The sequence below is a fragment of the Leucoraja erinacea genome, chromosome 32, assembly GCF_028641065.1.
Source record: "Leucoraja erinacea ecotype New England chromosome 32, Leri_hhj_1, whole genome shotgun sequence".
Lineage (NCBI taxonomy): Eukaryota > Metazoa > Chordata > Chondrichthyes > Rajiformes > Rajidae > Leucoraja > Leucoraja erinaceus.
The window spans coordinates 2,464,614-2,536,702 of record NC_073408.1 but is presented as its reverse complement, the minus strand read 5'-3'; positions in this window follow the sequence as shown (position 1 = coordinate 2,536,702).

The window sequence follows — 72,089 nt, the reverse complement described above, 5'->3', positions numbered from 1 at the left end:
TTTCAACTCTTAACTTTTCCTTGGACAGATGTTAAAAAGGAAATTTAATTGAGAAGTTCATAATAACAAATGAATTTGGTCAAGTAAATATTCAAAAATTTTGCATAATGCAATTTGTGTTCCACGTTATGACAACTTGTTATCCGAAAGATAATTGGAAGCAGATTCAATAGTAGCATTTAAAATGTAATTGGCTAAGCATCCAAAAAGAAAATAGGTTATATGGCTACAGTGAAAAAGCAGGAGAGTGAGATTAATTGTATTTGCATCTCTTTTGAGTAGTTAATGTTGCCATAATTCAGTTTTCCAAACAAAATATAACATCTCATACTTCCATGAATCGTACTTGAAAGGTCATGGTTATGGTAGTAGCCTAACTGACTCCCTTATAAAACCCTTAACAAATCCATGTTGGCCGTCTCTAAAGAATACATATTTTCCAAGTGACTCCAAATCCAGTCTCTAATTTTAATTTCTACATTGTCTATTACTTTTGCTTCAATTTCTTCTTCTATCAAGTAGAACTGTTGCCTCTTTGGGGTAAAACTAGTTCTGCATCTTATTTGTTTTTCAGCTACTTCCTCTAATGTTCTACCATTTTACCCCCTTGTGATTTTGCCCAGTTTACCATGGGCAGCCTTTTTTATGATATTGATATAAACCTAAATCTGGAATCATAGGAACTGTTTTCCTTTAGATTGAACTTGATCATATAATTTCAGTTAGAGAAATGTTCATTTTTTAATATTAACTGAACCTGGCTCATTGCTGAATTGTATATGCCCTTCTTTCTTGTTGGCTTCAGGACACATTGTGAAAAGTATCCTGAGCACACTAAAGAATCTGAATACGTTTCAGATAGGAGCTGACCATTTTAAACTCAATAATGACCACAGTCAATGTTCTCTCTTTAAAACCATGTCATATATATTACTGTTTAAGAAGGAACTGCAGATGCTGGAAAATCGAAGGTAGCCAAAAATGCTGGAGAAACTCAGCGGGTGAGGCAGCATCTATGGAGCGAAGGAAATAGGCAACGTTTCGGGTCTGAAGAAGGGTTTCGACCTGAAACTTTGCCTATTTCCTTAGATGCTACCTCACCCGCTGAGTTTCTCCAGCAATTTTGTCTACCTTCATATATATTACTAATCATTACATTTGTATATATTACTAATTTATATAGTTTGGTGTGGCGGCTCCTAAGGGTCGTCCCATTATACTGCCGAACCCCTCGGCACAGGAGTGGTGCAGTCCGGAGGCGGTCCTTAGCCGGAGGGTATAAAAGGCAGGGTTTGGGTGCCATCTTCCCCTGGTTTCGTCTTCCCCTGAACCGGGAGGAAATAAAGTATAGTGCTTCTCAAACTGCGGACTACTTGCCTCATTCTGAGACCCACGCACTACATTGGTGACCCCCGACGCTCCATTGGCATCATGATGGAGACAGAACAAAGCCCTACCTCCTCACACGCCAGCCCGACCCTGTCTCTGGACGCGGTCTCCGTAAAACTGCCCAGCTTCTGGACCACACGGCCGCTCATCTGGTTCCAGCAGGCGGAGGCCCAGTTCAACCTGCGGGGCATCACGGTCGATGCCACCCGCTTCTATTACCTGGTGGGAGCCCTCGACCAGGATGCGGTGGAAGAAGTATTGGACTTCCTCGCAGCCCCCCCGGACAATGACAAATACCTCGGCCTGAAACAGCTCCTGCTCCAAATTTATGGACTAAGTAGGATGGAGCGGGCAGGTAGGATCCTGCATATGGGGGGCCTGGGCGACTGGCGGCCATCTACCCTCCTAAAGGAAATGGTGGCGTTACTAGACGGGCACACGGCGTGCCTGTTGTTCGAGTACACTTACCTGCATCTGCTGCCGGCCTACATTCGATTGCAACTCACCGACGCCTCGTTTGCTGATCTTCGGGCCCTCGGGAGGCGCGCCGACGCCATGTGGATGGCGCGCCCTGATGACGTCAGCGCGCTGGGCGTCAGCAGAGACGAGGTCGCGCTGAGGTCGACGCGCCGGGATGACGTCAACGCGCTGGCCGTCGGCAGGCACGCCGATGACGTCACCCCAGCAGCTCCCGATTTCCTCCGGTGGGGCGGGGGAGCTGTGGAAGGAGTGACAGCTCCAGCCCGACGGCCCGTTCGATTACCCCCAGCGGCAGTGAGGGGTACTGCACCTACAGTCCAGCGCCAGCAAGCTGCAGGCACCACCAGCAGGGGCAGGCAAGCTCAAAATAGCACGAACACAAGGAGCTGGTGCTATTTCCATCAGCGCTGGGGTGCTGCAGCACGACAATGCCGCCAGCCATGCACGTTCCCGGGAAACGCCTGGGTCGGCTGCCAATAGTCCCCGCGGTGGCCGGCCAAATTCACCGCCTTTTCGCTTGGGATCGGCGCTCCGGGACTCGCTTCCTCGTGGATACAGGTGCGGAGCTCAGCGTCCTGCCCCCTTCGCTGGCCGACATTCGTTCCGGTAAGCGGGGGCCCGTCCTCACCGCGGCGAACGGCAGCCCCATCCGCACATATGGACTGCGCATGGTTCCCATCGTGCTCGGCTCCTGCCATTTTTCATGGAACTTTACCGTTGCCGACGTCTCCCAACCATTGCTCGGGGCCGATTTTCTCCGGACGCATTCCCTCATGGTGGACGTCGGGCGTCAGCGTTTGGTCAACGCCACTACAATGGAGCCGATCACATTGCGCTTGGGTCAATCGGTGGGGCGGCCACTGGTGTCCGTGGACTCCCGATACGCACGAATCTTGGCTGCGTTCCCGGACATTCTCACTCCGCAGTTTCATTCAGCAACCCCCAGCCACGGAGTTGTACATTATATCCCGACTACCGGCCCACCCCTCCATGCACGAGCACGACGACTGCCACCAGATAAACTGCGTCTGGCACGGCGGGAATTCCGCACGATGGAGGCCTTGGGGATCGTCCGCCCTTCGAGCAGCCCTTGGGCGTCCCCACTCCACATGGTCCCTAAGTCAAGCGGGGGCTGGCGACCTTGTGGGGATTACCGACGGCTGAACGCTGCAACAACAGCGGATCGATACCCCGTACCCCACATCCAGGACTTCACGGCCCATTTGGCTGGGGCCACATTTTTTTCTAAAGTGGATCTGGTGCGGGGTTATAACCAGATCCCGGTTCACCCGGATGACGTACCCAAGACGGCTATCATCACGCCATTCGGGCTTTACGAGTTTACTCGGATGCCGTTCGGCCTCAAGAACGCTGCACAGGCCTTTCAGCGCCTCATGGACGGGGTTTGTCGGGACCTCGAATTCGTGTTCGTGTACCTGGACGACATCCTGGTGGCCAGCCGCTCGCAGCAGGAACACTGCGCTCACCTTCGACAGCTCTGTCAGCGGCTCAGCGAGCATGGTTTGGCCATCAACCTGGACAAGTGCCGTTTTGGGGTCAACGAAATTGACTTTCTCGGCCTCCGCGTGACTGCGCTAGGCGCAGTTCCCCTACCTGACAGGGTTGACGCAGTCCGTCGGTTTCCCCGCCCATGCACGGTGCGCGGCCTGCAGGAATTTGTCGGCATGGTGGCATTCTACCATCGTTTCGTGCCATCCGCGGCCCACATCATGCGGCCCCTGTATCAACTTCTGGCGGGTGGGCAGCAGAAGAGCGTTGAGTGGACCCACGAGGCGGAGGCAGCTTTCGACGGCGCGAAGGAGGCCCTTGCTCGGGCCGTGCTGCTGGTGCACCCGCGGGAAGATGCCCCGACTGCTCTCACTGTGGATGCCTCGGAGTCGGCAGTTGGTGCTGTGCTGGAGCAGCTGACGGGCGGAGTTTGGCGGCCTCTGGCCTTCTTCAGTCGGCACCTCAACCGCGCGCAGACCAAGTACAGTGCGTTCGATCGTGAGCTCCTGGCTCTGTACCTGGCTGTGCGCCATTTTCGTTACTTCCTGGAGGGCCGCCCGTTCACCGCCTACACCGGCCATAAGCCGCTCACTTTCGCCCTGCAGATGGTTTCCGACCCCTGGTCCGCACGTCAGCAGCGGCAGTTGGCTTACATCTCCGAGTACACCACAGCCATCCGCTACGTCAAGGGGAAAGAGAACCGGGTGGCCGACGCATTGTCCCGCCCTGCTATAAATACCGTGTTCGAGGTGGCGCCCGGATTGGACTATTCTGCTCTGGCGGCGGCACAGCTCACGGACGACGAGGTGCCCACCTACCGGACTGCCATCTCCGGACTCCGTCTTGAGGATGTCCCTCTCGGTCCTGGGGGTATGACAATACTGTGCGATGTGTCGTCCGGTCAGCCGCGCCCCATCGTCCCTGCCACCTGGCACCGGAGAGTGTTCGAGGTCATCCACGGACTGGCTCACCCATCAATCCGGGCGACAACGGCACTGGTGGCAGCTCGCTTCATGTGGCACGGTCTGCGCAAGCAAGTTGCCCATTGGGCTCGCACCTGCATCCCGTGCCAGACAGCAAAGATCCAGCGCCATGTCCGCGCACCTCTCCAGGAGTTCGGTCTACCTCACCGGCGGTTCGACCATCTCCACGTGGACATTGTGGGGCCCCTTCCACCGTCCCGGGGCATCACCCACCTTTTGACCATGGTGGACCGCTTCACGCGGTGGCCGGAGGCCATTCCGTTGGCTGACACCTCATCGGCTACGTGTGCTCGTGCGTTTTCCGCGCACTGGATTGCTCGCTTCGGGGTGCCGGCGCACATCTCCTCCGACCGGGGGCCACAGTTCACCTCCGAGCTGTGGTCAGCCATGGCTCGCTTGCTGGGGGTGCAGCTGCACCACACCACGGCTTACCACCCGCAGGCTAACGGTCTGGTGGAGAGGTTCCACCGGCAGCTGAAGGCGGCATTGAAGGCACGGCTCACCGGCCCGGACTGGATGGACGAGTTGCCGTGGGTCATGCTGGGCATCCGGACCGCTCCCAAAGAGGACTTGGCCTCATCATCGGCGGAGCTGGTGTACGGGTCGACACTCACAGTGCCCGGGGAGTTCGTGCCGTCGGCGCCGGAGCATCAGGAAACGCCCTCCTCCGCCCTTCAACGCCTTCGCGAGCGAGTTGGCAGGCTCGCACCCGTCCCGACATCCCGCCATGGGACATTTTGACCACACGTGCCAATGGCCCTCACGGTCTGCCCATACGTCTTCCTGCGCCGTGATGCCCACCGGACGCCACTTCAGAGGCCGTACGAGGGCCCGTTCCGGGTGCTGGAACACGGGCAGTCGACTTTTGTCCTGGACATGGGGGGCCGGCCGGAGGCCGTGTCGATTGACCGTTTGAAGCCGGCGCACCTGGACATTGACCAGCCGGTGCTGGTTGCCCAACCTCGGCCCCGAGGGCATCCCCCCTCACGACTCCCTCCACCTGTCACTCCACCTGTCCTCCCGCCGGCCCCTCGACCTGTCCCTCCACCTACGCCCCCGCAAGCCCCGGGATCTGCTGACTTCCGCACGCGGGCCGGCCGGGTCGTGCGCCCGCCGGTGCGTTTTGTGCCTCTGGTTCTGGGGGGGGGTCCTGTGGCGGCTCCTAAGGGTCGTCCCATTATACTGCCGAACCCCTCGGCACAGGAGTGGTGCAGTCCGGAGGCGGTCCTTAGCCGGAGGGTATAAAAGGCAGGGTTTGGGTGCCATCTTCCCCTGGTTTCGTCTTCCCCTGAACCGGGAGGAAATAAAGTATAGTGCTTCTCAAACTGCGGACTACTTGCCTCATTCTGAGACCCACGCACTACATTGGTTTATTTTTGGGATACAGTGTGGAAACAGGCCCTTCAGCCCATTAGGTCCACGTTAACCAGCAATGACCCATATACTAGTTCTAACTAGCGATAACTGAGCACAGGATCGCCCCAGGGTTGCGTCCTCAGCCCCCTATTGTACTCCCTGTACACACATGACTGTGTGGCTAGGTTCAGCTCCAATTCAATAATTAAGTTTGCTGATGACACTGTGGTGGTGGGCCTGATCTCAGACAATGATGAGAGGGCCTACCGGGAGGAGGTGGCTGATCTAGCACTCTGGTGCCAGGAGAACAGCCTCCTCTTGAACATCAAAAAAACGAAGGAGCTGATCATGGACTTTAGGAGGGCACATCATCCGAGGACGTACACTCCATTGAGTATAAATGGGGATCCTGTGGATAGGGTGAACTGTTTTAAATATCTGGGAGTCCACATCTCTGAGGATATGACATGGTCATCACACGCCTCAGCACTGGTGAGTAAGGCAAGGCAGCGCCTTTACCACCTCAGGCAATTGAGGAAATTCAGAGTGTCTCCGAGGATCCTCCAGTGCTTCTACGCAGCGGTGGTGGAAAGCATCTTGTCCGGGAACATTACCATCTGGTTCGGGAATTGCTCTGCCAAGGACAAGAAGGCTCTGCAGAGAGTATGGGAGTATGGGAACTTCACTCACCCCCCTGCAGGAACTATACAACAGGAGGTGCAACTCCAGAGCAAACAAAATCATGAGAGACCTCTTCCACCCCTGCAATGGACTGTTCCAGCCGCTACGGTCAGGCAAACGCCTCCGTTGCCATGCGGTGAGAGCGGAGAGGTTGAGAAGGAGTTTCTTCCCAGAGGCAATTCGGACTGTAAACGCCTTTCTCACCAGGGACTAACTGTACAGAACGTTTTTCCTTCTATTATTTATTATGTAAAATAATATGTGTGTTATGATTGTGTTTATAATTTGTTTGGATGTTTTGTTGTTCCGCGAGCATTGCCACTTTCATTTCACTGCACATCTCGTATGTGTATGTGACAAATAAACTTGACTTGACTTGACTTGACTTGACTCATACACTAGTTCTATCCTACACAATAGGGACAATTTACAGAAGTCAATTAATCTACAAACTCCATGTCTTTGGAATGTGGGAGGAAACCGGAGCACCCCGTAGAAAACCCATGCAGTCACAGGGGGAACTGCAACTGTAGTCAGGCAGTGGTGATTCCAACACTCCTGTATGCAGCAGAAACCTGGATAACATACCGATGACATCTGAAAACATTTGAAAAGTTCCATTAACGATGTCTTCGATGCAGCTTAAATATCAGCTGGGAAGACAGTAGAACCAACGTCAGCGTGCTGAATGAAGCAAAAACATCTAGCATCGAAGCCTTCGTCATCAAGAACCAATTAAGATGGGTCGATCATGTTGTTCGAATGGAAGACGTGCGTCTACCAAAGTAAACCTTCTACTCCCAGCTTAAAGAAGGCAAACGTAAAAGAGCCGTACAAAAGAAGAGATTCAAAGGCGCCTTAAAAGCCAACATGATGAATTGTGAAATTGACATCGACAATTGGGAAACCAATGCCAAGGACAGGAAACTGGCGAAACTGTCCTGAATGCCGAACTTTCAAGCCACCTGAGAGTCCATAAAAATAACAGAACGTAGACCATCATCCTCGACCTCGAGGGATAGTCACGAACAAACGGGTAGTCAGGATCAAATCCAGTTTCTGACGCCGTAATGCAGAAACTCCACTGCTGCACCACTGTGCCATTTACAGTTATTCTAGGTGCAACTGTAATGTGGAGTAATACCTAAGTTCACTAATTAGTTCATAACCTTTGGTGTTGCCATTACTTGACATTACTCATAACATCTATGTGCATTAAATTTTATCTACCATGTGAATAATTTCCCAATTCTGTTTATATCCTCCTGAATTTTATATATTCTGCATATTTTATAGTTAGAGTGTATTAATGTATATGCAAAGTAAAGTCAAAGTTATTAATTTATGTCAAATAAGCATTCTGCAGTCCTATGTTAGCATTATTTGCCTATTAATTAATGGCAGTGCGATTTTTAATTGCCATTAGTTAACTTTGACATCATGTGGCGTCTTGATAAAACTGAGCTTATATGTAGACAGAGAGTAATGTCACTTCTGTCACAATTGCACTGTGTATAATTGACAAGATGAAATGTTCTTCATCATGTCAATTACGAATAAGTGAGATGGTGCTATGCATTTTCATTTCCCATTTTTACAATAAACACAGAGATCAATACAATAATCAGTTGTTTTGATCAACATTGATCCTAGATCCCGTGAACAATATTGAATATTAGTAACATACTGCATTACTGTAATGATTTATCATATAAATGTTGTAATTTGCTTCTCAGGACCACAATCAGATAACATTTAATTACAGGCCACAGACATATCAGAACAGCTGATCAAGTGGCATATTATTTGGAGTTGTGGGAAGGAGTTATATGGGGAATTGCTTAGGAAGGGAATTTCAGAGTTTAATGGCTCATGAATGACACTGGTGGAGAGATGAAAAGTGGAGGGGGCACAGACAAAATTGAAGGAAGCAGATATTGTGGAAGGTTGTAGAGCTGTAGAAGGTCACAGAAAAAAGAACAACATTTAAGAGGCATGTGGACAGGAACCTAGCCATAATAGGTGAATTTCTAGTTGGTGTGTACGCCAGCTTTGCTCACAGGCAACTTTCCACTAATAGCAAGTTCAGGACCATGTTAAAAGGATGGAACCATGTCTTTCAGTCACAGGTTTGAAGTATATAGGGTGATTTCACGAAAGGTCACTGGATCATAGATCCTCACCCACGTGACCGCAAAATCTAACTGGGGTACAAGTGTCACTTCCGGTACATGTTATTGATGCTGAAAACGCAAACTTTCACACCCGTTAAAAACCGCGAAAACGGCCCGTTTTTGAGCTGTAAATAACTGTGCCAGTCGGGGTGACCGTGAGGCACAGTTATCTTGCTTTACAGTCCAGAAGATAGATAAAAACGAAGGTAAATACAAGAGGGAGCTGAAGGGGCAACAACAGCGGAAGTGGTTAGCGGACATTCGCCGTGGAGATATAAATATTGAAAATATCGGGAATTATCGCGTTTGCTCGCTGCATTTCATCAAAAGTAAATCATTATTGACGTTTTATCTTTATTCATTTGTTATATAAAAAGTTGTAAAAGTGAAAAATCCGTCAGTAAAATTGCAAAATCGCCCATGGTTCTAAGGTGGGTTTTAACATGCAAAATGAAAACCCTTCTGAAGCTACATTTACCATTTAAATAATCGTAAACTATCAATGCGTTTTGAAATAAATTTTACTCAGATGCAAGCTAAGGAATGGGATAATTGTCAGCTGTTAATTGGACAAAATCAGGACATTTAATTATTTGCCAAAATATATTTCTCAATGTTTCTTGTTTAAAGCCTGCACATTCACCCAAACTACTTATTTATTTTACTGACAGATTTTTCACTTTTACAACGTTTCATATAACAAATGAATAAAGATAAAACGTCAATAATGCCTTACTTTTGATGAAATGCAGCGAGCAAACGCGATAATTCCCGATATTTTCGATCTTTATATCTCCACAGCGAATGTCCGCTAACCACTTCCGCTGTTGTTTCCCCTTCAGCTCCCTCTTGTATTTACCTTCGTTTTTATCTATCTTCTGGACTGTAAAGTAAGATAACTGTGCCTCACGGTCACCCCGACTGGCACAGTGATTTACAGCTCAAAAACGGGCCGTTTTCGCGGTTTTTAACGGGTGTGAAAGTACGCGTTTTCAGCATCAATAACATGTACCGGAAGTGACGCTTGTACCCCAGTTGGATTTTGCGGTCACGTGGGTGAGGATCTATGATCCAGTGACCTTTCGTGAAATCACCCTATTGCTGTATGTGGTGCCTTTGTTGAGGGATGTGAACAATTCCAATATTTTGATTGTTTTCTTTATGCTCTGCAGCAAATGACAGTTCTCGGGCTTCAATTCCCAAAGATCCCTTCCAACAGCAATGATGTATTGGCTAAGCAACCAATTACATCATAGAATTCTGATAATATTTTGGTTGCATTGTAACCATTTTACCAAGTACAAAGTAAAGATTGGAACTTACTCTGATTAAAGTTGGATTTGAAACATCAAACAATTTTTAGCAATTATTTAACAATTATTTGAAAAATATTTTTAAATATTTATCTAAGAGAAGCATGTCACATTTTGTGGTAGAGAATCCACAATGCTCTAATATAGTGTTACCTATTGAGGTGCAGGGGATCAATAACAGGAGCCTCTGGATTTCCATGTTTAGCAGCATGTTCACGTGCTTAGCATACTTAGTTTAGAGATACAGAACGGAAACAGGTCCTTTGGCCCACCAGGTCCGCGCAACAGGCCAAACAATCCCCGTACACTTGCACTATCCAACACACACTAAAGACAATTTACAATTTTACCGGCCAATTAACCTACAAACCTGTACATGTTTGGAGTGTGGGAGGAAACTGGAGGATCCGGAGAAAACCCACGCAGGTCACTGGGAGAACATCCAAACTCCGTACAGACAACATCCGTAGCCAGGATCGAACCTGGGCCTTTGGCGCCGTGAGGCAGCAGTTCTAACGCTGCGCTGGAAGTTGCATTGAGTTTTCCAATACACCCATGGGGAATATACTGAGCACTAAAATGTACCCCTTACGAGGTTAACCAGTGGTGCTTGCATAATCCAACAAACTACAGCTGCTGACAGAGGGGAGAAATTAATCAATCCTTGAAGCCATAGTGTGAGTTAAGAAGTGTATCTTAAGAAAGAGGAAGCTGATTTGATTAACCAGCTGTTGTTTACACAAGGGAAGGATGTTTATCCAGGACTAAAGCTTCATCAGCTCTCTGATAGACAGCAAATCCCAGTTTGAAAATAGCAAACATCTGTAGTCGACCAGGACTGCAATATTGCTGTGTACACCGAACATCCTTTACAAACTACCTAGAGAAACAAAAAGCTGAAGGTAGCAGAATATTTAATTAAAATGTAATTTATTTGATCTTTGTGGGTTTTTTCTAGTGCTCAACAAGTTGAGGAAGCTGCTGCTTAACATAGAACATCAGTGGTAAATCCTACAGGACAAAGAAACTGATGGAAAATATTTTGACGGCTTCAGGACAATCTAACCGATGGCCACCCTTGAGCACCTGAGGGTGATATAGCTTATGGTCAGTCTTTGGGCAATGGACCTAATGGTCCCTCTCTGGACAACATCAGGACATTCTAACTAATGGTAAGTCTCAAGACTTCTCTAGGACAGTGAAACTAATAGTGAGTTTCTTGGCAGCTCCAGAATAATTTAACGGTTAATCTAAAGTGTATTCCCAAACAAAATATTGATTAATAACTGGACACGTCCAGTTCAACATGACAATTAATGTCTGGGCAAATCCAGTACAATGCAATATTCAGTCAAAACTTTCAACACTAACAGTACTACATTTACTGAACAATCCTATTAAGTTTATCTTAAATTTTTTACCATCACGAATAGCAAAAGAATAAAACGGATTCCTTTTTATTGCTAAATGCATGTTAAATTCCTATATCTGAAGAAGGGTCCCGACCCGAACGTCACCCATTCCTTCTCTCCAGAGATGCTGCCTATCCCGCTGATTTACTCCAGCTTTTTGTGTCGATCTTTGGTAAATTCCTGATCAGTTTACATTGATTTAAATGTTCACCACATTAGAATATAGAAACTAATGTAATATCACCACCAAGAGTTAAATAATTTAGTTTAGAGATACAGCATGGAAACAGGCCATTCGGCCCACCAAGTCATCGCCGACCAGCGATCCATATACATTAACACTATCCTACACAATCCATTAAATGTGGGCATCAGAAACTATCTGGTCCTGAGGTTTTGAATCACGGTCAACATAAATGTGTACACAAATTTTGCAGCATGTGAAACTTGTAATTTACATTGTTTATGAATCCATGATTCCATACCATACCATACCTACTTTTCTGGTATTTATTGAAACAATGATTCTGGATCATGTTAAAGCTGTCTAGTGGCTCTGAATCCGCCATCACAAAGTGCTCTAAGAATCTGGTGATGGTGCCCATCCACCCTCCTAGCCAGCCTTCATCCACTGCAGTTTGCCTACCATCGCAACAGGATATATCCAAGGATACTGTGGGAAGTGGAAAATAAATTGCAGGAGCCCCGGCTGAGATATATGAATCACCGTTAAATGCGGGTGAGGTGCCAGATGATTGGAAGGTAGCTAACATTGTGCCTCTATTTTAGAAGGAAGGAAAAGGATGAGAAATATAGACCAGTGAGATCAACTTCAAGGAGATTATGCTGATATATATGCATTGGGATAGACGGGCTGATTAGAAATAGTTTTATACAACATAGTTTCAATCATGGGAGATCATGTCTTACGAAGGTACACAAAAAAGCTGGAGAAACTCAGCGGGTGCAGCAGCATCTATGGAGCGTAGGAAATAGGCAACGTTTCAGGCCGAAACCCTTCTTCAGATGAATTTGATTGAGTTGTTTGAAGATGTTACCAAAAATGTTTTTGGGGTAATGTTAAAATCTCTTCAAAACTTAATACTCAAAAGAAGATATGTAAAATACGGGAGAGCGTAGCTTTAAGGTCAGAGGGTTTTTAACAGAGCTGTTTTTTACCCAGTGTTGTACTGTATGTGCATGGGATGCACTGCAAAAGATGGCGGTGGAAGTTGTCATGCCGTTTAAGAGACAATTACCCAGGCACATGAATGTGCAGAGTAATGGAGGGATATGGATCACGTGCAGGCAGATACAGTTAGTTTAATTTGACATCATCATTGGCACAAGCATCGTAGGCCAAAGGGCCTTTTCCTGTTCTATATTTTCATGGCAGGGCAGCGTGTAGCCTGGAGGCGACCTTTTCAGTGGCATTGTTCATTGGCAGTTGAATTTTTTGGAGAAGGCAGTAATTGGAGGCATTTTATACAAAGTTGGAGTGAAAGTTTCTAATTGCATTTGTTTTTAATTTTAATATTATTTTTATTTTTATTTTATTTTTTAATTTTAATTTTATTTTTAATAACTTTTGTTATTCCTTCAGAAATAGTTACAAATTAAGGTCATCAACAAGTGATGCAGTAATGTTGCAATCACTTCAAAACTTACTACTCAAAAAAATACATTTAAAAGGACAGATTTTCTACCCTGTTAATGCCAGCAGGATCATTTAAGGCCAATCTTGATTGTTAACATGGATGATGACAGTATAACTTTGCAATGTACACTTCCCAAGCCAATGCCATTTAAACTTCAAATCAACTTCATAGCCAAATTGTAAAAAAGTAATAAGCAATAGAAAATTTGGACCACTCCTGTGTTTTTCCAATACTCTTGTATGGTCTCTTGAGACATTGAATGAGGCCTTGGCTTAAGACTGAATGATTAAGATCTCCAAACGTATAATTTTCACATTACTGCAATGGGAATGCCAACATTAAATTTGGGCTCAAGCTTCTGAGCACCACTGATTTGGAACAATTCTCTATTTTCTCTGGCTTGTTTATCTCTGCACATTGATGTCCTGGGGTCTTTCGTGCGATTATATTGAATGACCAATGCCTCATCAAGTTTAGAAATGTTTGAATGTATATTTTTCCCCTCAGTACACAGGACAATGATGCAAACCTTTTAGCTTCTTTGACTGAATTGCATAGTTTGGAGGCTACCTTTTAACGCCACTCAGGTTGTTTGTTTTGAGAGATTCACAGCAAATAGTTAAGAGATGGTGAGTGGAGCTCAGATTTAAGATACTCCAGCATTTTGTGTCTATCTTTGGTGTAAACCAGCATCTGCAGTTCCTTCCTGCACATTCGGATTAAAGATAAGCAAACTGCAGTCCCTCCAATGGTCACTTGAGGGCATTGATGAGTTGTAAATGCAGATCACCGTCAGAACTGGTAGCAAAGGGCAGGATGGATAAAATAGACCTGCTGGTTCAATGCAAATCAGTGCTGACCAGTTTGATCAAAAACATAATTGCATTGAAGTTGGGAGAAACACAAATATTAGGCAAAGCTAATTAAACCTGGTAGGAATAAATATGTAGGAAGGAACTGCAGATGCTGGTTTAAACAGAAGATAGACACAAAAAGCTGGAGTAACTCAGAGGGACAAGCAGCATCTCAGCGAGAAGCAATAGGTGACATTTCGGGTCGAGACCCTTATTCAGATTAGTCAGGGGAAAGGGAAAGAGAGATATAGACGAGAGAGAGAGATAAAGAACAATGAATGAAAGATATGCAAAAAAGTAACAATGATAAAGGAAACAAGCCATTGTTAGCTGTTTTGTTGGATGAAAACAAGCTGGTGCGATTTGAGTGGGGGAGGGATGGAGAGAGAGGGAATGCTGGGGTTACTCGAAGTGAGAGAAATCAATATTCATAAAGTAAGCTGCCCAAGCAAAATATGAGATGCTGTCCCTCCAATTTGCATGTAGCCTCACTCTGACAATGGAGAAGACCGAGGACAGAAAGGCCTGTGTAGGAATGGGAAGGAGAATTAAAGTGCTTCACAACCGGGAGATCAGATAGGACCAGGCGGACTGAGCGAAGGTCTTGCCTCCATCCCTCCACCACTCAAGTCGCTCCAGCTTCTTGTTTCCACCTAATAAACAGCTAACAATGGCCTGTTTCCTTTATCAATTTACTTTTTTGCAAATCTTTAATTCATTGTTCTATATCTCTCGTTTCCTTTTCCCCTGACTAGTCTGAAGAAGGGTCTCGACCCGAAACGTCACCCATTCCTTCTCTCCAGAGATGCTGCCTGTCCTGCTGAGTTACTCCAGCTTTTTTGTGTCTATCTAGTAGAAATAAATGCGGGGCGAAGGAATTACATCAGATACATTTGGTTCATGCCCGCTTTCAGTCCCTACAGATACCAGAAACTCATTGTTACTGAAAGTTTGCAAAGGTTTTTGCTTCCATGAGCCCATCTCTATGGATAATATAGAAGAACAGTTGTTCTTTTGATCGCTGTGTATGTGTATGATTCACGGAGTCGCCAGTCAAAATCATCAGTGGCGGCGCCATAGAGTGTGGCAGCCTCGCCTGCAGCTGTTCGTTCTTCACCCTATTTTTAATTTTTAGTTTGGTAAAAAGTTTTGTTCTGGAGGCCTTTTAGTCTTTTTATGTGGGGGATGGGGGGCTGAAGGGGGAAACCATTTTTTCCAGTCCCTACCTGGGGGAGCATGCGTCCTTCCTCTGAGCCGCATCTTCGCCCCCTTCCTCGCGGCCTACCTGGTCACCGGGCGCAATGCACAAGAACATGACTCAAACCTGAAACAGGTCCTAGATCGTGCCAGGGAAGTAAATCTCAAACTCAAGCCTCTCAAGTGCAGTTTTCGGGTCGATGAAGTGACTTATGTGGGCCACGTGTTTTCAGAACGGTTTCGTTGTTGTGAATTCTTTGGAAGTCTGCCAGAGAGATCACGTTACATCTCGCCCCTGTATCTATCTTAGCAGCAACCTTAGTGTTGTTGATACTGAGCATTGTCAAGGGATCACTGTCTTAGCCACAGAATCGGGAATACAAGAATGTATGTTTTGGCCGATTTCTTGCAGGTGCTGCGGTTGTGGTTCTGCTGTTTCAGTCAGTGCCTCGTGGGAGAGTGTGTGTTCAAGTGCATAGAGAGATTGTTGTGACTGTGACCTGTTGGTACGGGCGCAGCAGCACCGGATAAAGTGGCCTTTCTTTTTACAATATTGACAAGATTTGCCATAAGCGGGGCATTGCTCACGAAATTTTGGGTGTGAGCCACTGCAATTACCACAGTTATTGACTAGATGACCAGTAATCCTCCCTGGGGGTTAAGGCGATTGTTGAGTGGTTAATGCTTGTTGTGGGGACCTATAGAAGGCATGGGCGTCATAGGCAGAGTGTGGCCCCGGTCCCAAGGCTTTGATATAGGTATCAGTGTATTATGCAACCCGGCAGGCACGTTCAACCTTATCAAGTGTAAGCTTCTCATCCCGGAGTAATTGGTTTCTCACCTTATCATTCAGGATGCCATATACGAGTCTGCTGTGGATGAGTACATCGTGGTCTTGGAAGTGGCATGTGGATGCAATGCTCTTAAGGACACCAATGTAGGATTCAACCATTTCGCCCTCTTGTTGGCTATGGGGAAAAAACTTGTGGTGTTCCATGATAACGTTGGTGCGAAGTTAGCACAGGTCTCCGAATTCCACCTCGTAGATGCGCCACTGTTCAGCAAGCTCACTGTTGAACACCAAAGAGAGTGGTGAAACTGTGGAATTCTCTGCCACAGAAGGTAGTTGAGGCCAGTTCATTGGCTATATTTAAGAGGGAGTTAGATGTGGCCCTTGTGGCTAAAGGGATCAGGGGGTATGGAGTGAAGGCAGGTACAGGATACCGAGTTGGATGATCAGCCATGATCATATTGAATGGCGGTGCAGGCTCGAAGGGCCGAATGGCCTACTCCTGCACCTATTTTCTATGTTTGTATGTTTCAAAGGATCTGGTCTGCGTAAGGAACTATCCATGATTCGATGTAAAAAAATAAACTAAAATAAATTCTGGCAAAATAGTTGGAGATGTGATTCAAGACTCTGACACCATGTTTATCGGCGACCCATATGAAAAACACACACTTGGTGAAATCCAACATTATTCCATTAAATACACAGGAACATTCAAACAGCCAGCTGCTTGCATCTGGCTTTACTGATTAGAGTGTCCAAGAAGGAGAGGGAGAGAGTCTTTATGTAGTACCGTAATACCATGCAAAGGGTGGCATGCACATATGTGTGGTGAAGGTTATAAATGGCATGAATTAATAAGAGTTAATCTACAGGCCAGGAGCAAGCAAGGCACTGGCCGGCACACCCATTTATGGTTCAGAGCAAAAGGTGACAAAGAGGACCAGAGTAGGAAAGAAAGCAAGAATGCTCCACATACCCCACACAACTATTGGTGGACCCAGGCCTCCTCCAACTTCTCATAGCAACAGCTTTTATTTGGAGAGGGTGAAAGGAGTCAAAGGCTAACTTGTTCAATGTGAGAATAGCAGTGAAGTCGAAGGATGGATGCATGGGGGTCGAATGGGATCTCAGTTCAAGGAAGAAGCAGAAGATCTTGGGTTGTGTCCATCAATTTGGACAAATCAATGTGTTCCATGATGGTCCCAGTGGGATCATTTATAGTTCTGGAACTCATATGGACCAGCACTAATCAGTTAAGCAGATACTGCAGCAGTTTTAACAGGGAGGTCACATTTAATTTTGGTGGGTAGCTGCCCTCAAGTGGGTGATAATGGTACAGCAGTTTGATTCTCTTATATTTTTAGTTCTACTCAATCACTTTAAGATCATTACAGTTCTGGTTGCCATATAATAGGAAGGGTGTCATTAGGCTAGAGGGGGTAAAAAAAAGATTAACAGGGATGTTGCCGGGACTGGAGGGCTTGAGTTATAAGGACATACTGTACAGGCTGGGATTGTTTTCCCTGGAGTGGAGGAGGCTGTGGACCTTTTGGAGGTTTATAAAATTATATAAATAGTATAGGTTTAAGGTGAGTGGGGAGGATTTTCCACACAAAGGATGGCGGGTATATGGAAGAAGCTACCAGAGGAGGTAGAAGAATAGATCCATGGATAGGAAATGTTTAGAGGGATGTAGACCAAATGCAGACAAACAGGACTGGCTGAGATAGGCAGGTTACACAAAAAAGCTGGAGAAACTCAGCGGGTGCAGCAGCATCTATGGAGCGAAGGAAATAGGCAACGTTTCGGGCCGAAACCCTTCTTCAGACTGATCGGGGGCGGGGGTGGGTGGGGACAAGAAAGGGAAAAGGAGGAGTAGCCAGAAGGCTGGGGGATGGGAGGGGACAGCAGGGGGGCTGAGGAAGGGGAGGAGACAGCAAGGATTTACAAATAATTCGATGTTCATGCCCCCGGGGTGCAGACTCCCCAAACGGAATATGAGGTGCTGTTCCTCCAATTTCCGGTGCTGCTCGCTGTGGCTGGCTGAGAAAGGCATCTTGGTCAGCATGGATGAGTTTTACTTAGGGCCTGTTTCCATGATTTATAATTCTGTGACTCTAACTCTAACTGTGAAGAGTACATAATTTTGGATGCTGGGAGCCTGTAGAAGGAGCTGAAGTTATCAGAAGCAAGCAGAAACAAAAACAGATCTTTGGATTACAGACCTATTAAAAGCTAATACATCAGAATAAGGACAGTTTACCAACCTATATAGAACTAAAACTACACCAGAAAAAAAGTATAGAATATGTTAAAGTAATCTGCTTGTTGGAATTCTCATATCAGAATCTGAAATAAACACACCTGGGATGAACCTTTTGGAGAAATACTGAGGCAGAGACTTATCCTTTTCCCGATGTTACTGTCTTTTTCGAAAGAGAATAGTTGATTTTGACTCGAGATATATTGTAATTTAATAAATGCACCATTAATGTTCTCCAATAAATTATGATGTCCATTGCTATTGGCAGTGTTCCCTCCAATACATTGGTTTAAAATGTTGGAATTGTTTTCCATTCACATTTGAACATATGGCAGCTTGGCTTATTTCAGGAGCACACTTGTCTCCAAATGATTTACGCTGGTGTTTGTATAGTCAACCTGTGAAATGCCTTAGCTCCGGAAACTATGAATAAACCTATCCTCTGAGGCATTCCTTTAAATCTGCCACTTTGACCAAACTTATAGTCACCCACCCTAATATTTCCATATGCATCTGAATATCCTATTTTATTAGATAACCTTCCTGTGAAGTGCTGTGGGATGATTTTACCATGTATAATACATGATATAAATGTGTCAAAAAGGCTGCATGGGGAATGATTTCCACACCATAACAGTAATTGAAGAAGACCGGGACTCAGTTGTGTTGAGCCCTTATTTCTCTGAACTTCTCATGACATTGTATTGGGGGAAAAAAAAGAAAAATCTTCCATATCTCTCAATCAGAACTCTCTTTCATTCAGCACGATTGAAAGTCTGAAGAAGGGTCTCGACCCAAAATGTCACATTCCTTTTCTCCAGAGTTGCTGTCTGACCCCCTGAGTTACTCCAGCGTTTTGTGTCAATCTAACACAATTGAAAGGGCAGGTTAATATGCAGGTGTATGACAGGCTAAGGAAGAAACATAAAGAACTGCAGATGCTGGAATCTTATGCAGAACACAAAGTGCTGGAGTAACTCAGCAGGTCAGGCAGCATCGCTGGAGGACATGGATAGATGACATTTTGGGTGGGGATCCTACTTCAGACTGCTGGTTAACATGCTGCTAGCCTTATGCTTGTTTATATGAGAGCTACAGAAGCACATCTGCAGGCTCCTGTATTTACGAAAGATAAAACTTGCATTTACAAAGCACCTTTCATAACCTCAGGACATTAATAGAACTCTTTACAACTAATAAAGAGTGCACAGAGCCAGGAGTACTCCAGAAATAAGCTAAGCTTCCACATGTTCCACGAGGAATAGCAATGTTTCAAACCAGCAGATCTAAGGGACCTCTGCCACTGTTAGTGAACATCTTATTTATTGGAGAATATTAGTGACACATTCACATGCTTACATATGCCGCATTTGCAAGGTCATCACCAACATAAAAAGCCATCTCAATTTCCATGTAAAAAAACTCCCATAAGAGCTTTGTATCAACATTCAGGTCATATTATCAGTGATTTTGATTGCGAAGTAAATATTGGCCTGCCCACCTTGCTCTTCAAAACGTGCCAAAAGACCTTCCACATTCATCCAAAAGTGTTTGATGTCTCTGAAAGCTGGAAAGGCTCCTAATCATATAAATCTGAGCTTGTGGTTCGGTTTGATATGAGCAAAGAACTCTGTTGATTCTAAGGTGCAGTCATGCAAGAAATTGCTTTTTTTTTAGGATGCCTAACAAGAAGCAGGAGATTTTTTTTTAAAAATGCAATAATTCAGCCCTGCTTCAAGGGCTAATTACCATGAAACTAAAGTACAGATTACACTTTAAATAATATTTTAATACTGAATAAATGCAGAGATAATGGGTACATTTTGACTCTGAATGTGAGTTAAACATAGGGACTGGTACTGGCAGCTGGCTTTATATATCCTGTGAATTTTACTGCCATTGCCTAGAATGGAAATAAGACTGGGAGAGGTACAAAATGATCTGCCAATTCACTGCCACCCATTTTGCAGAAATACACCAGGTTAAAATCTGCCCCAATGGCGTGCAAGTGTAAAAACAGAGGTATGGTGTGGACTGCAGCCCAATGTCTTGAACTGCTGCCCAGGACAAAGATCAGACACCATTTGAAGCACAAGAGCTAATGTTTGTGTCTAAAGAAATATCATCAAAAGCAGAAGAACAAGATTTTCAACTCATTGCTGTTATGTGTTACTATTTCCGATTGATAGCCACACGCAGCAGAGAACCTCGCTGCTGAACTGAAGCTGCACGCAGTCCTCTTTCTGTCCATCTTTGTTCTCTGTATCAGCATATAGAATAGAATGCTATTTATTGTCATTCAAACCTAGGTTTGAACGAAATGTCATTTCTACAGTTTTTTACATTACAAAACAATCCAAGACCCACACTTAACACAGTTTACATAAACATCCATCACAGTGAGTCTCCAACATCTCCTCACTGTGATGAAAGGCAAAGTCTTTATCTCTTCCCTTTGTTCCTTCTCCCGCGGTTCAGCAGTCCAACTGCAGTGTCGAGGCGAACTGGGGCTCCGATGTTAAAGCCCCCGGCGGGCGATGGTAAGTCCTGAGGCCGTTTAAGCCACGCGGGGCGATGTTAGGCCCCGGCTCCATGTCCTTTAAACCAGCGGTTCCAGCAGGAGAAGTCGCCGTTGCGGAGCTCGGAAAAAAGCGGTCTCCCGCTCTGAAGTTGGCCAGCTCCGCGATCTCAGTTCCGCAGGCTTTGCAACTGGAGCCCTCAGGTTAGTCCCGGCTGGAGGTCGCCGCCGGCTCCACGATGTTAGGCCCAACGACATCCGAGACCCGACAGGGAATAGTCGGGTCCCCGCACAGGGAAGAGATTAACGGTTTCCCCCACAGTACCCCCACCACCCCCCACATATACACAGCTAAAAAAATATAATAAAAACTAACCCAAGCCATACATTTAACAAGGCAAAAATAAAAAAAGACAGAAGACTGTAGTCGAGCCGCTGCCGTTAGGCGCCACCACTCCCAGATCATGTATTGTGATTAAAGTGAAATTGGCTGTCAAATTCAGAGGATTATGTGGGGCACCATGAATTAGGAATGTCCTGGACATGATGTTCTCGACTCAGTGCTCATTTTTCAGCTAATGGCCTGCTTCCTTTATCATTGTTACGTTTTTGGATATCGTGCATTAATTTGTTCTATATCTCTCTACATCACCGTCTATATCCCTCGTTTCCTTTCCCCCCGACTCTCAGTCTGAAGAAGGGTCCCGACCTGAAACATCACCCTTTCCTTCTCTCCAGAGATACTGCCTGTCCCACAGAATTTTTCCAACATTTTGTGTCTATCTTCGATTTAAACCAACATCTGCAGTTCCTACACATATTCACAAGGTTGGTCGCAGATCCTATGTTGCATTTATTTCCGTGGTTTTGAGCCGAAACAAAAAGGTTTAAAATGTCTCCAAAAGAACATGAATATGCACAAATATATTCCTATGTACGCATCTCCCATGCAGTCTTGGTATGAGCATCTGTGTCCCATTGTCCTGACAAGTCTGCCCTGTCACACAATCTTTCACTATCCAAGTTTTTAAATATTTTTAAGAAGCATTTAAAAATATTAATTCAACGTAAATCAACAAGCATTCTTTTGTCCTTTTCGTATTTTAATGTTTTTTTTTAAATTACGCTAATGCTTTTAGAACATTATAGAGCATAATTAGGTGTACTGTGGGGTGGGAAGATGGTTACAGGGGAAAGGGCCGTACTGGTAACTGTATATATTCCGTCATTGTCTGAAGAAGGGTCTCGACCTGAAACATCACCCATTCCTCCTCTCCAGATATGCTGCCTGTCCCGTGGAGTTACTCCAGAATTTTGTGTCTACCTATATTCTGTCATTCACAGGTAGACCACACTCTTGGATATGGAAGGTTGGCTGTATTTATGTTAGGTCGTTCTTTACATAGTATAAGTAATATTGTGCTCTCAGCTTCTCATTTATTATTAAAAACTTGTTGAGTTTGCACATTAATCGCCCATTTTCCAGAAAATGAATGGTCATTCATAACATGCAAAGCAGCCTTTTAACCGATACGATAATTGTCAATGAAATGCTAATCACTCTCTTAGCCAGAAAGTGAACAATTCCGAACTTGAGCTCAATTCCTTGGCAAAATAAATGTTAAATTTAAAAAAAAACTTCCTTTCTGTCTTTTTATTTTCATAACACCTCTTTTTCTCTGTCTGCTTTTCTTTCTTTGCCTGATATGACTCGATCTATCTGCTTCTTTCCCAATGTTTTAATATTATTGTTGTTCTTGTCATATGTCCCATTGCCCTCACTGTGCCATTATTCATGGCATCTCTGACAAATAAAAGCAAAATATTTTCACATCGAAGGAGTAAGTCTGACTAAGTATGCTGTGCTCCATGTACACAATGAACACAAACGTACCAGCAGCTTTAGCTTGCGATGGATTGTTTCACCCCATGCTTTCACCAGGTGTCACTGCTCACCCGTGCTCAAGCTGCGGAAGAAATGCTCAAATCTTCAGGACAGAACAACCCAAGATGGCCTCTCACTGATAGACAAACACGGCAGAGATGTTAAACAAAAAGCTTATAACAAAGCCCATTAGAAAATGGATTTCCCTTGTTAAATGAATAAAAGTAAATCTTAAATCATTTGAGATATTTTTCAGATCTCATATGTTTAATTTTAGATCTGGCAACAACACCTAAACTTCAGTAAAGTGCTATTTTATAGAATCATAAAAAAATATACTGCTGTATGTCATCATTTAGGTCATGGTAGCCACATCAGCCAAAAATGTACTATTTTAATTCATTTCATTTCCCAGCTCTTAGCCCATAACCCTGTAGGTTTTGGCTCTTTAAATATTAGTATGTGCACTTTCTTACAATTAATACAATTTGAAGTTTGCTTTGGCAATTGTATCCCTCAAATGGTTAACATTTTGCAGACACCATTGTTTTTTTATATGATAAGATCAGTCACATTTTCAGTCCCATTCCAAGTCCTCTTCACTCCCTATCCCTGATCCACTCCCCATCCCACTCCAGCCTTCCAGCCCTCTGTTGTCTCTCTCCTTCTCTACCCCCCCTCCTCCCCTGCACATTTTCAGTTGCATTTCTGCCCGAATGGTGGCCATTCCTCCGGTTGCACCTAAGCAATGGAATTATTCCCCAAATCTCTCCACTCCTCTGTCCCTCCTTTATGTTGCTCCATAAAATTTACCTCATCGACTAACCATGGATCTGATGCCAAATTTTGTTTATCCCTCTTGTGAAACGTTGGAAAGGGGACTTATGTTTTTTGCGTAGACATGAATCTTTTGTTACCGATTTAAATTTTCCCTGTTAACCTTCTGCCTTAATAATAATAATAATAATAAATTTTATTTATGGGCGCCTTTTAAGAGTCTCAAGTACAAAAATTTAGCAGGTAGAGGAAAAACATGTAAGGGGAATGAAATAAATAGTAGAGACATGACTAGTACACAAAGTAAAGACAGAATTCAATACAAAACACAATATGAGGCAATTAATGCACAGATGAAAAGGGAGGGGGGCGTGGGGCTAAGGATAGGCAGAAGTGAAGAGATGGGTCTTGAGGCAGGACTGGAAGATGGTGAGGGATACGGAATTGCGGATCAGTTGGGGGAGGGAGTTCCATAGCCTGGGAGCAGCCCTGGAGAAGGCTCTGTCCCCAAAACTGCGGAGGTTGGACTCATGCAGCATGCTTCCCCCGGAATAGTGCCCCTTTTGTATGGAATTGTAGAATCTGTATCCCTGTACCTGGGCCTCTTTCAAATAGCTGTTCGGTCACAGGGTTTTTTTTCTCTCCCTTTCTGCCCTGTAATCTTTTTTCCTCCCTTCTATATTACAAAATAACCCCTCGCAAACTGACTCTTCTTTAAGGAAAATTACAGCCTCGTAATAAAGAACTAAATGATTTGCTCTGGTTTCTATAACCCTGCACAAACCAAGCAAATTAAAATAAAACACTGCGATATTCATCTCCAATCGGAGCGGCAAGACTGTTATTTATATTACTGCCAAGCCAGCAGAGGGAACCATAATTTCTGTCTGACAGCAACTTGGGTCTGTGCCAGTTCTTGTTGCCAGGCAAAGCAGGGGAGCGGCCTCTGTTCACAAAACAGGTTCCAGAGAACCTAGAAGGTGGGAGTGGTTGGAGAGAAGTGGGGGTAGGGCAGGGTGAGGGGGTGCAGAAAGAACAAATGAAATAGATTCATTGCCCGCTCGTTGTTTTATCTTAAAATAACACAATGTCCAGCTCAGCAACCTCCGCTCCTGCCGATCTTTCTTAAAGCTTTCCTCTGCCAATTGTTTTAATTATTATTTTTGAAATGTTATTTAAGGACACAACAAAAGGAACAAATTTAAATAAGCACTCTTTGTGCCGGCAGCCAGTTTAATTACTTTTGAAGTGCTGCCACTGTCACCCTTTGGGAAAATGTAGCACAGCGAAATCCCTCAAATTGACCCGAGTTGCACCAGTGAATTATTATAAAGGGATACATTTATGTCCAGAGCACCATCCCAAACTCTCGTTCAAATATGGCCTGTCAGTTTTTTATTTTTCCCAAAAGAGCAGAAGGGTCTCAATATAACATCTCAAAAACACTTCTATGTATTTAATACCTATCGCAACCTTCAAGCGTTCTTTATAATCATTGAATATTTGAATTGTACATTCTCCTGAAACGCACCGACAATTTTGTGAAAATGGGTAAATATCCTTTTTTTTTGTTTGCAATGACGTTGGTTGAAAGATGATTATTAGGTGGGACACCAGGGAGAAATCTGCTATACTGAATGAACAGATGCTTCATGTAACTAAATATAGACATGTAACTAATTAGGTCTTAGGTATCAACGTAAACCCCTTCCTGTAGCCAACAATTCCAATGTTCTCTTCGACAACTATTTGGCATTGATCAAGGTTGGAAACAACTTTGCTATCATTTATAACTGATGTAAACTTTGATCACACACCAACACCGTCAGTGTCCGCTTATTTCTACCCTGCAATATCTACATGGTTCCCTGTCTAGACTGTTGCTGAAACACTCATCCATGTTTATGTTACCATAGCACTTGTCTATTCCAACAGGCCCAGGGAAAGCTTCCCATTTTCTCTCTTTCATAAACCTGAGGTAGTTCAAAACTTTGCTGGCTGTGTCCTAACTTGCATCAAACCCTGGTGTTCATTATTTCCATGTTTGATGGCGTGCAGTGGCTCCTGGTTAAGCCGGATCTTCATTTATACAAGAATCCACTTTATTTTCAGTTTACCTCTTGACCACTTGAAGAGCTACAATTCCTCTAACTCTAAAATGTTCCAATGAATACGCTCTCTTCAAATTCTGAATTCTTGAGCAATCCCACATCAACTGGCCTAACACTGGTGGCCATATCTTCAGCTTCCAAGGCCACAAAATCTAATATTTTCCCCACTATGCATCACTCCCTATATATAAAGTGATCATTAAACATAATTAGTCTTTAAATGCCCCTGTGAATGCTTTGAAACATTTAACTTTATTAAAGGCAATTTATAGATATGAACCACAGTTGCTTTTTATTGAAATAGAAGCATTATATCCTCTATGTCCATTTCAGAGTGCAGAAGGACCCTTGGTTCAAGATCTTTACAGAGTAATACCACTGTCAACAATACAGTGCTTCTGAGGTACAGGAGTGCCAGTGTGATTTATGTATTAAAATCTCTGGAGTGGAACATAGAGAAAAGAATGTAGTCTTCTGGTAGCAGAACAATAGGCACTAACTCAAATTCAAGGGTGGTTTAAATAACTATTCCTTCATATAAAGGCTACCAGAAACCTTGAATCCCCCCCCCCCCCCATAAATTATTGAGGTTTGGGAAAACAGGAAATGTCAAAACTGAGCTTGATTCATTTTTATTGAGGATTGGTATTAAATCTCACAGAACTGAAAGGGAAACATAGTAACGGGCCACTGATCAGCCAAAGGCTAGAATGGCAGAGCAAACCGAAAAAGATGAATGGCTGCTCCTTCATGTGTTGGACAATGGATTCCACTGCTCTCCAGAAGTGACAATGTTCTCCCCAAATCTGAATTCAATGGTTTATTTGGTGAGTACTAAGTTTCTTGCTCTTTGTAACATACCTTGAGTAGTGAAGAACAATCCATAACACTCTACGATTGGAGGTCAAACCCAAGCAGATGGAAGAGAAAAATTAGGGGAGATGACCAAATGAACATTCAAAGGGGTGTGCTTGGAAGGTCAGGGATAGTGAGGTAGGGAATGAAGGAGTATGTGTTAAGCAGTATTGACATAATAAAAATAAATGCCTGGAGAAATGTTTCAGATACAGTGTGATAAGCATGAAGACTTTTGTCATCGATGATAGAGCAGAAGCCTTGAATCCACATTGGAAAAGAGCTGGAGGAACGAATCATGTGGTTAAGGATTCCAAGCTTAAAGAGGCTGGAAATGAAAGTCACAGCAAGCTATTTCAGTCAACCTAATTGACCGAATATGTTTAATTCCCGGATAGACAAGGACGTACCTGGTGTATTAATATCCTCATCAGCACCTACTGTCTGAAAGCGCAAGTGGCATTTCTATATTCATGAACAAAGAGTTAATATTTTATGGTTGGCTTTCAATTTATTTATGAGTGTGAAGAAAGTTCTGTGGAAAGCTGCTCACGCCCATTCATTTTGCAATAATGTATAGTATTGGTCATCAATGCAACTAATCAAATCATGGGGCCTCATTCACTTAATTGAACTAAGTTGCTAAATATAATGTTAAGTCAGAACATATGCCGAGCTAGTCTCAGCTTGTTCATCCTACTGTTATTTTTAAGTCAACATTTATCTTAGATCCCCTGCTACCAAATTTCAATAACTTAAAAATACATTCGCACAAGATATATCTTGCTTTCAAAGACCTGAACCTTTCAGGATCGTTCATGTATAAATTCAAAGCTGAGGAAAGTGGTTATTGGTTGGAAAGTTTCAAACAAAGAACAAATGGAATAATTAAAGGCAAGGGTAAAAAAAGGAGCTCAGGTAGAACTTGGTTATCTCAACGAACTGGTGCAGAATATGAGCTGGTGATTGAGCAGGTGGAATAAGAGGGTCCAACATTGGATGTATAACTACAAGGATGGTGACACAATTGAGGGTTAATGTTAGAATAAACATCATCCCTATTTGCCAGTTCTGCTTCTGCACTGAATGACCCCAGGCATTGTCTATAGAGAGCAGTGAGCTGACTGGCTTCATACGTTGTGATGAGACTCTCTACAATGTGACAGGACTTTCTATGACATGTGTGGACAGGGTCATATCAAGTCCTACCCCTTTGTTGAGAAAAATCTTTTGACAGCTGGTTAAACCATGCCCTTTGGTTCATCTGACTGTCAAAGCTGTCAAAACACTGTTAAATAATATATTAAAAAAAAAACGAAAATGTAAAAAAAATTAATGAAGTAAAAAAAACAAAAAAGTTTGTTTATGTAGATGCCCCCTGGTAAGTGGAGGGGGATTCTTTCCATTTTATTGTCGATAGCTCAATTATAAACTGTCCAGTGTCAAAATGAAGCCATGATTCAGATTCAGATTCAATTTTAATTGTTATTGTCAGTGTACAGTACAGAGACAACGTAATGCATTATCCCACCCCATCCCACCATGAAACAACCACAACACAGCTGATTGCAACTCCATCACATTCTCGTTCAACGCACACCTGCACAGAAATGCCAAAACCGTTCAAGTAAGGAAAGTAATATTGGAAAATGATGATGAGTATGGTGTGTAATTTTGGGAAGCTACTGCCTCAAGACAGAAAACCCAGACCTAAAGAGCAGATGATGGATGTGGAGATTGCAGGAGGTTCCACAACCGGCTAGCGTCGATGACATGCGCAAGTTCTTTGGCACTGTAATAGCTATCAGTACCAATCACAAAAGACCCCACTCCTGATAGCAGAGAATACAGATGACCTCCTCAGAGAGTCAGTGCCTACTAGAAGGAACACTCTGAGGACCTCGTATGGATGACTGTCCTCAACATGAACGTTTTAGCCCCATCCCACAGCAAGATATTTCTGCCAACCTCACTGACCAGCACGAAGTAAAGACGATCATATATCAATTAAAAACCCTTGGGTTAGACAATAGACAATAGGTGCAGGAGTAGGGCATTCGGCCCTTCGAGCCAGCACCGCCATTCCATGTGATCATGGCTGATCATTCTTGATGAAATCTTAAAACTCGACAGCAAAAAAGCTTTGATCACAAATTCACAATTACATGTGCGAAGAGGAGGATAGACCTGGAGTCTTCAGCAATGTTGTCATTGTGACTATCTTAAAGAAAGGAAATAATTCCAGTTGTGGTAATGAGATGTCTCTGCTGCCTGTCATGGCCAAAGTTATCATCACATTGACAAAAAGCAGATACAGGGTAGCTAATTTTCTTGGGCAGAATATATTTTTCCAGGTGCTTTTGCCAGGAACAAAGACAGATTAAGGCACTAATTTTATAACCTGGTATGTGAAATTGGCAGGAGCCAATTAGAAATACTAGAGAGTAGGTTAAAGGATAGAATATGGTCAATAGCTTCAGAAGGTTTTTACACAGAATTATAGATACCTAAGTAGACGCAAAATGCTGGACTAACTCAGCGGGTGAGGCAGTATCTCTAGAGAAAAGGAATGGGCGATGTTTCGGGTCGAGATCCTTCTTCAGACCGATATCAGGGGAGGGGATGGGACAAAGATAGAATGTAGGTAGAGACGGTAAGCAAAAAAGCTTTGCTCACAAATTCACAATTACGAAGGGCCGAATGGCCTACTCCTGCACCTGTTTTCTATGTTTCTAAGACCAGTGGGAGAACTGGGAAGGGGAAGGGGATGGAGAGAAAGCAAGGGTTATCTGAAGTTAGAGAAGTCAATGTTCATACCGCTGGGGTGTAAACTACCCAAGCAAAATTTGAGGTGCTGTTGCTCCAATTTGCGCTGGGCCTCACTCTGACAATGGAGGAGGCCGAGGACAGAATGGGTCTGGGTTAAGACGTGGTCATAGAGTCGGAGGGAAGGAGGAATCACAGAGGGGGAGCAGTGAGAGGGGATGTTGCCGAACTCTCGTCAGAGAGAGGAGGGGTTGGGTTACAGTCCAGAATATGACTGAGGAAATGGGTTATATCCATATTAATGGGATCCTGGGGTTGCGTTACAGACTGGAATATGATTGAAGGATTTGAGTGCTTTATATCGGGAATAAAGGAATGAACCAATTACTGGTACCTGGTCAAGATCTCTAACGGTTTGTAAGATCTGGAACGCGATGAAGGTTGCCTGGTTTGAATGCCGAGTAAATGAATTTCTTTCTCGAGTAGCAAACCAGATTCAGGAGTTCAGTTAACATCATAAACCATAAAAGTGACGTTTGAATAGTCTAAAATAGTAATTTGAACCTTATAATGAGATTACAGCCTTGGTCTGACACTCAGGCATCTGTTGTTTTTCTAACATATAACGCAAACTGATCCTTTGTTATCAAGCACTGCAGGCACAGACTGCTGTAAGTTGCAGATGATATTAATGAACCTGATGCCATTACTGCAGGTTTACAGACAAATTACATTTGATAATTATATTGTACAAGGTTTTTGCCTGGCACATCTGTCATGCTTCAAACATAACACTGTATATAACATCAACAAATCATATCTGTACAATCATAAAATAATATTAAAAGTGGAACAAAGCCATTATTTCCTATTATTTTATGAGATATAAACCAAACATGGTATTGGAGAGGAATCAAAACCATTGTCAGGAAGACCTGTACAGCACTATACTTAAAAACAGAAAATACTGGAAATAAACAGCAAGTCAATCCGCATCTGTGGGGAAAAAATAACCTTTGTTACAATTGTGAAGGAGTGAAAATCAAGTTCAAGTTCAAATTCAAGTGAGTTTATTGTCATGTGTCCCTGATAGGACAATGAAATTCTTGCTTTGCTTCAGAACAACAGAACATAGTAGGCATAAAATAAATGTAGACAGAAGGAACTGCAGATGCTGGTTTACAAAAAAAGGCACAAAGTTCTGGAGTAACTCAGCGGGCAGACACTATCCCTTAGAGAACATGGGTAGGCGATATATCGGGTTGGGACTTCTTCAGACTGATTTTAGTAGAGCTGAGAAAGTTGGCAGAGAGGTGGGGGTGGGGCAAAATAATCTTGTATAGCAACAGGGAGAACAGAGATGGAGATGTCTCTGATAAAGTAAAACCCAGGGTAAACACGAGGATGAAAAAAGACACAAAGTGCTGGAGTAACTCAGCAGGTCAGGCACCATTTCTGAGAAACATGAATTTAGGTGAAGTTCAGTGACGTTGACCTGAAATGTCACCTCACTTTTACCCTTGCACTTTGTGTCATATTTGTAAGCCAGCATCTTCAGTTCCTTGAGTCTCCATCGAACGTGAGGATAATTGTAAACAAAGTTATGGCATTTTTTGTTTTTATTTTCTATTTCCAGGTTCTGTAGTTTTTTTTAAATTTTAAGCACCCTGTTGTTTTGGGCCAGGAAATTGTAATTCAAATTCAACAAAAGATAATTTGGAAAGGAAAACAGTGGACTTAACAAAAGTTCCATTACGTAAATAACATAATTTCATTTCATATCCTGCATGCACCTAATGCATTAATCCATGGAGGTTCTGAGACATGGCAGTGCCATTCATAGACATGTAGTGCTCATCGAGACACCACATTCAGGATTGAGGATCAAGCATATATCGGCAATTATTCATAGTACTTCAAAATACTTGTGAAGCTTACTTCAATGTTTCCTGAAGATTTTGTCTTTCTGGGACCTAGCCAATAGTCAATAGTCTATTTAATTGTCATTTGGACCCCTGGAGGTCCACTCGGGCGGGAGAAGTCGCCGTTGCAGGAGCCCTGAAAAGCGGTCTCCCTCCAGGGAGCCGCGGGCTCCCGGTGCCGCCGTCCGCAGACCCGCAGTAGCAGCCTCCGCATCAGCAGCAGCAACGGCAGCAGCAGCGCTCCTCCACCGCTCCACCCGCTCCGGTCTCGGCCAGCTCCGCGACGGTGAGGTGCGTCTGCACCAGAGTCCCCGGCTTCTTCTGTTGGAGGCCGCTGTTGCATGTGACTCAGGTCCCAGCAGGGAGATTTTCCCCCTCCCTCCCACCCCCACCCCCACCCCCCCCACACACACACCCCAACATAAAATTACATAAAACATAGACCAAAAATAATAAAAAACGGGACGGCTGCAGAGGCCGCTGCTGACCAGAGTCGCGCCGCCTACCGTATTGGTCTTGAGCCAGAAACCTGCCTTAAGGGCCTGTCCCACTTATGCGATTTTTTTGGGCGACTGCATGTGACTGCCGCAACATTTTCAACATGTTGAAAAAATGTTGGCGACTGTGGCGACAACGTTTGCTGTTGAAGGTTGTTGTAGGTGCTATTGTAGCTTGTCACCAGGTGTCGTAGGTGAATTCCATTAAAACTAGTCCCTGGCAGTCGCCTAAAGAGTCGCTGAAGTGGGACAGGCCCTTTAGTTACGATCCCTTTTAAGCAATATCTGACCCATGCCATCTTTTTCCCCCACCTCTTTTCAATCCCATAGTCGCTGAGCTTCACCCTGGTCTCATGCAACTGCATCAACACCCACCCTGTACCCTCACCCCTCCATAAAACGCTGCACTTTTTGCGGTCTGGATTTTACAACAATGAACACTGATATTAAATCACATGCATACAAGTGCCACTCCTTTCCTAGGTAAATGTTACTGTAAAGGCTTTCTAACAGCAATCAACATCTAATTGAGTTCAGAGAAAGCCTATTATTGTTATTTGCCCACAGTAAACAGATGAGCAGAGGACATGAAGGGGCACAATTGGTCCTCAATATAAACAGGGTTAGCTATACAAGCCATACCATTGCTGCAGGAGGTCCAAAGCACTATACAGCCAATTATATATTTTTGAATTATTACCACTACTGCCCTCTCTTTCTTCCGATGCAGACCCTTGGGATCAAGGATTTGTTTCCTCTATCCATCAGGTAGATTTCTTGTTTTAAAGAGCTCAGAATAGTATGCATGTTTCAGGACTCTGGTGTTGAATATGTGATAAACATGGCATGCCTGTTGCAACCAACTGTATGTAATTTAGGCCTCAATGCTGTGGATATTCGACTGGGAGAGAACACTGAAATGCTGCCAGTTGATTTGGATGGAAGGAAAGAGCATGGATGTACACTCTTCCATGCTTGTGCCTAAACAGTAACCCATGTCTTAGAACCATCAAGAAGGCAGTGGATACTGGTGACTGGGAGAAAATTAGCTTTCTGCCAGGTTTAAGATAATGATCTTCAAACAATATATCTTCCTTTCTTTTACAAAGCTGGCTGTTAATTTGCACTGAGCAAATGTTCCATGAGCACCAGTATGAAATGTGCAAATCATTTGTTTAGCGCTAATAGCTGAGGAGTAACTATTGCACTTACACCAAGAACTCTCCTATTCATCAAATACAATAAAACTCTGATAACACAGCATCGGAAATTGTGATGGTCCAACATTTACTTCTCTATTAGTCTAGAACGTGAGCTGGGTATGCAGCTGGAGCCGGGCTTCATAGCCCTTGTAGCTTTTCCACTCACTGGAAGATTTATTGCTGTGTAATGTAAAAAAAAAGTGAAATGATAGTGTTTGGGTATTAGTAGTAGCCCCCCTTGGTCGTGACTGACCACGGGTGATGCATCCTAGTTTGTCGGATGCAAGCTTGGGCGACGTCATATGGAGGACAGGCTGTTGCCCATGCAGCACGTCCCCCCTCTCCATGTCACTGATCGATCCAAAGGAACAGCAGGGCCGTTGCAGTTTGGCACCAGCGCCATCGCAGGAGCTGCCAGAGCGAGGTTGTAGACAACGACGAACTGCCTTAGGGGCTCCGACTCCGGATTTTCTTGAGGTTTATTCCTGGAGCCTTTTCCATGATTGGATATGGCCACTAGGCAGTGGAGGTTTTAAATGAGAGTTTTCCCTCTCCTAGATGGACTGACTTCCCAGGATGACGAGCCCCATCTGCCCGAAACTCGTGGGGGCGGGAGCGTCTACCTTCCTGTGCAGATCTATAGCATCTGCCCACTGCTCAGAAAACTAAAATATTATCTAGATGTAAAAGATCCCTTACTACTTTTCAAAATAATAGATGGAAAATTCTCTTGGTGTCCTGGTCAATAAAATTGCTGTTTGTGTTGAAAGGAAATTCCCTGACAGGACTTCTATATTAAAACAGTGATTACACATGAAAAACATTTTATTTTGGACGGGAGGGTCTACCTTCCCGTGCAGGTCTATAGCACCTGCCCACTGCCCACTGGATGTTGCTGCTATTAATACCCAAATAGTCTGGTAAATCTGCTGGTCCAGCAGTATCAAAGTCCCAAGGGTGTTGGATTATCAGACTTTTACCGCAGTACAAAGAGATCATTTCTGTTCACGTGAGAGGCCAGAAAAACTTTTGTTTAACCTTGTGTCCAAAAGGCTGATTCCATGGCAAAACAGTCAAGGCACATGCATGAGGCTGCAATTGAGCTCATAGGAGATCAGAGATCTCAGATTAGGGTTTGAACTTCATGGTTTCAGAACCAATATTGTTATCAAGCCCTCCAACAAGGGGAGGAGTATGAAGAAGGGTCCCGGCCCGAAATGCCACCTATCCATGTTCACCAACCTTATGCATGTGCTTTCACTTTTTTTGTTATGGAAGGATATCAAGAAATAAGAATAACATGGACATAGTAACTAAAGCATTCCAAATCCAACTCCTAGTGTCTAACTGTAATACTTTCAATTGCTCACATTATTCCTCTGATGCTATTGGAAACAGATATCAGTGAGCTGTCAATGCACTCCAGGACCCGGGTAAACTTGTTCTGATGCAATATTGCTCGTCATCGCCATCGCCATCTGAAGATGCTGGAGTACAATTTCCTGTAAGTAATTGATACTCAATCACTTCAACCAATGGCTTCAGGCTTCGGGCCAAGGATTTTTTTCTTTAGTAGGCAAATCATTCACAGTGTGTGTCATCCTGATCCCGTACCCATTTGATGATGCAGCATGCAAATTTCCAGAAGAGGTTGACAACTAATGATCAGAGTTTGCAACTTCAGTAGAATTCACTCCGACTGCCTGTACTCTTGTTGCTGTACAAGTTCTGATCATTTGACTGAGCGATGGCCAGCCAATTCACCTGAAACTGCCGTCATGCACATATTTGATTTTACTTGCTCTCTTCTCTTGTCACTTCCTCTGATTGCAGCCCGGATTTTAACAGGAATAATTTCAGCATAGGTCGTTTTTGTGGGACCAAAATATTGGCAGACATACACATTTTGACTGCTTCATTTCAGTTTTTGACGCTTTATAAGCTTAAATCCCAGGCTGTGATTATGTTTTGGCTCCATGACATTCTTTTACAATGTTAGATTTAATCAGCATATGTTATTGTCCATAATTTAAAGCTGTGATACCTCATTAAGTTAAATTCCTGAGATTGAATTTCAGGCACTGTTCAATATCAAATATGGAGAGAATGAACTGTTGCCTTAAGAGAAATGGACTCATTATCACTCACAATATTCAACAAATTTTATGGTTCCTGCCAAGAATTTGCTGGAAATCTTAGACTGTAATTTAAATTTATAACTGTGTAAGGTATTTGAACATTTAGAGAGCATTCTTATGCACCATTTCATAAACTTGTATAGATTTATATGATTAATTACCTTTTTGCCTGTCATTCGATTGCTGTTTGCAGATGCTTTGTTTATATAGTGAGTCCTAACTGCATAGCCAAGTGTAACTGGGAAGAGGGAGTTACTGTGACAGGCGTGAGAAGACTAAATGAATGTCAGTTGAGATACAGCCAATATGCCAGAGTTTTGGTGGTGGTTCAGTCATGTTATAACAGAGCCTCAATTATCTGCATTGCCATTGCTCACATTCCTGAATATCTCTGTAATTTTTCCTGGGGCTCTGAGTAAGGGCTAGGAAACGATCAATACCATGGAGCTGATTGAGCAGAACAATGGGAATTAATGCATGTTCAGGAGAACATACAACCTGAGACCTGAGAAGGGTCAAGTGCTGGAGAAACTCAGCAGGTGCAGCAGCATCTATGGAACGAAGGAAATAGGCAACGTTTCGGGCTGAAACCAAGGGTCTAGTTTGATCTGATACAATGTGGCATAGGGTTGCCAACTGTCCCGTATTAGCCGGGGCATCCTGTTTTTTTGGCTAAATTGGTTAGTCCCGTACGGGACCGCCCTTGTCACGTATTTGACTGCTACTACTCGGGTCGAGGAGACTGTCGGTCTGGCTGTGTCCGGCCCCACCTCACCCGTCCCGACGTAGTGCAGCCCATGGAGTGCAGCAGCAGCGCCTCGGCCGTGGCCCCGTCGGTCGGCAGCCTGGCCAGCTGTCCGACCTTTCGAACCTTCGCCTACTGCCGACACCACCACCCCTCCTTCTCATGACCGAGCATCGGTTCATGAGTTGGATGGGGTGCTGGACTTTGGGTCTCCTCAGCTGGCCCGCCGGCTGGGCTTTGTGCGCAATCCAGCACCCGGGCGAACTCATCATTCACCCAGCCACGGCCAAGTCGGTCAACAAATTGCCTTCAGGAAATATGTCCCTTATTTTGACCTTTTGTCCCTTATTTGGGAGTGAGACAGTTGGCAACCCTAGTGTGGCATGGTCTATGTAACAATGCTGAGATAGGACAATGCTGTGAAAACCAGTGGTTGGGTCAGTCATCTTTCTTCCTTTTGGCAGATTCTTTATAAATAGAGAAGTTAGCATATTATTTGTGGGTTTGTCCATCCCTCTCTGATTGCATCCAGGTCCCATGAGATATTTTGCTATTTTAAAGATGCTATTTAAATACAAAATGTGTTAAATACAATTGTTGTTATGGGTACTATATAATGCTCATCCCTGCTTGCACAGACCATTTCACACCAGTCTGTGGCACATCAACATCGAAGTGAATTGGAATAAAGTACGTGCAACACGTTACTAATATAATAACTTAATACTTACAGGATAATCTAACTTTCTGCAATTGACAAATCCTACTTGTGAATTTGTTGCTGTCCCATCAAGTAGTTAAAACAGGCACCTGCAAATTTTGGTTTTATTTGCTTCTTGGATTTTCTTTTCCCCCATTATTCTCAGTTATTCCTTTCCTTGACTTATGCCAAATTTTCCGCTCTACGCTAGGTTTTATATTCGTTTCAGTTTTTATGCCGAAATAGATGAATTAGTACGATACACTTTCATCTTTAATGGACTGCCAGATAACGTTATTGAAAAGGTGATGCAATGGCCATGTAACCTAACAATGCAGAGAGCTGCACCTCCTTCAAAATTTGTAGTTGAGTTTTCAGATAAGTTTATTTTGTGACGCAAAATGGGCCTTTTGAGGTAGAAGGTAATAAGTATTCAGGGATTTCATTCAAAGGGCAGAGAGAATTGCATAAAAAAACAAACTTGTTATAAAGTACCTTTCACAACCTCAAGATGTCCCAGGGAGCTTTACAGCTAATTAAATACTTTTAAAGAGTACACACTGTTGTACTGCAGCCAATTTGTGCGCAGTAATGTTCCACAAACTGAAACATGATACATCACTATATAACTTTTGTTATATTACATTGACTGAGGTGTTCAGAACATCAGGAAAATCACCAGGTCCTCTGCAAATAATATAGTTTACATTTATTTGGAACAATTTATCTAAATTATGGGTCTTCTGATAATGTAAAGGGCCTGTCCCACTTACGCGACTATTTCGGCGACTGCCGGCACCCGTCATAGGCCGCCGAAAATTTTCAACGTTGAAAATTCAGCGGCGAACAGAAAGACGCAACGACTCTTTGGGCGACTGAGGAGACGACTCGCGACCATACAGGCGACACCCTGGCGACATGTAGCGGGTTGAAGCCTGTATGGTCGTGAGTAGTCGCCCAAAGAGTCGTACCTTGTTCTGGTCCCCGCTGGATTTTCAACATGTTGAAAATTTTCGACGACCTGTAACGACCTATGACCGGTGCCGGCAGTCGCCGAAAAAGTCGGGTAAGTGGGACAGGCCTCTAACACACTCTTAGTTGCATTAGTTTGGTTAGGATAGAAATTATGGTCAAAGCTGTGGAAAGGATGTTGAACTCACAACCATCAGCTCCAATATCAAAAGTACTACCCTTTTAAAGACAGCCAATGCTTTGCACATATAGAAGTGTTATAACTGGCAGCCTCCATGGGCAAGGATGGGAGGAAATTTAGCCAAGACACATGCGTGCACAAAAATGTAACATGTAATGTATAATGGTTTGCCAGCTCTATTTTGACTAAATCCTGAAAGTTTAATCACATGACCAACCTACTTTCAACTATCCAGCCAACCATTGGTTTTCCAGAATGTTTGTCCTCAAGACGCTCAACTAATTGGAAGTTAAATACTTTTTTCATTACATAATTAAATAACGTTTCCCCCTCTCTCCCCGTCTTTTTTTCTTTTGTGTACTCGTTTTTGCTATAAATATCTGAAAGTGCTGAAACAAAAGATTTAAAAATACATTTCCATCCTCTAATGACTGTTTGTGGATTTGCTCTGACTTGTACCGTGAAGATTTATCATTAATTCCTGGAGACTCCGGGACTATCTGGGTAGATTTGGCACCCTAACATGTCAGCATCATTGGTTGGGGGGGGGGGGCAGGCAAGTGTGGAATGAAAGAAACATATTAAAATAATCTGTGGATGTCTACATGTTGGGGGGAATGCAGATAATTACTTGAACTGTCTCAGAGATGCTTGTCCAGTTATGCTGAGAGACAACAGAAGCTGGGATTGTTTCCCTTACAGTTTTGAAGGTTGAGAAGCGATTTAATGCAGATATTCAAAGTCATGAAGAATTTTGGTGTCTGCATGAGATTAAATTGTTTCAGCAGTAAGAAAGTCGTAACCTGGCAGTTACATCATGATAAAGAGCCAGACAAGAGATGAAAAATATTTTTATTTATATCCATTGTTATGGATCGAAAGCAGAGTCAACAATTTATTAAATAAAATACTTGGTGAGGACAAAGATGCAGTGCTGCCGGAATAGAAATGTATCAATTAAACAATTATTTTTAAGAGCCAGCAAAGGTACAATGGGCTGGTTCCATTATTTTTTACTGAATGTGTAGTTTGATTGTCAGTATAGTCTTTTTTTTATCATCCCCACTTATCAAGTTGCCATCTTTCCTCATTTTAATCTTCCCAGAGGGATAAAGTAGTTCTGTGTTTCTTTCTTGAGAGTAGACGCACCATTAATAGTAAGAGAGACAGATTACGGGTCAGTTTATGAAAAGTTGGTGAAAGCTAGGCACTTAATCTTGCATTTATTATTCTGGAGCCTTTTTTTTAATATACTAAGCAATCCAATAAGAAGGCCTTTTTACCTCTACTAGGCCTCATCAATCAAAATCTGGGAGCAAACCCAAAGAAAACGTGTGGCTGAGGACCTGCTCCCCTGATAGTCGGAGAGCTTTCCTGGCCTCACTTTAATAATTGAGCTGAAGATGCACATGTCATTTCTCTCTCGAGAAGAGCTGAGTCTTGTGGTTTAACTACCCACTTCCCACCCCAAGAATATGTTTATTAAGACTTTAGACACCAGAGCCAAAGTAAATATCAGACCTTATAATGTTCGAGATCACAGCAGATCACACCATTGCTCTTCCTACTGTATATCAATGACATTCCAAATGCAGTTTCGTCCAGTGTTCGACTCTTTGCAGATGATGCCATAATTTGTTGAGAGATTAAAACACCAGGGACAGCTAGCTCGTCCTTACAGAAGGATCTGGATGCTCTCTGTGAGTGGGGAAAAACCTGGCAGATGTCATTCAATACAACCAAATATCATACCATGCATGTCTCACACAAGATTAAACCACTTTTATCGGAATACAACATGGGTAGCCATACATTGCTTGCTGTCGCCCATCACCATATCTCGGAGTCAAATTCAGCAAAGATTTAAGTTGTGCAACGCATATATTAGTCAAGTGTCCAACAAAGCAAATAGAACTCTCGGCCTACTCAAAAGAAATTGTCACGCGTGTAGTACATCCGTCAAAGAGAATGCCTACAAGTCCTTGGTCAGGTCCAAATTGGAGTATTGTGGAGCTGTATGGGATCCTTTCAACAACAACAACAATTCAATTCAATTCAATTCAATTCAACTTTAATGTCATCGCACAAATACAAGTATCAGTACAACGAAATGCAGTTTTGCGTCAGTCCGTAGTAGTTGTACATAAGGAAAAAAAAAAAAACAAAAAATAGAAAGAGAGAAGATACAGAATAATCAAGAAATACAGAATAATTAAACAATGGGGACGGAGGGACCAGAGAAATCTATCGGCGGGACTCTGAGTTCAGCAATGTGATTGTATTGTTGTAGAAGCTGGTCCTCATCCTACTAGTACGTGACCTGAGGCTCCTGTACCGCCTCCCTGATGGGAGGAGGGCAAACAGTCCATGGTTGGGGTGTGAGGGGTCTTTGATGATCTTCCCAGCCCGTCTCAGACACCGTTTTCGGTGAAGGGCATCCATGGCAGGGAGCGGGGCACCGATGATGTGCTGCGCGGTTTTCACCACCCGTTGTAGTGCCTTCCTGTCCGCAGCAGTGCAGCTGCTGTACCATACCGTGAAGCAGGTGGTCAGGTTGCTCCCAATGGTACAGCGGTAAAAGTTGGTCAGGATCTGGGGGGACAGGTGGAACCTCCTCAGGAAGCAAAGGCGCTGCTGTGCCTTTTTGAACCTCCTCAGGAAGCAAAGGCGCTGCTGTGCCTTTTTGATCAGCTTGGAGGTGTTGAGGGACCAGGACAAATCCTCCGAGATATGTACTCCGAGGAATTTATAGCTGGAGACGCGCTCCACCTCAGTCCCGTTTATATGGATGGGGGTATGACTGCCTCCTCTGGTCTGCCTGAAGTCAATAATAATCTCCTTCGTCTTTTTGGAGTTGAGGACGAGGTTATTGTTGGCACACCAGGCTGTCAGGTGCTGGATCTCCTCCCTGTAGGCTGACTCTTCGTTGTCGCTGATCAGTCCTACTACCGTGGTATCGTCAGCAAACTTAATAATGGCGTTGGATCCGTACTTTGGGATGCAGTCGTGGGTGAAGAGGGAGTAGATCACCCTGGAGAAAGAACATAACCATGCAGCCCACTTTGTATGTAATGACTACAAGCGCAAATCAAGCGTGAATAATATGCTGACCTCTCTCGGATGGGATACCCTAGATCTCCGCAGACATTGCAATTTACAAGGATATTCACAAAATCACGCCATCAAATCTCCCGTCATCCCAGAGCACCAACTGCCATGTAACATGACTAAATAATGGTCCCTACATCATCAACTCGCTAAATGTCAATAAGCCCTGCTACCAATATTCCCTTTCCCCAAGGACTATAAGGGAATGGAATATGTTACCACCCAACACACGCGCTGCTCCTGATGTCAAGTCATTTAAAAAGAGGATTGAGCAATTAGGTCTCCACAACTTGGTCAAAAAGGCCCACTTCAAAATGTAATCACTACTCTACTCACTCCGACCTAACCACTGATGAGGTGTTTGCAGTAATCAACCAGAACCAGAACCAGGAAGACAAACAGCAAACATAATGAAGTGTTTGAATTGGAAGCATAGGTGCTACCATCATGTGAATTACTTAAGGGATGGATTGCAAACATGGTGAAACTGGTTCTGCCGGCTATTTGATTGGTAAATGCACAATTCATTCTTCCACGGAGCCATTCAAACTATGAAATACCTAGTCACATTTTAGTCACATTAACTGATTGCAATGATAATGATATATTTATATGAAACTGAGACCTTACTTCCATCTCTGGTATTTGTGATGAATGATCAAATCATTCGATGTTAGATCAGGGATAAATCAGATTACCTGATGAACCTCCCCTATACTTCAACAATCTTTAATGTCCACTTGGGTGGCTGGCTTCAGTTTAAGGGCAGAGTTATGAAAATCTGGGATTTGCAAGGGGCCAGAATTGAAGGACTGGAAGTGATTACAGAGATCAAGGGAGGTAATGGCCCTGGAGGGATTTGTATATGGTTAAGAATTAATAATTATGCGAATTACTTTATTTCTTTTAAACTAAATGTTTCTCTGCTTGCATTTTACTGCTGAGATTGGACCAATTTGTGCACATATTGTGTACCTTAGTACACACCGATGATGACTTCTTGATCAATCGGTGACCATTTGGACATTGGACAATGTATGGTGAGATTGTGTTCCAATCTTACCACACATCTTCATAATTATTGACAGGAATTGGATTTTATATGTGCAGCCCATGACCTGTGTTTTCAATCACAAAACTACAAGTAGCAAATCCCCTGCTAGATTGCCAAAGAACCATGAATTGAGGGAGGCCAATGTGACATCAATGTATTGCTCTCTGCATTAGCCGGCCTCTCAATTGTTATTGCGTGCATATTTCAAACAACACTTCTGGCTGTCCCATTATATATTGCAGCATGAATATATTGCAGTCTGATGAAGGGTCTCGACCCAAAACGTCACCCATTCCTTCTCTCCAGAGATGCTGCCTGTCCCGCTGAGTTACTCCAGCATTTTGTGTCTACCCTCGATTTAAACCAGCATCTGCAGTTCTTTCCTGCATATATTGCAGCATTTCTACATAATAGTCAGCAGAGATGGATGCTGCATTCTCTGCCATTGGGAGGTGGGGGGAGTACCTACACTTTCTAGTGATGCAAACGACTCACAGCACACAGTGTGCATTGGATAGATGGTTACTTGGCTGAAGAAAGGTCGGAATAAGGGTCTCGACCCGAATTGTCACCCATTCCTTCTCCCCAGAGATGCTGCCTGTCCCACTGAGTTGCTCCTACATTTTGTGTCTATCTTAGATGGTTACTTCGAACGTTTGAGATGACCGGACACAGATCCCCTCTGCTGCGTTTTCTCTCATTTCCATGGCAGTCTTTCCTGTGGCTGCCGGGTGAAAACTCCTTCAAGCTCTGACTACATTCCTTTGCGCCACAGCAGCAATTAAATTAGCAGCTGCGATCTTTCCAAGCAACTGCGCAGATAAAAAATTTTAACACATAAATCAGGTGAAAACTACCCTAATTACTTTTTTTGTAAAATATCCCCCCCCCCCCCCCCCCCCAAATTGGGCATTAACACTACATGCAGCACCTGTTTAGCACTGTAATAATGGTGAACTTTAAATCCTAAGCATAGATCTTCCACAATCCATTCTTTTGCCAGTAGGTATAAATGCTTCGAAATTGGAAATGATAAACACAGTCAGATGTTACACCTTTAAGAAGTTTTTTTTTTGTGATTGTAGACAATATCTGCGATTGCAGGTAATATCATCAGGTGTTCAGATATGCTATGGTGAATGATGCCGTTAGTGGCTGAGCCAATTTCCCCGTGGACACTAATCGATCTCCAAATAATCAGAAGCAAATTCTAATACACGCAAAATGCCCTTTATTGTCAACTTGAGCATGAAAACCATGTAAGCGGTTCAATTTCGAAGCAAAAGTCTTGAACATTTTGGAGGTTGGAACGATGGGATAAGAAAAGGCCATTCAGCCCCTCAAGCCTGTTCTGCCATTGTATAAACTATACATTTCCAAAATAAATCCTCTGAAAGGTATTCCAGCAGCAAATTGTTCATTTATTTAGAGTAACACTGCAATAACCAGACTAAAGTGAGGGCCACCGTAAATTGGAGGAGCAGCAACTCATATTTCGCTTGGGCAGTTTGCACCCCAGCGGTATGAACATTGACTTCTCTAATTTCAGGTAGTTCTTACTTTCTCCTCCCCTTCTCAGCTCTCCCTCAGCCCACTGGCTCCACCTCTTCCTTTCTTCTTCATGCCCTTCCACCCTCACATCTGTCTGAAGAAGGGTTTCAACCAAAAATGTTGCCTATTTCCTTCGCTCCACAGATGCTGCCTCACCCGCTGAGTTTCTCCAGCACTTTTGTCTACCTTCTAATAACCAGACTAAGTTGTTGGCGGCTGATCTAAATACAATGTTTAAAAGGGGTTTGGACAGGTACTTGGAAAGGAAATGTTTAGAGGTGTATGGGCCTAATGCAGGCAAATATGATTGGCACAGATAGGCATCATAGTTAGTGTGGTCAAAGTGGGCCACAAGGACCTGTTTCTGCGCTGTACCTCTTTGATTCTGATTTATTATTTGCTACTGGAATTGGGGCTCAACACCTCCCTGTGTGCCTGGGTCCTGGACTTTCTCACCGCCAGGCCCCAGGTAGTCAAGATGGGAGGGAATACATCGAAGTCCCTCACCCTGAGCACAGGTTCGCCCCAGGGTTGCGTCCTCAGCCCCCTATTGTACTCCCTGTACACACATGACTGTGTGGCTAGGTTCAGCTCCAATTCAATAATTAAGTTTGCTGATGACACTGTGGTGGTGGGCCTGATCTCAGACAATGATGAGAGGGCCTACCGGGAGGAGGTGGCTGATCTAGCACTCTGGTGCCAGGAGAACAGCCTCCTCTTGAACATCAAAAAAACCAAGGAGCTGATCATGGACTTTAGGAGGGCACATCATCCGAGGACGTACACTCCATTGAGTATAAATGGGGATCCTGTGGATAGGGTGAACTGTTTTAAATATCTGGGAGTCCACATCTCTGAGGATATGACATGGTCATCACACGCCTCAGCACTGGTGAGTAAGGCAAGGCAGCGCCTTTACCACCTCAGGCAATTGAGGAAATTCAGAGTGTCTTCGAGGATCCTCCAGTGCTTCTACGCAGCGGCGGTGGAAAGCATCTTGTCCGGGAACATTACCATCTGGTTCGGGAATTGCTCTGCCAAGGACAAGAAGGCTCTGCAGAGAGTAGTGCGTTCGGCCGAACGCACTATGGGAACTTCACTCACCCCCCTGCAGGAACTATACAACAGGAGGTGCAACTCCAGAGCAAACAAAATCATGAGAGACCTCTTCCACCCCTGCAACAGACTGTTCCAGCCGCTACGGTCAGGCAAACGCCTCCGTTGCCATGCAGTGAGAACGGAGAGGTTGAGAAGGAGTTTCTTCCCAGAGGCAATTCGGACTGTAAACGCCTTTCTCACCAGGGACTAACTGTACAGAACGTTTTTCCTTCTATTATTTTTTATGTAAAATAATATGTGTGTTATGATTGTGTTTATAATTTGTTTGGTTGTTTTGTTGTTCCGCGAGCATTGCCACTTTCATTTCACTGCACATCTCGTATGTGTATGTGACAAATAAACTTGACTTGACTTGACTTGACTTGACTTATGCTGCATACTGGCAAACTAAAACCACAGGCAGTTAATACCAATGACCACAAGAGGACAACAAAGCCTGGGACTTAGCATGCCCTAGTTCTTATGGAGAAAAGACAGTGAGGTCGAAATTTGATAATGCAGTTTTATTTTTTTCCAGTGGATCAAACCCAATTTTGTGTGATTTCAAATGCGATTTGCAATTGTACTTTTATGGCCTGCCTTGTTCTACCTGTAAATACTAAATCATGTGATTCCAATGTGTCTGAAATGTGCAGAGTATACATCTATAATATCAATCCCTGCCACGTGAGGACACATTTCTGCAGCTAACACGAAGTGTGGGCCATTGCACAGGAAATCAGGTCTGAACAACAGGAAAAAGCTTTGCAACGGCACTATTTAAAGCAAGCTTAATTGCTAGCAGGTTTGTTGGCAAATCAGTTGGTGGAGAGCTCACTGTGCTCAACTGAGGATATATTTTTCATAATGGATCAAGTTTGCTATAAATTTTGGATTACTGTGGAAGCTAAAGTGTACTTACTGCCTGAGCAATAGTACGGGGGGAGGGCATGGGAAGGGAAGTGGGGGGGAGAAGGGCTTTAGTAGTGGTGAAGCTCACAGTTGCTCTGGGCCTCTTGTTATTCAACACTGCAACCAGGCAGGTTACTGTTGACCCATGCAATCACACTTTCTTTATGAATGACACTCTCTTTGAGATGAAAGGGTGTTAGCAATAAGAAATGGACCCTGATTATTTCAACATCCTGTTAGCACGATGTTCTTGGCTGATCAGCTATCTTGTGGTTGAGACTTTTGCCTCAGTTGGGTGGAGTATTATCCCCATGTTCACCCATCTTGGCTAGAAAGGGGGCTGACACATGATACATCATGTGACCAGTTGGTTAATAACTCTTTCCTTAAACCTCATGTATCAAGCAAAAACTGACATGGAAACTAATGATTCAGAATACCAATCTACTCGCCAGACAAAAGCCAGTTGAGTCACATACCTTTTTCTGATGATAGAAAGGACTGGGTGAACATTATTGAAAGTGGCTAAATGATCTCCTCCAACCAACTCAGTTTACTTCATGAATTTCAACTGACCTGGTCCATAGAAGGTGAAATGTTCCTTGATGAAGTGCTTGTATGGGATAATCAATACTGATTGTTATACTCGAACAAGGCAGATCTGGATCTTATCCCTTTGAATCTTAGTCAAATCCTTTAAATCCATAAAATAGGAACTCAACCAACAGAAAATCCAGTTTTACTAAAAGGAGTGGGGCATTGTTGAAAACGCTATTTTTTGAAGATTTGTTAAACCAGTCTCAAGAGGATTTAAAAATCCCCAAACTGGAGAATTTCTTCCCAAGTCCTGGTCAATATTCATCCGTCAAATAATATAATAAAATAATTGAAATAATAATGCAAAATGCTGGAAACACTCAATGGGTCAGGCTCAACTAACTATTTCCAGCAATTTAAGCTATTATTTCAATATAATATCAGGCTGTTTCACACACAGCTGTCCTCGGTGGTTTACTGTGCACCCATAGCCTGCTATGCTTTCTCTATTCTAACAGTGATTGAGTACTTCAGACACTTGCAGAAAGCAGGGCATGGGTTTGTGGAGGGACATTTTGAAAGGCAGTCTAGTTTTTATTGGAGCCTCTTTAAACTTCTCACTTGCATTTATCTGGCAGAAAGTTTTGCTGACAGAAATGACAGATTGGGATATAGTTATAGGCACATGCCTTTATAGTTATGGGTGCTCCTGGTGACAACTAAAATGGTGGCCTGTGGATTCCAATAGGTGAGGTTTGGAAAGGTGGAAAGCTTCAACTTGCAGAGTCCAGCCTGACTCTTGCCAAATGGTGTTGATTAAAGTTAGCCTCCAGGACTGATGACAGCTGATTTTCTTCTCCCTATTTCAATGGTCCTGGGACTAATTACAGCAGCCAATTTGCCTCCACGAAGGATCAACCACAATGAGGCGTGGTTCTTAGCTCGTCAGAACAGCAGCCCCCGTTCAATGCCCATTAGTAACAGAATCAATTCCCCATTATATATCTCCACCTACTGAGACTCTCAAAATATTCTTATCCCAAAGCCTGCGAGCTAAAATGTTGTGCTTCCAGACAGTACTTCATTCCTTGGCTGATTCTTTTCAAATATATATGTACCAGAATAGATAATCTTTCCAATATTCTCTGTGAAAAATAATTTATTAAAATGGGAAAGATAACTAAAGAGACTGCTGTACATTGTTTCAACATGTTCCTCAGTATCTAAGTCTGAAGTGTATAATTATATAATTGCTTGATAGCTTTTCAACAAATGGCATCATACATCTTAGAACAGGTCATAACGTTAGACTAGCAGGGGTGTTGGTTGAGTATCTGATCCTGAGAAGCATGGACCCACCTCTATCAATAGTAAATCAAGCCTATTTTTTGGGTTCGATCCCGACCACAGTTGTACGCAGTTTGTACGTTCTCCCTGTGACCGAGTGGGGTTGCTCCAAGATCTTCGGTTTCTTTCCACACTCCAAATTCATACAGGTTTGCAGGTTAATTGGCTTGGTATAAGTGAAAATTGTCAGTAGTGTGTAGGATAGAGTTAATGTGTGGGGATTGCTGGAAACCCAGGAAATATCTTCTAAGCAACAATGTGGGAGGCTTCATGATGCAGTCTGCAGAAGAAGGCCCCACATTGTTAATTGGAGACAGGCAATAAATATCATACTCATCAATGATACCCATAACCTAATGAAGTTATTCTGAATGTCACATTACAGTTTTCTATCATTGTGACAGCTTTGATAGGATAGAGCCCTCAAATGCCAGTGATATGCTGGGGTATTATTTCTTTATGAATATATTTAGGATACCATGGGGAGAAATCTATGTTTGATGGCTAGTTCTAACTGTCTGCCAGTAGTACTCATTCCCACATATTCAGATCCCCTGAAGGGGCGGAAGATTGCAACCTTCACGTGGTCCGCCCTGTTTTGACTAATGCAATCAACTTGACATGGACAAACGGAAGATCAAATAGAACAAGTAGTCCAACAACTTTAGGCTGTGCACGCCACACGAAACAAGAAGAAGATCCCCTGAACATAGGCATGTTTCTCCACCTATATTTCAAATAAATTATACTGAGCAAAACACTATATCTTTTGCTTGTAAGTTTCAGTTGAAAGAGACTGATCCACATGTAAGAACATAAACATTTAAAAAATATTTCAACAAATTGAAACATTTTCCGCGAGTAAAAATTGTTCGGCATGGTTCTTTTGAACTCGTAGTGCAGTGGTGTGGGGTCTCTATGTAGTTACAGGCAGTTGAGGGCAGCCGTAGGCAATCTCCTTCGCTGACTGGGCATTTTAATTGGCTCATTGGAGTTTTCAGGACCAAGGAAAACCGTCTGGTAGGTAAAATGCCCGCTAAACTTTATTATGCTTAAAAGTGTCTCCCCCCCTTCTCTCTCCCCCCCCCCTTCTCTCCCCTTCTCTCTCCCCTTCTCTCTCCCCTTCTCTCTCCCCTTCTCTCTCATTCTCTACCCCCCCCCCCCCCCCCCCCCCCCCCCCCCCCATGCTCTCTCTAAAGGACTTAACGTACACTCTGCAGCCGTCTTTTACTTTCCTCTTCATCACGGGTGTGAATGTCAGACAGCACTCCCCTGCTTTCCCTGGCCCCCGCCTTTGCGATGTGTGTGTGTATGTGTGCGTGTGTGTGCGTGCAGTCGGTCGATCCAGCTCGAGGCTTTTCAGGCGAGTGCCCTCGATCTTGAAGGTCGAAGACACTCTTCTTAACTCGCGGATTAGGTCGCCGCAGTGGGACAGCCCCTTAAGGGAGTCCCTGGATGAAAAGCTAAGCTTACATTCAGGCAGTCAAGCAGTGTCTCAGTGCAATGAAAATTGTTACTAATCAGAAAATATCACACACGAACTTTACACAACATTAACGTGAATAAACAATCCAATTAGTGCATTTTAAGTATTACATATGCCACTAATCATGATAAAAGAACTTACAGCAATTTCAAAATTTGAACAAAAATTAAAAATCTAAATATTGACATAAGTATCGACAGCTACAGAGAGAGCTCTATCATGTGAAAGAACATGTATAAGCACATGTGTGGGAAGGAACTGCAGATGCTGGTTAAAACCGAAGCTAGACACAAAAAAGCTGGAGTAACTCAGTGGGTGAGGCAGCATCTCTGGAGAAAAGGAATTGGTGGCATTTCGGATCGAAGCCCTTCTTCAGACCTGACGGTCGCTTATTTTGGTCATTTCTATAGGCTTCTCATGTCACCAGGCTAACTCTGATTGGAAAAGAGTAGTTGAAGGAGTTATGACAGCCTTGGAAAAACATAGTCCACCTGAATATGATGTGACTATATTTATGCAAGCTGTGGGTAAAGTAAGGATTCATACACTAGCTTCTTGGGGCACAAAGCTCATGTACATCTTGCATCAAATGCTAAGCCAATTTACTGTGAATCCAGATCCAATGCATTTAAAGTTAAGTAGAGGACGAGGTAAGCGATCCTTTGGTGAGTTAGAGTATTGGTCTATATGACACAGAACAAGTAGGCAACATGCAGATTCTCACTTTAATCCATGCCCTCTAGTTCTGGACTCCCCTGCCCTGGGAAAAAATATTTTGACTACATAAGAAGGTAGAAATTAGCCATCCTTGTAATTCAGTACAACTATCACAATTAATACAGATCTTACAGTGAAATACTATGGTACTTTATGAAGTGCCATGAAGAGTATAGAGAACAAACTTATGTTCCTCAGGTGATAGAATAGTCACTGTAGACACTGCAGAAAATACCTGGAACCACACAAAAATCTTGGTTGGAAACAAATGTACAAATACACATTACATAGATGGACAGGTTCAGATTTGGGTCTGAATAAAGGCATGAAATCATTTTATTGAAGATGATATTCTTGATTAGGAAGGGCATCGAAGGTAACTGGGAGAAGGCAGGAGAATTGGGTTGTGAAGGAAACAGATCATCCTTGAGTGAATAGTGGAGTAGACTCGATGGGTTGAATGGGCTAATTCTGCTCCTATGCCTTATGGTATAGTCCACCAATCAGAGTTGTATAGAATGATAACACTGGGTATATTACCAAAGGAATTGCAAAGGAAGATCAGGAAGAATTTCATGCAGAATACTTTAGGTATAATACGTATGTAGACAGTGATTCAAATATTTGTCCACTGGTCTGGCATTGACAAATGTATAGAAGAACAAGCCTGTTGAAACAAAGTCGGCCAGGAATGTTGGATGTGATTCCATATGCTCCATAGTGGGCATGGGACTGGCTTGCAAGATAATTTGTGCTAATATTGTGGTAAAACGGAGAAAAACTTACCGTATTAATTGACAACCATTGAAAATGTCTCGACATATGTGGTGTTGTATGTTATCAAGGAAGGCACGGCAGAGAAATTAAGATCTATCTTAGCCACATATGAAGAAGTTTGTTTCAGATAATGATTCATAATTTACATTATTCATCTTGAATGATTCATGAAGAGCAATGGAATTAAATGGTGCTGCTTACAATTCAGTGCAAATTGGGAAGCAGAAAGATTAGTTTATGTGGTAAAAGAAGCATTGCAAAAGGAAGTTATGGAATGAACTTTACTATGCAACATCAATTTGCAGCAGTTTTTCAGCAATGGGACAACACCATACTCTACAGCAGGCGTCACTCCTGCAGAACTGCTTATGAACAGAAGGATGAGAGACCGTGATTGAATCTCATCCAAACCAATTTGGAAGGGAAGTGGGGGATAGGGAATGAAAATGAAGAAGGCATCATTACACAAGTTGCACAGCAAGGAGATCCAGCCTGCACAATAGAGTTCATGTAGCAAGACCTGTTGGCAGGTCGAAATGAGGTGATGGAACATTTGAGGAGTTAGTGGTGATATACAGTTTGAATTATCATGAAGGTTGAAAATATATGAAAATATATGTTGAGCAGCTAATCCAAATGAACAATTCCCAACAATAGCAAAGAATACATCTCAAATGCCTTTCTGAAGAGAATACAACTATCATTCAGGAGTCATTTGTTTGATATTCCTACTGAGAGAGAGTTGAGACAATGTTGTGAAGTCCAGTAATACCCCATAAAACGTGGAAAACCAACACCGTCCAGAATTAACATCTTGATTACATCTTAATTTGTGAAATAATACTAGTTTTATGCAGTTCATGGTAATTGTGAATGCCTCATTATCATTTGAGATAAAATGAGCTGGTATACCATTTTTAAAATGCACTAGGAATTTAGAAAGTGTGGTGATGTAGTAGAGGTTTTACAGTAAGGCCATTTCAATCATGCTGTGATGGAACAGATTACACAGGTCTTGGAGAAAGATACAATGTCCACAAGTCTTCTGCTGTTACCCAAACTGCTAAGTAATTTGAACTGGGATTGAGCAAAATCCATTGAGGGAAGATTGTTTTGCTATGTGATGATAAGATAAGGAAGCTGAAGATCTGATGTTTCCTCACGTCTGAATGCACCGACGTCAGCTCAGTACATTCTAGTTCGGGAGCAACAAGAAAGTTGGAATTGTGATGGCTGACTTGTAAGCAATGGAAACCATCTGGACGAAAGGTCAGAGATGATCGCTTCCTAACTTCAAAGATGTCAGCTGAGAGAAAAAAGTTTAAGATCCACGGGGAGCTATATGAAGAGTTCTGAGAAGTAATGTAAAAAGGAAGACATAAGTTTTAAATGTTCCTGGTTGCTATTGATGGTTATGTGATACTTGGGAATATTTTGGTATTATTTCAATTACTGCAAGACCTTATGGATATATCAGTTTATGTTAGTTTAAGTTTTATAAATTATGTTTAGTAATTTATGTGATATTTTGCAGTCATCATTGTGCAAGGTCAAGGTACTTCTTTGGTATGTGGGTTGAGATTTGTTACATGTTATACGTGAAGCCTATTGAAGAAGCCATTATTGGGTTTATGCGTACCAGAGGCACATCTGTTGAATTGTTAAGGTTACAATGTAAACTTATAATATAGCTATATAAATAGTTGAGAGGAATAAAAAAAAAGATTTATGTTTAGGCTGATCTATATTGGTTGCCTATGTTTATATGTTTCTGTAAATCATTAAATACTTGTATAATTTTATATATTACATGTAAATCGTTGATTGGTCAAATTATGTAATATATTTCATATATTAATATATTATTTAATATATATAGACAGATATTACTTCTGAGGGTTTGTTATATTTCATTTGAAACATAAAACATCGCTGTCTATTTGGTATGTATACAATTTTACAATTATGTACAACATGGGTTTTTTTTTAATATTTTGTATCAGCTGCTAAAATTTGGGAAAGGTTTTATACTTTCATTGTCAAAGTTCTCTTGAACATTTTTGATCTGCATTTAATAGAAAAGCATTCATGTACTTTCTGTTCAGCATAACCGCAGAGTCTGCTGACAGCATCCAGAAATACTGTTACAAAATAGCATTTGTGAATTTGTTGCTTGCTCTGGTCAAATTGACATTACCAATCTGAACACTGAGGCAGAGATCTGATTGTACCTTTCAATGGGTGTAATATTGGATCTGATGTTGAGGTTCAAATTGACAAATTCCCTTTGCTGCTGCTTGGAGTGAAAGGTGTTCAAGATTTAACATACAATTAAAACAAACTGATAGTATAGAAGCAGGCTATTCAGCCCATCTGTTCCTGGTGTTGGTGCTTCTTCTTTAAAGGAACCAATTCACGACCTGCTTTTTCAAACACATCCTTCTGTATCTTTCTCTCTTGTGTGCTTATCTATCTTCCCCTTAAACGCATCAATGTTAATCATCTCCATTTCTTTCCCAATTGCGCATTCCCAAGAGGGCTGTACTGTACAAATCATCTGATTTAAATTTCAAAATGGAAACATTCAGTTACAAGCACCCAGATTATGGAGAGAGGATGATTGAGGATGGGAGGCATGGTGGCGCAGAGGTAGAGTTGCTGCCTTACAGCACTTACAGCGCTAGAGACCCGGATTTGATTCAGACGACGGGTGCTGTCTGTACGGAGTTTGTATGTTCTCCCCATGACCACGTGGGTTTTCTCCGCGATTTTTGGTTTCCTCCCGCACGCCAATGACGTACAGGTTTGTAGGTTAATTGGCTTGCTATAAATGTAAATTGTGCCTAGTATGTGTAGGATTGGGTTAGTGTGCGGGGATCATTGGTCGGCTGGACTCAGTAGGCCGAAGGGCCTGTTTCCACTATGTATTTTTAAACTAAACTAAAACTAAACTAAACCCGTTGTGCAAACATCTTGTGAAGAGGCATTCAATTAATCTCAGACATCTACATGTACTTGTAGATCTGCACACTTTCCATTATAATGTCCTCCTGAAGCTTGCTGTTCGGTTTCTGCCACCACCCTCTCATGCAGTACATACCAGATCACAACTCACTGCATAAAAACAAGTCTCTTCATGATCCCTCCATCAGGTACCAATTACTACAAGTTATTGTTCTCTTGCCTGCCCTGCCACAAGAAGCAGATCCTCTGATTCAAATGATTGGATAAATTGATATTGAACCAATGAATTCCAATAAAAACAATTACTTGTTATAACTGCCAATGAAAACGATCACTTTTAAATTAAATTCTTTAAAACTTATTTCAGTAGTTTTAATTAATAAAAAAACAATATTTTGGAGACTGCCAGTTTGAGAATACCATGCCTGAAAACAATGATATTTTTAAGTTCCCTCAGATATAAAAGTCGCTGCTGAATTAGCTGCACATGACAAAGATTTTGCAGACAAAGTCTGAAGAAGGGTTTCGGCCCGAAATGTTGCCTTTTTCCTTCGCTCCATAGATGCTGCTGCACCCGCTGAGTTTCTCCAGCTTTTTTGTGTACAAAGATTTTAATGTTGGTTTCAAAAACATCTTTAACTATATGAAATTGTATACATTGCCAGCGGACTGCAGTGGATTTCCGTGGTAATGGCTTGGTGTTGAGTATTATGTTTCAGCTGAAACTTTAAGTGAAAGGCTTGATCTGAAAGGTTTTAAATATGTTTGCACTTAAACCTGAGGTTTGGGTTATTGAACAAAACCTTTTGCTCTTGCAAGGCACAGTATTACATGTTGGGAAACACCACCCTGCACATGTGTAGCCATCAGAAGGAAGAAAGGTCTCCAGTCTATTGTCCGCCCGACAACTCCCAGCTTCTGGAATGCCCGTCCTATAACTCTGTACCTCCCTCACTACCCCCCTTGAAACCAGCATCACTTCGGATCATCCAGCCAAACATCACTTAATACGGATCATTATATATTATACTGGTCATAGACGAATGGTACCAAAGATGCAACAGAATGATACCACCTAAGTTATGAGGAAGATAGACATAAAATGCTGGAATAACTCAGCAGGACAGGCAACATCTCTGGAGAGAAGGAATGGGTGACGTTGGCAACCATGAGGAAGGAACTCAAAGCTCTCAACTATCCCAACTTAGGCACGATTGAAGCTGCCTGAGTTGTGTCCCTCAATCACCTTGTTTCCTGAAGCCATTAACTAACTCCATTGCCTTGCTGAAACTGAGGGAGAAATGATTATCCTGGCAACACGTTACTATGTTCTCTATCCCATTCCTGTACTCCATCTCATCACGGTTCAAGATCAGGCCCACAATGGCGGAATCATCTACAAACTAGGAATTGGAAGTTAAAGCAGAATTTGACCACACAGTCACGAGTGTATAATTCTATTGATATATATATAGTTACGCTCCATTTTATGTCTAAAGTCCTATTCTCAGTCTCTATGTTACTTCAATGAGGTATCAGTTATTGTTAATCAAATAGACAGTTGTCCGAGAAACAAACCAGGATCAATGCAACTGTTTTGATCAAGGATTCATTACCTCTGCACTTTAAGTTGTTTAAATGCACTTTAATCTGTTTAAATTGAAGTACATAAAATGTGGAGCATTGTTTGAGTTTTATCTACAGAAAGTCAAACAACACTTCTTTGTTAATACGTTTCAGAAGATCCTGAGATCATGAAGTGTTACAGAAATATAAATTGTCTCTAGAAGATTGCTAAACTTCATCAAACTACAGTATATTAAAAGTTCAAACCCAGAGCCATGAGCTTTTGAGCTTCACAATGGTGCCCCATGAGGACTCATGTGAATTGTTTTCCATTCTGATGTTCACCTCATCTGTCCTTTCTCTTCTCACTTGCTGCCAAAATTTAAAACACTTAGTTAGCATCTAAGTTGAGCGGATAGTTGTTCCCGGCCTGGGTTCAAGTGCCATTTCTAGCCTTTGAATTCTTGAATTGCAAACAGAAAATCCAGTTAAATTAATGAAAGCACCAGTCACCCTTGACCAGCTGATATTATTACACTATGTGGGTGGCTTGTAACAAGCAGCAGATGGAGGATGTGGCATAACTTTGAGTGTGTCTGTGAAAATAAAGAGAAGATTATTATCAGATCTTCTTAAATTCTGAATCAATCCAGTCCTTAATTCCAAGAATTGGCCTCCTACTCAGACAAAGGAAGAAATATGGCAACAGCAGTGAGCTGAGTATTTTCCCTCTAATGACTTCCATTTCTCCTCTCTCTGCTCTTTGAAATATTCACATGCCTCAGAGGGGGGTCTCCTATTTAACCCATGTCACCATTGATGGATATCCCTGGACTCTCTTCTCCCTCTCTTGACAAAATATATTTTTTTAAAAAGCAGAATTTGCCACATGCAAACTTACCGGACTGCAAGATCGAGATAAGCAAGGAAGGTCCTCTGACAGTGACCCTGACATCCCCAACTTCCTAATTATTTATTGAGAACTATGTTGGAGGGATTTTATACTTATTGCCATATTTTGAAAATTCTTTCTGCACTTATTGAAATGAACGCTAAATTTTCTGTTCAATTGTGGAAATTTAAAGTTGCACAGCGGAGGTGACCTTTCAGCCCATTGTGCTTGTGTTAGCTCTTGGAAAGCTAATCAATGTCTCATTCTCTGCTAGCTCACTGATGTTTTCTCCCCGACAACTGTTTATCCGGTTCTTTGAAAGCTCTTAAATTAGCTATTCACGAAAAATATTCCAGATTACAACAATTCATTAAAAAATATCCTTTTGTTGAACTACTCTTCCCTGAGTGGAGATATTTTTTCACTTTTTAACAAAACAAACTTGCCTTTTGGTCATAATGACAAAAACAAATGAAGAAACATCACAGTAGCATCAGTTGACAGCACCAACTGGTGTTCATATAAAATATTTTTTAGTGTAATAAAAAATTCTAATGCGCTTGGAATTGTGCCTCTATTTAAGAAGGGCTACAAAAAACCTAGGAATTATAGACCAGCCAACTAAACATCTGTGGTAGGAGAGTTACTGAATAGGACTCTGAGGGATAAGGTTTCACAGGCATTTGGAAAGGCAGGGGTTGATTAAGGATAGTCAGCTTGGTTGTGTGTGTGGGAGGTCATGACTCAGGAATTTGATCGAGTTTTATGAACAAGTAACCAAGTAGGTTGTTAAGGACAGGGTTGCAGGCATGGTCTTTATGCATTTGAACAAGACATTTGATAAGGTTTCTTATGGTATGCTTTTCCGGAAGGTTTGATTGCATGGGATCCAAGGAGAGCTGGCCAACTGGATACAGAATTGGCTTCATGGTAAGAAGTAGAGAGCGATGGTGGAAAGTTGTTTATCGGACTGAAGGTCTATGACTAGTGGTGTGCCTCAGGGATCAGTGTTGGGCCTATTGCTGTTTGTCGGCTAAATCGATGATTTGGATGAGTAAGTTTGCAGATGACACTAAAGTAGGTGGTATGGTAGACGGTGAAGATGGTATCAAGAATTATATTGTGAGCTTGATCAGCAGAGCAAGGAGCCAATGGAGTGTAATTCAGATAGGTGCAAGGTATTGCATTTTAGGAAGTCAAACCAGGGCAAGACTTTCACAGTGAATGGTAGGGTCCTGGGGTGTATTGTAGAGCAGAGGGATCTAGGCATACGAGTCCTTAGAAAGTGATATCACAGATGGATATGGCAATGAAGAAATATTTTGGCATATTGGCCTTCATTAGTCAAGGAATTGATTACAGAAATTTGGATCTTATGTTAAAGCTGTATAAGACACTGTCACGGTTGCCTGTAAAAAATTGTGTTTGGTTTTGGTCACCCCGCAATAGGAAAGATGCTATTAAGCTGGAATGAGTGCAGAGAACATGTTGTCCTGATGTTGCCCGAACTCAAGATCCTGAGCTATAAAGACCGGTTGGACAGGCTCGGGCTTTATTCCTTGGATCTCATGAGGGTGTGGGATGATAGAGAAATATATTATATCATGAGAGGAATAGATACGATGAATGCACAGTCTTTTTTCCCAAGGAAGAGGAATCAAGCTAGATGGCATAGGTTTGAGGAGAAAGATTTAACGGGAATGTAAGAGACAACTTTTTCGCACATAGGGTGGTGGGTACATGGAATCAGCAGGTGGACATTGTTGAGGCAGGTACAGTATCAGCATTTGAAAGAATTTTGAAAAAGCACATGGATAGGAAAGGCTTAGAGAGATATGGACAAAACGTGGGCAGATGAACTAGCTTCGATTGGGCATCTTGGTTGGCATGAATGATTTGGGACAAAGAGCCTATCTCTATTGCCGTGCCTTGTATGACACTGTGACTTGAGGACTTCAAACAAAATTTAGTATCCACATCAATGGAGATATTGAATCATGTCATCCAAAGTTAAATCAAAGAGATAGGATTCTCTTGATAATGACTAGAGGTAATAGATCTAGGGTTGGAAAAACAGCAGATGAGTTAGACAATAAAGGTACAAGCCATAATGGAAGCTGCTAAAATTGTTAAAATTAAAGGGGCTGGAATTGGTGAAAAGCTTTTTTCATTTATCTTTTCATGGCAGAGATTTTTAGGGTGGAAAACCAATTCTAATTGCAAACACATTACATTAAATTAAATTAAATTAAATTAAATACAGCTTTATTTGATAAATGTTCTGCTTCGAAGTGAACCCACAATTCAATTATTATATTTGACCATGACATTGTAACTCCAATTCTGTCATTTGGACACTTGGCAATTGAAAATCCAAACCCATCAGAAACATTCTCTGAAGTGGGTTGAGCAGAGGGTGACCTTATTTGGAGAGGGTGACCTTAGGAGGAGAGGGTGACCTTATCAAAATGCACAAAAATTAAGAAAATATAAGGCAATTCACTCTATTGCCTGAATCTTTAAAGTCCAGGAATCACAGAAAGCTCCAGATTAAGATTTTCCCTCTTTGTATGCCATCAGCTAACTTAATTCCTAATATTTCTTTTTGTTTGTTATTCTGGATTTACAAAGAAATTAATGGAGGGAAGAGTATTTTTAAGCTTTGCCAAACCATGGTCTTTGATCTTCAAAGTTTGATTTTCATTAAAGCTGATTTATGTGGGTTGTAATAAAAGAAGTGTGCGATGAAATGATACATATGAGTGTGTTTGTGTATATGTCTGTGTGGGTGGGTTTCAGCAGGGTGCCATGGCTGTTGTTTGGTGTATGATTCTAACAGCCGTTGGCAGCAGACCTGACACATATTTAGTTGGCATTTGTTTCTCTGTGAAACTATAAGCGTCAGAAAGCAATTCGACTGTGAAAGAGGTCATAGTTGAGTGTATAACATGGACGCACACATGCACACACATGCATAAATGTACAGACATTTAACTAAGAATCATGTGAGGAGATATTAAGACTCTGGGCTTGATCAAAAAAGGTTGGTTTAAGCAGCAACAAAGAGATAGTGAGCAAGAAAGATTTAGGGAGTGAATTTTATAGTTTTAGATTAAAGCAGATGAAGAAATTGCTACAGATGACAGAGTGATGAAAACTGGTGATGAGCAAAAGGTCAGAATTGAACATGTACAGAAATCTCGAAGGTTTGCAAGACAGATAAAAAATAGAAAATGCTGCAAATACTCAGCAGATCAGGCAGCATCTGTGGAAGGAGTAAGAACTTCAATGCACCAGGTTGAAGTCTGTTTATCAGGTTGAACCTGACAGGTGAATACTTCTCGTATTTCTGCGTTTTTTTTCAGATTTTAAACTTCTGCAGTTCTTTTTTATTTGTAAGGCTGGAAGAGGTTGGGACATGGGAAAGAGTAAGGTTATAAAAGTTTCTGAAGGCAAGAAGGAGCACCTGCCAAATTGGCCCTGAATCTCAAACAGAGTTACCACTTGCAAAGTTTGTTTGGGAGGCAGCAAGGTTTTCTGTGCTGGCAGGACCCCATTTATCTGTGTGGTGAAATCTTGCTACACCTTAGCCCATCAAAATACTGAAGTCAAGCCTTAGTCAGGTCTCTATCATTACTCACAGAACTAGATAAAGTGAGCAACTGATCAACAGAGAACTAACATGACCAGAGGGTCCTGATCTCCATATCAAGTAAATATGTTGCTTGAAACAAGATGAGTTCTGAACTTCCAGCTATTTTGAAATTGGTACGGTTGCATGTCTGAGGTTCATGGGAAAATTAGATAATTGACTCCATTGTGAAACCATCCTGATGATACTGAGCAAATGTGATTGTCAACAACACCATATGCAGCAAGCTAGCAATTAGCACTGGGAATGTCATCTAGTTTTCCCATGGACACGAATAACACAACGAACATTAACCAGGGTCGGAGTGTTGGAGGGTCAGGGTGAGGTTGGGAGATGGTAGATCACTTGGTGTCTAGTGGTTGAACAACAAGGAAGAGAATAGCACATATTGAACTGTGAACTCTGGTCTAACTCCAGTTGACAATTCACCTGTGAGCCCTTGGCAGATGACAGAACAAAAATGATATTTAAATTACACTTAGGGTTTCTTACACAAGTGGGAACACTCAATACCATTACTGGGTGTGTTCCACTGTTCAATATTGTCACTTCTCAGAGCGATGATGAGAAAAAAACAATAGGCATTGGCTTTTCAATAGAAGCCGACAATAAATGATGAGTAGGCTCAGTGTCTTGTCAAAGACAAGGGAAAGGTTGAGTCTATTATTCGTTTAACATATTAATTTGTTTAAAGTGTGTATAAACCAAATTGGCAGATCAATCACACGTTAAAGATTTTAATTATATTTTGTTCTTAATTTGTACTTGTTTTCAAAAACTGTCATTTTATTCAGACCAGTTTTCACCTTTCCATTCCAAAGTTGCTGACACCTGAGCTAGTATTTCACGGATACTTGATGATTGGCATTCTAACATTGGAAAAGCAATTGTTTTCAATGCACTAGATCATGGGGAGCTGGGATCCAAGCACTGATCCTTGCGGTGCTCACCGTCACAGACTGCCAACCCGAGAAGGTCTTTTACTTCTCTATTTTTTTGTTTTTTGTCCAATAATCAATTCTCAATCTGTGTCAGTACATATCCCCCATTTCCATGTGCTATAATATTGATAATTGTGGATGATCAGCCATGATCACATTGAATGGTGGTGCTGGCTCGATGGGCTGAATGGCCTACTCCTGCACCTATTGTCTATTGTCTATAGTCAACCTCCTGTTTGAGACCTGACCAACAGCCCTCTAAAATTCAAATACACCAGATCAACTGGTTCTCCCTTATCTAATCTACTGTTGTTGTTCATCACTCACTCTAGGCTATAGTGTTGCAATGTGTACAGAAATGGTCATTAATCCAACTTGATCTTGAAAGTAACCACCACACATGTGAAAGAGCTACAGGGCTGCAGTAGCATCAGTGGTTTTTGATTTTCAAGATTCTCTTTTCCTGCATCCTCCATTCTAGTTTCTTCATATCAACGGACACCACTTTTTATGCAAGTGTGGCCAAACAGGATGATCCAATGGCCATGATGCCAGTGGTGTGTGACTGTTGAAACTCTTCAGGGATCTTGTAAGATAGACTTTGGTTCTCTTTTTCCGTAGACCAGGTGATCATTTGACCTCACTCAGGTCTCCATAAAGTAGCTGTTTCGGTATTCTATCATTAGACAATCTTCTGACATGCAGCCCATCAAATCTGTCATTCTTTCAACAATATGTAGACGCTAGGGAGGGAGATTTATCTGGGACAGAATCTGTGTCTAGTCACTTGAGGAGAAGTATTTTCTACTTCTTCTTGCGTATGGCGTGCACAGCCTAAAGTTGTCGGACAACTTGTTCTATTTGATCTTATTTGATTGTGCATGCTGGGTTGATTGCATTCGTTGAAACAGGGCGGACCACGTGAAGGTTGCAATATTCCACCATTATTTTCTACTGACAGGTCATGTGGAAGTTGTTACGCTGTTGTCCGAAGCCCATTGCCCAGATCTCACAAGCATAGAGTAAGGTGGGTATGATAAGAACATGATACACTTTCAGCTTGGTCTTGAGACTGATTCTTCTCAGTTCCTTCACTTTACTGCTCAGTCTTTCAAAAGCAGCTCTGGCTTTTGTTATCCTGTTGTTGACTTCATCATCATTGTTGAGTGAGAGTACGCAGCCAAGGTATATGAACTTGTCCACTACTGAAAGCCTCTGACCATTCACAAGGATGTGTTTGGTTCTGTATGTAGAGTTTTTAATGCAGGTTGGTGCATCATTTCTTCATTCTTTGTCTTCACATAAGTGAAGCAATATTCAGTTCAGTTGAGTCTATCGTTCAGTTTAGTTTATTGTCACGTGTACCGAGGTACAGTTAAAAGCTTTTGTTGCATGGTTCCAATGTGGTTTCCTGGAAGAGCGTGGAATAGTAGATCTGATCTTTTCAGCAAGACAGCTCCAGGAGAAATGCCTTTTTTATTGCCTTTTTTTACAAACTGTTGGATGTAGATCATACCATCTTTAAAATTTAACAACCGTCAAGCTCACCAACTCCAACACTATTTTTTAAACTAATATTTAGTTCCTTCCATTCCTCATTCTCACTAGATCTCAGATTCTCTCATGCATTTGGCAGTGTGTATGTGTCTTTTCCATGACGCGAGATGCAAAGTAATGGTTTAATTCCTCTGCCATTTCTGTCATCCCCATTATATATTATCTGTCTTTAATTGTAAGGGTTCCACAGTTGCCCTCACATCCATTCCTTTTTGCATAAGTATAGAAGCTCTCACAGTTAAAAAATAAATTCTTACTAGTTTACACTCATATTCTTTTTACTTTTCTTTTTCACTTTTTTGACCCTCTTTTACTGAAATCTAAAATCTATCAATTGTAGCTGGACACCATACCGCTTCCACCCAGTGTAATTAACTTAACTGCTTCCCTTTCACAGCTCAGTGGCAATTTAGGGATAGTATATAAAAGGCAGGATTGCCAGTAGCATTTGAATCCCTGTGAAAAACTCAAATAGGAACATCTCTTTCATGAAGTATGGGGATTCCCCATCGTTAGCTGCCTGCCCTTGAGAAGCTGATGGTAAGCTTTCTTGAACTGCTGGCAGTACACGTGATGAAATAGTGCTGTGAGATAAAAGCTGCTAGCGTCCTGACCAAGCAAGGATGAATGAACAGCTGATAACTGTTCAAATGGCAGTTCAAGTGTCTTACATAATATGTCAACATCAAACATGTGCAGGGCAATGCTGCTCAGTACAATGTCAAGCAAGTGATCTCTGCTCCATTTAAACAACCTGTCTCTGCACTGAGGAGCATTTTGAACAGTGGCTGCTCCTTTGACATTACCAGACTGATTCCTGGGATGGCAGGACTTTCATATGAAGAAAGACTGGACAGACTCGGCTTGTACACGCTAGAATTTAGAAGATTGAGGGGGGATCTTATAGAAACTTACAAAATTCTTAAGGGGTTGGACAGGCTAGATGCAGGAAGATTATTCCCGATGTTGGGGAAATCCAGAACTAGGGGTCACAGTTTAAGGATAAGAGGGAAGTCTTTTAGGACCGAGATGAGAAAATCATTTTTTACACAGTGAGTGGTGAATCTGTGGAATTCTCTGCCACAGAAGGTAGTTGAGGCCAGTTCATTGGCTATATTTAAGAGGGAGTTAGATGTGGCCCTTGTGGCTAAAGGTATCAGGGGGTATGGAGAGAAGGCAGGGATGGGATACTGAGTTGGATGATCAGCCATGATCATATTGAATGGCGGTGCAGGCTTGAAGGGCCGAATGGCCTACTACTGCACCTATTTTCTATGTTTCTATTACGGAACTGAATTAAGGCAGTATTGGATTGTGGCTCTATTTGCTAAAAACTGGGTCTAAATTGTTCCAACAGTTGCCAGTCTCATTCCCAGAGAATTCATCAATAACTATCTTCCCCGAACTAACACATTTGTACCATTGGTTAGTTACTCAATGCAAAGCTCATGGCTCCATTGCTTTCCTCCAACAGCATCTCATATTTCGCTTGGGTAGCTCACAACCCAGTGGTATGAATATTGATTTCTCTAACTTCAAGTCTCCCTTGTATCTCCCCACTCTCCATCCCTCCCCCACCCGCTTCAAAGTCATCTCGTTGAATCTCATTGTCTATACTAGTTTCTTTGCACCTAGGCCAAGCTAACAATGGCCTGTTTCCTTCATCATCATTACTTTCTTGCAAATCTTTCATTCATTTGTTCTATATATCTCTATATCACAGCCTAAATCTCTTGTTTCCCTTTCCCCCTGACTCTCAGTCTGAAGAAAGGTCTCAACCCGAAATGTCACCCATTCCTTTTCTTCTCATTGATGTTGTTGTCCACGAAGCTGGTAAAACAGCTGACCATATTTTGTTTTAATTTCTACAATGAGATTTCGCCTGTTTAATTCTTGCTTTCAACAATGCCCAAAGATTAATGTTTAATTCCAGGGGATCTGGAGAGTAGTCAACTTTGCTCCAAAATGGATTGCATCAGATTCTTACTTTCAGCAACTAGAAACTAGGTTTTGTTTAATCCTGGCTGTGCCTGAATGCAGGTCCAAAAGGTGAAAAAGGAGGATGTTTTTACTTTCTCCATGGAGATAAAAATATACCCAACTTAATGTGGTGAGTGCACTTCAGCATTCTTTGATGTAAAACTCTCTGTCATCATTTATTGAAAGAGGATTTAAGAGTTCATCCCAAAACCTGCTTTCTTTTAAATAATGAAACCTAGATTCCTTTGGTCTCATAAGTAGTGTAGACAGGTATTTTTAATCTTGGTTGATCCACAGGGAACTGCATTGAATACTGTGGACAGTTATAGACTCTGTGTGTTATATACAATTCTGTCTATCGGGTCACACCTAAAATTAATCCAAGAACCCTGCAGGATTTGATGCCCATTAACACTCTGTTTAACTTTGCTGTTAAATGACTACCATGATGTTTTAATGAAGAAAACACCTTTTTGTGCTGAAAGTTTTTCAGTGTGGTGAGCAATTTTTGTTTTTGTTTAACCTTACAGTGTTGCCACTTCTGGCAACTTGATTGTCCTCTTTTTTTCCTGGTGGTTCGGATTTCTCTCACACTTCAATCGAGGCTGCCGTTCTCTTCCCTCCTTTCCCTAAGATAGTCAAAGGAAAAGAGAGAACCTGTTTCCATATCCTCGTTTGCCTTTATAGTGAATAAAATACTCTACGCAATGTAATCACTGCCATAGGGTCAAGAACGTGACTGCCAATTTCCACACAGCAGGATCCCACAAAGTGATCTGTAAGATTAGTTTTTCATAGAGATATTAGTTGAGGAAATGGGGAATGAATTGGATTAGATTGCCAAAGTTGCTAAAGAGAGTAAGGCTATCAAATTATACAGCAGAATGTAGATCAATGACAGAAATGGGTAGAAAAAATGCAGATGGAGCTTAATCCAAGCAAGTGTCAGGTGTTGTATTTTGAGAGGTCGAATGAAAGGGGAAGGTAACTGGTTGATGGCAAGATGTTTAACAACAATGAGGAATCTTGGAGTTCATGTCCGTAGCTCCCTGAAAGTGGCAACACTAGTAGATAGAGCGGTAAAGAAGGCGTATGGTATGCTTGGTCGGGGCATGGAAAATAAGAATCAAGAAGTCATGATGCGGCTCTGTAAAGATGGAGGGATATAGATCTTATGCAGGCAGATTAAATCAGTTTACCTTGGCATCATGTTGGGCACAGAAGGGCCTGTTCCAGTCATGTTCTTTTCTATGTTCCATGTTCTAGAAGTATGTATCCAAGCTCTATAATTCATAGCCAACTCAAAAATTATAGCCATAACCTTGTCAGATTTATACTTCAGTTGCAAACGTTTTATGCGCAATCTTAATTTCTGTAATATTGGCAACCAAGCCAGTTTATTGGCTTTCTGCCCTGGTTTGAATGGAAAATACTCAGTTTGGTGTGGAACTCAGCCACTGCAACTGCATGAACCAAGATTTGATTACTGGCCTCTGCTTAGTTAAATGATCTTGTCTGAATTTCACAGTTTGGTGGCCAAAGTTCTATGGCTTACTTATTATTGACTCCTCTGAAAATACACATTTGTAGACCTCATAAAGGGACAGGGTTAGGCTTGGCTGTGATGTTTCTTCCACACACTTGAATAGCCGATTAATCTGACAACATTTTATTTTTGTCTTCAATAGGCTTTGTGGCTGCCTCATCCCTACCCGATCGATCTCTGTTGCATCTTTCAGCCATGAGATTGCTGTAATCTCCGATCTCTGACACCTTCTCATCCCCATGATTAATTGCTCCACCATTACAACCCATGCCTCCCCACACCTTTGGACCTAAGCTCTCAAACTCACCCTCCGACACCTTTCTGAATCTCTCTCACTTTCCCTCTTGACGATATTTAAAAGGCTTTTGGGCAGGTACATGGATATGGAAGGCAAAGAGGGATAAAGGACAAATGTGGGAAAATGGGATAAGCATAGATAGGCATCACGGTGAGAAAGATAGGTTAAAACAGCCTGTTTCTGTGCCATTGACCTGTGTTTGGCCCATATCCCTCTCAACTTTTCCAATCTACATACCTGTCTTAATATCTTTTAAATGGTGTTTCAATTTTTTACAAATTCTATCGTATCGTTCCATTGTTTCGTATCGAGAGTACCTACCTCAACTACCCCCTCAGTCTGAAGAAGGGTCTCTCCCATTCCTTCTCTCCAGAGATGCTGCCTGACCCACTGAGTTACTCCAGCATTTTGTGTCTACCCCCTCTGGCAGCTCGTTCCATCTACCTACCACACTTGTGTGGAAAAGGTTACCCTGCAGGTTCCTATTAAATCTTTCCCCTCTCGCCTTAGCCTCTATCCTCTGGTTCTTGATTCTCCTACTCTGGGTAAAAGACTCATTTACCAGATGCATTTACTGTATCTATTCGCCTCGTGATCTTACACACCTCTAAAAGATCACCCCTCATCCTCCTGCGTTCCAAGGAATAAACTCCTAGCCTGTTCAACGCCGACCTAAAGCCCAGGTCCTCGAGTTCTGAAGGTCCCGAAAGTAGTGATTGAAACTTTTCCTTCCACTCTTTAGGAAATTACAGTGTGGATTACAACAACTTGTTGCACTAATCAAATCTCCTCATTATCTCTCAATTTATTTTGGTAATTAGTAAGGATTCCATTCTGGAGCAGAAACTCATATTCATTGAAATTAGCCAGAGTTACAGTAAAAAAAGTAGGTACTTTGTCGGTTTTTTTAATATACTTTCCAGATAATTGAAACTTCAATTATTTGTTATGGTGTCACTTCATGTCTATTGGAAGCTGCTTGGAAAGGTATTGACCTGAATGACATGTCCTAGACTCCATCTTATCTCCTTATCATGATCTGTAACATTCTATATGTGGACTCAGCAACTTAAACCCTGTCCCACGGTACGTGTTCATCCCAAGAGCTCTCCCGAGTTTGCCCTGATTCGAACTCGGAGATTCATGGTAATGGCCACTCGTCGGTACTCGGGGCTCTCGTGGACATTTTTCAACACGTTGAAAAATCTTCACAAGTCTTCCCGTGCTTACCTGCCGTTAGCGAGTCTTCCCGAGTACCTGCCGTTAGCGTTACGAGCCGTTAAGAGACGTCCCCGAGCTCCGACGTACCCGCTACGTTCATTCTCTGTGCTTACCACGAGTTTGATTTTTTTTAATACTCGGGAGAGCTCTTGGAATGAACTCGTACCGTGGGACAGGGCTTTAACACAATCTCCCTTGATCCATGTTTAGCTTTAAAGTATTCTGAGGAAACATGGAATAAAGGTCAAGGCTCACAGTTGCAAAAGAATAGCAAATATGTGATAAAATCATGGCTTATGTGCTTGGGCCCCTCAACTTTGGGTTTTAAAACCATTCAGATAATCACATTCTCTTATCTGGAGGTCTCGGGTAAGAACGAACAGAGAGCCTTGAGATAGAAACTGCAAAGAAAAAGCAAAACTGTACTTCAGATTTCCAAAGGAATAACACCAGGAATCACTGCTGCACACTGAAAGATGCTGCAATATTTCTAAAGATATAATTTCAAAATTGAGATGAAGATAATTCTATGGGACATGGTTACAGAAATAAAAGTAGCCAGATTAAGCTCAACTACTATGCCTTTGTGATTTAATTGAATAGAGCAACAGGTTTAAGGGGCTGAATGTTTTTTTGCATTAACAAACATTCCATGAAAAAAAATGGATTTGTAAATTTATCAGTCTGGTCTTTGATTCAAATTCAATATTGTTGAAAACCTGATTGTATTATTGTATGTGCTTCAACACATAATAGACTCAAGAACACAATTCAGCATCGGGCGGGCCTTAAATGATCGTTCCTACTAATGTACCTTGGTTACTCAGAAACAATTTCTAGTTCATTGTGCTGTATTTAAATAGGAAAGCATCCAATAAGCTAACCTCTAGGGCTGGAAAAGAATTCCAAAAAGCAGTGCTATAACATCAATAATCAGATTCAGAAAGGCTTTGATCATAATCTGTTGTCTCTGATCCTCATCCCCTACGCTTGTGATTACAAGATTATGCTACCACCTACCAGGGTAGCACTGAAATAAACTTATTTCATCTGCAAAGGTTTATTGATGTTTGTGGTCAAGAATAGTTACAAGCTCACAGCTAGACAGCAGTCTGGGCAAAGAGTGATTTCACTACTAATATTACAAGCAACCCTGCGCAACTATGATTAAATCCAGTTGCACCCGAGAAAATATTTGCCAAATTCACTTTGGCGGGCACTTCATGTTATTATCTTTCCTGCGTTACAAAAGTAACTATACTTCAAAATTGCTTTATTGGCTAAAAAGCAGGCTGAGGTGTCCCCAAGGTCATAAAAAGCTTTATAAAAAAGGAAATTCTTTCTTTAGAATTCAGAATAGCACAGTAAGGAAATGGGCATTTCAATCAATTGTGCCAACACCTGTAAACAAAAGCAAAGTAAAAAAAAAACTATAGATGTTAGAACTCCAAAATAAAATAGAAACTGCAGGATAAATATCAATAGGGTCTGGCAGCATCTGTGGAAAAATCTTCATTCAGGTTCTTCCTCTACATGGGTGAATCTCTCCATTGACGTGATATTCTCCTTTGTTTTGCAGATTATATCAATCATTTATCAATCGGCATTATGCATACTCTTGGCCCATATGTAGAATTTCTTTTCAACCTCTCATGTTGCCATCCAAAGTACTTACTACAAAGGTTGTAAGTATCATTCTACCTATCCTACACTCCACTCTTTTACTTCCATCCAATGGCCATGGAACATTTCCAATCTGGCTTTGCACAGCTCACAACTTTTTAATTGCATGTGAATAAGCATTCAAATCAGTTAGTTACATTGTCGCCTGTTTAATCAACCTAGCCTAATTTGTCTCCTACAAGTTGATGGTCAGGTAAACATAAAGATCACAAAGTATGCTGCTCAGTATAAACATCCATTTTAATTGGCTACTATAACAACCTACCATGAACCTCTTTTGTTGCCTCCCTTTGATCTGGTATTGTGTTGGTTCACATGCTTGATCAATGGTGTTTTATCATTAATGTCTTATTATTATTAATGTTTAGTGTTTTCTGAGTCATACGTAACTGTCACCGTATGTCATGTTGTTACTTTTGGGCGGAGCACCAAGGCAAATCCCTTGTATGTGAATACTTGGCCAATAAGGGAATAATGAGGGAAAACAAAGAGGGAAGAGCCACAGACTTTAAGATTTTGCCTTCCACCACAGTGAGGAGGTGTTTGGTGAACTCACTGTGGTGGATGTTAAATTTGTGTTGACTATGTGTTTTGTCATTTTTTTAAAATTATATGTATGAATGCAGGGAAACAGAATTTCGTTCAGACCGAAAGGTCTGAATGACAATAAACAAATCTAATCTAATATCTAATCTAATAAACTTACTTACTTACTTCACTTACTTGTTCTGCTTTATAAAATATCATATAATAAAATGTTTAAGAAAGAACTGCAGATACTGGAAAAATCGAAGGTAGACAAAAATGCTGGAGAAACTCAGCGGGTGAGGCAGCATCTATGGAGAGAAGGTATGGGCAATGTTTCGGGTCGAGACCCTTCTTCAGACCTGAAATGTCGCCCATTCCTTCTCTCCATAGATGCTGCCTCACCCACTGAGTACTCCAGCATTTTGTGTCCACCTTCGATTTTACCAGCACCTGCAGTACTTACTTACACATTATATATCATTTATGTTTTTGTGTGTTATCTAAGTTAACGTGCCTGTGATGCTGCTGCAAGCAATACTTTCAATGTACCTGTATCACACCGTACTTGTGCATATGACAAAAAACTTAACTTGACGAGGTAAAACTACAGTCATCCTTTCCCAACTATTGAAGGGTTGGAACTGCATTAGTTTAGTGGATGCAGGAAGACAATATAAATTATTCCTATTGAAGCAAAGAGCCATTTTGTTTTAAATTACACAGCAATCGGGTTCAATGGTCCTCCGATAAACAAGGTAATTCAGTCTTTGGGGAGTGATTTGCTGAATCAGGCTTGAAGACTTTGCTGAGGTTGGATTTTAAATGACGCATTCCAGTCTACACCAAATAAATGCTGTTAGCTGCCCTGAGTAATGAGCCCATTCATTTAAGTCACATGGTCATCTGTCTCAGCGAGCAGATGAGGTAATAGCTTCTACTGGGTCTGATGTTGAGGGCAGTCTTGATGCACTCAGAGAATATCTCAATAGCTTGTATGATGGGCTTTGTTAACCTGTTAAGCTCAAACACAACGGTTCATGTGAGCGCAATTTACAAGGTCACTTAAAATCAAAGTATAGCATCAAAGTAGCATGTGTTGGATGATATAAGGTGAAGATTCATAGCTGGAGTTCCTATTTACACACAGTTGCTGCATTAGTAAACCTGCTGGAAACTTTTTCGCTCATTTGCACAAAACATATTTAATCTATGTATCCACTCCACTAAATCCTGAAAAATATTGGATGAATGTAAAGCTTACACCTAATAACTCACATTTGTTCCAATTTTTTTACAGTCACTTTGAAGGTGAAGTCACTAGCAAAATGTAGCTTTAATAAATTGTCCACGTTTTCATGTTCCAAGATGTACCTTTGTAATAATCTGTTTTAGCTTGTAATTAAATACCCACAAAAGATCTCGCAGTATTTGATTAGCTTGGTTGATAATAGCTTCACCTTCATGGATTGGAACATTCATGAGCACACTGAAATCCTTCTTCTTTTGCATCTTTGACTACAGAACCAGTATCTCAGTTTCCTTTGATGATCTCTTCTATGAGTTGCCTGGCATTTTCCGATGTTAAATTACTTGTATGAATGCAACCTGTTATTTTTGTCACGCCTCGCCAAGGTTGAAATTAGACATATTTATTCCTACTTCATATATTTAGCTAATGAATTTTCTTTGGCATTGCTCTTGATACCTTGGAGAACCTATTATCTTATAACAGTAACATTATTCTTTACAGTAATGTTCCTTAAGTGTAAAGTGTCCTGTTCCTTTAAGACCACAGTTTCAATGCAATAAAAGTGGCACATTCAGTGGCCTCTTAGAGGTTAATTGTTGCTTATGAAGGAAGTTGAACAGATTGACAGGTATTTGGAAATTCCTGGCTCTGTACTTGAATAAACCATCAAATGACTGGCCCTTTTCTTAATGCCTATTATTAGCTATTTAAAAAGTGGGTTTACCTCACCTTTGTGCAGTATGTCTCACATTCAAGGTATCAATTCAAATTTTTAATCAGGAACGATGTGTTTTACTGCTCAAAAACATAGTAAAACATAAAGCAACATAGACCAAAGGAGGCCTTCAGTTCACTTCACTTCTTTCGGCTTTTTGAAAGGATTATTTGATTATTTCTATTCTTTGCTTTTCCCCATGGATCTGAAAAGTTTCATTGATAAACATTTATCATCTTGAAAGTTACAAATGAATCTGGGACTGGCTCCCAGTACACGCCACAATGGTGAAAAATGATCTCTATATATCTCTCCCTTCATTATTTTAACAAATAACACAAATTTGTGTCCTCTGATTATCAATTGTCCTGAAAATGTTTAAAAAAAAACACACTCTCATTAAAGCTCCATTTTACTTTGAATGCTTCAATTAAAGTCCACCTTCGTTGTCCCAATAAGTACACTTCTGATCTCAGCAGTTAGTTGATCTAACTGAATTTCTCTTATCCCAAGTCCCTTTCAGGGCAGGGAAATTAAGGGCAGTTATTGGACTTCTTTAGAGAAATTTTAGTTAGAACCTTCTTGATCGAATGCCTTCAAATGAGGCATGGGAGCTATGCTTAAATGGAAACATGGAAAGACTGCTTTGTTATCTAATATTGATGTTAAAATATGTTTGGGACAAATAAGCAGAGAATGGTTGGATCTACACTGCAGCGTACACAACTCCAGAATGTGTAATGCTAGTAGCCTACTATAAAAGTGTACTTTCAAAATGAAAGTAGAAATCACAGTCAATTTGCTTGCAACAAGCTCCTACAAATAGTAATGCAAAAATGATCAGATGTTTTTCAGTAATGTTGACTAAGGGATCAAATGTGGGCCAGGATCGTGAATAATTCATCTCAAGAATACAAAAAAATTACATTTTATGATCTCAAAGGGACACAGACCTACTTTCCCATCTTTACATAAAGAACCAAAATCCTTTGGCTCTTTATGTAAAATGAAGAATGATCTTGTGAATGAAGCATTTCATGCAGAACAATCAAGCCAAACTTAAAATTTAAAAAAAAACTGTTGTATCTGGCGAAAGTTTCAAAAACAATGTGTGAACAAAATCTGTCACACAAGATCTATTTGGTGTATTGCAGAATAACAGATGCTCCTTGGTTTTAAAGAGTGACAAATCTTTTCTCAACAGTGGAACAGTGACTTCTGTGTGGATTGATCCTGAACAGCCCACAAAGGAAATAATTCCCTAAGGCCTGGTGTATCTCAGCCTGCCGCAGGATGCATGGAAGAGATTTCTGGTGCTTTGATAGAAATTTTCAAAACTTCGCTGGATACAGACGAGGTACCAGAAGACTGGATAACAA